Source organism: Accipiter gentilis, chromosome 1, assembly GCF_929443795.1.
Source record: "Accipiter gentilis chromosome 1, bAccGen1.1, whole genome shotgun sequence".
NCBI lineage: Eukaryota > Metazoa > Chordata > Aves > Accipitriformes > Accipitridae > Astur > Astur gentilis.
This window is the reverse complement of record NC_064880.1, coordinates 31,100,338-31,172,426: the sequence shown is the minus strand read 5'-3', so window position 1 is coordinate 31,172,426 and position 72,089 is coordinate 31,100,338. Positions and strand designations below refer to the sequence as shown.

Genomic DNA, 72,089 nt, shown 5'->3' with positions numbered 1-72,089 from the left:
CACATTAGCAAGAGAAACCATAGCAATCTATCATTTAAATGATCCCTGAACAACAGGATCTGTAAGTAATTTTGATAGAACAGATTGTGACAGCTTCATAGGAATTATTACAAGTTGCATAGGCAAAAATCTACAGAATAAAAGGAATCAAAATAGGAGGTAGGCTGTTGTGTCAATTCACATATGATCAAACATTGAAAGTAGCCTTGCTGAAATCAGTGAAAGGGTTCACTAGAATAAAAAGACACAGTGATGGTACAGGAATGACTAAAGGGTCACATATGAGCTAACCATACTAAGAAAAACAAATGAAGATTTTGTTGTTAAATGAAAATATAAATAAACCAAAAAGATTCTTTTCATCTTTCAGAAAAAGCAAAACTAAGCACTGTACTCCTCATCATGTATAAAAACAGTATGCACATATGTATATTAGCTTGACTGGCCTCCCAGTCAACCCATCAGTCCTGTGATTTAATTGTGTAAGAAAAGAAAATCTAGATTTTTAATTTTTTTTTTAGAAGAAAATAAGTCCAAGTTATTAATGCATGGCATGGTCTGGTACAGGTGGAAGTAGGTGTGCTGCCATTATTTGGGCTATAAATCTTTTACCCTCACCTCCTTCATTTGTCCTTGTATAGAATCTTACAAACAGATAGTCAGAAGAAATCTGCCAAGTAGGGCAGTGTTAGAAAACTGTACTAGCCTTCCCCTTGAGGAACAATTCTGGTTTTAAGACAATATTTCTCCATTTTACAGAACTCTCAAACAAGACACTTAATGAAATACTTCAAAGATAGTGAGAGAAGATAGCAAAATATGGCGCTCTCCTCTCAACTTCTCTGCAAAAGAACAAAGAAGTTGCTATCTGTGAAAGTGAGTAAGTGGAATTTATCTGTCCGCCCATACCTGTGAATAGTCAGAAAAGAAATAATTTAGAATAGTTCAGAAATGTTTGTCCACGGTAGTTTAGCCTTTCATGTCAACACTTCTTTTACTACTGACATTAGTGTATCTTGTCAATAGAAAGGTGTTTACATTTTGCCAATTTTGCATGGGTAAAAAGAAACAACAGAAAGTTAAAAAGGATGAGCTGAAAGGAAGAAAAGTTAGTATGTCAATGACCTAGCAAAAGGCCAGTTTTGTACTTACAATGTGCTGCCTAAATTTCAGCATCTTGATGTTAAATAAATACTTCATTTATGTTCCCTCTCCTCTGCTCAGGGACCACTCTATGTGTAAAAAACAAAAACAATTCAGACTGACAAAGACCATTTCATCAGTACCTCAATGCGCTTGACAAATGCTAGTGATTGAGCCTTCCTCTCCCTCTTACTAAGTTCAGTGGGAGCTTTGTCACAAAGTTAATGGGATTTAGAGGTGTCTCAATTCCTAGTGCTGCTGCGAGGTACAAGTATGGTTTACAACCTTAATACATTACAGGAAACCTAGGCCACAAGATGGTGTTCTGAATGCACATTAGAAGCCAGACACCCCAGATCCCAACACACGTTGATAATGACCAATTTACCTAAATTGTAACACCTCTTTTCCACATTTTTTTGAAACTTTGATGTCCCTCAGTGTTACTATTCACCAACTTCAAACAACTTTTGTAAGTAAAGCAAACTGAAAAAGAAGAAAGGCATATAACTTAGTAAAATATGATAATAATAAAACAACATGATGCACTGCATATAACAGTTGCTTCTACAGAAAGTGCTCTATGGAAATGTTACAGCATTTGTATTTTCTAACCCATTGTAATCCAGTGGGCTGCGTTTAATTTTCTGTGTTTGCCTTCCAACGCCCATGAAACTCTTCCCTCATGCAGTGAACACCTTTCCCCTCTGACTCCCAATTGCTATTTTCTCCAACTGAGAAGGTCAGTAGCTGGTGTAAAAAGCTTTAGGGAACAGCAGAAGAGTCTGAGACATCAAAGCTTCTTCTATCCTCTTTCACCAATAAAACGTTTAATTTTGGTGACTTCAGCAAAAGTGACTTCAATCACTGACAGCGGCTTCATTCATGTGCCACTAACACTGGAAGATGTCTTTGCCTTTTTTTACCTAAGAAATAGGTGTGTTTGCTAAAAAACACAGATTGAGACAATGCAAAAATGACCGCCCAATTAGTAAACAGTTTGGGCTAGCTACAAAATTTTGACTTTGGTGCCATTTGTAAAATAGCATTAGTGTTGGCAACCTACTCCTTGTACCTTCCATCATATAAAAACTAGAGCACCCAGTCAAGAATTTGCAGGCATTTGAAGTCACATATTTGTCCCAGACTTGCCCCCTTCAGGGAGTGCCCTCTCTGAGAATCTTTTCCCCACTCTCTCCCTGGGCTTTCAGGTGGAAATCTCAAGAAATCAGTTGTCCTTCAATAACTTTTCTTCCATTAAGCTACCAAAACTCAAAATTAATTTTCTTAATTCAGGCAGTCCCCAACACATTTACAAAATTTCAATACAATTGTAATAAAAACAAAAAGCAAAAAAGGTGAGTGCTGTAGAATGCAAACCTGATAATGTAGTGACTTTATCCTGCCAAAGAAGGGATTACTTGGCACCAGGTCACAAGCTCAGTGCAGAGACAAAAGTAAGACCACAGCAGCTAGGGTCAGACTCAAAAATTTAAGTCTTCACTGAAAATCCAACTGTGTTTGACTTCCAGACACAAGTTCTTCTGCTCTCTGCTTCAGGGCAGTCAAATGCAATTCAGCTTTGGTCCAGAAACCCCATATTGAAGCACTAAAACAGCTGTGGAGGTTTTGGACTGAAGTTGCCTTCTGTCCAGAGCTCAGAAGAACTTGTGTCTGTTAAAATCAGTCTACACAGGCAGAGAGCGCTTGACTCACTTTTAATTAAATGTTCTTCTTCCCTGATAACTTTGAAATTAATTTTACTGTACTAAAGCTACTTTTTTGAAAACAGACCATAGCAACAATGTGATTATGGGATAATTTTGATGGATCAAATTTCAACTCCTGCAAACAAACTATTTTCAAAAGTAAAGTCCTTCTTCCCCATAACTGCTAATTACAGCCAAAACATCTTGGCTTTCCTTGTCTCAACTGAACATACGCATTGTTTTTCTGACAATTTATGCAGCACAGGCTGCACTATGTTCCTAGTCCACTGCTTTTTTTTTTTTTATGGCTTACATTTAAATTGTATTTAATTTTGTATACGGCTTAAATATTAAAGTGATTACACTACCCAAATATGCAGCAACATTTCAAAAATTTCATTAAACTGAGAAAATACCATTGCAGAAGCAAAGTCCCACTGTTTAACAGCTTCCCCCTTTTTTAGGGCTCTAAGGAGTTGGCATCCTCTAAGTATAAAAAACATTCTTAAAACTTCTGAATGCATACACTTTGTTGGACATTTTCGATTCCTTCTTCTAGGTGTATTTTGAAAATCTCATAAGCTTATTGCAATTTCTAAAAATACATGTAATTATTCCCATAAGTTTGAAATCTTGCATTTCTGTATTTCAAAATATAAGATTGCAGTTAATCATATAGCTGTGCAATATCAGCCTGTGGTAGTGATGATATCCCTGTAAAATAAACAAGTAAAAATTGTTTTGGTCTTCAGAGCTTGATGTATAATAATTAATACTCATTTTGGTTCTAGCAGGGCATGAAATACAGAAAAACATATAAATCTTGACAGAAAAACTGACCAGAGATGCATGTGCATTACTATGACCGTCAGGGCACTTACTTAGTGGTATCAAGGAGATCTGTGATGGAGTAAGCTGAATAAATAAAACAAGTTTCTAGAGCAGGAAGGGAGGTGGAAGCAGTAGCATTTGAGGCTTTGAGAAGGATCTTTTGTATAAAACCCCCCATGGATTGGCATCAACCTGAAAGTATTTTCTTTCATTCTGAAGACTTTTATCCTTCTTTTTCTAAATGAATGAAAAATGCCATGAAAAAAAAAAAAAGGGGGGGGGGGGGGGGCGTGTATAAACCTTTTTGGGTTTGGTTTTAATTTCTGAAAACAGAGCAATTCAGCTTAAAAACAAACAAACAAACCAAACCAAACCAAACCAACCAAACAAAAAAACCCTATGGTCAAATACTCAATATCAGAGGTTCTGACTTTTTCCCAACAAAAATATTTGCCAACATTGAGCAAAAGTTAGGAATGGTTTGAATTTTTCAAAGATCCTTTTTAGATGAGTACACTATGAACAGTAAAAAACATCATCCTACCCTTAGAGCTATCTTTTCCTCAACATCGTGCAAGAAGTAGTAAATATTTACATCCTCATGCTTCACTCTACTCCCCTGTATAATGATATGCTGCCATACCTACACTGTCTTTATCTAAAGTCTGATTCATTAATGATTGTAAGGCACACTAAGAGGCTCACTTAAAAGCATAGTATCAGAAACAGCTTTTGCAAAGAGCATCATAAATGAAGTGTCATTATAATAAAATTCAACTTTTCTATAAGAAAAGGTACAATTACATTCATATGTATTTCTTAAACACTAGAAAGAATGATATAGAAAGTTTTAAATCAACAAAAATGCACTGCTATCCACGTTTAGGTACAGAAAAGATCATTCAGTAATGATTCTATTTTTAACATTTCATATTTGTGATCTGGAAGCCAAGTATAAGAATAGGCTTAAACTGATCCTTACCAGACACCAGATAACTGAGGGTTAAAATCTGCATCTCTGCTTTGCTCCTGCTCTCTTATGCCAAGGTGCAACAAAGAGGCCTAGCTCCAGGTGATTCGATGTGCCATATGTGCTGCATTTCCTGCACACGCTAGGAGTTGAGAACAGCATTTCCAGGTTTACAGCTAGTCTGATTTTCTTGCTTTTTGTCAGTTTAAGCCTGCCCCCTCCTGTTATTTATACGTCTTATTTAATTCGTGCCCCTCCCCCTTTTTTTTTAATACCAAGAACAATTAAAACCATACAACAAAAAAGGCACAGGAAGGGAAAATAGAAGTATTCCCTGAAAGACTTAGAGCCAAACTCAGCCCTTTGGAGAATCTGCTCACAGAAGCATGAAATTTTCACAGATGTCTGGGTAGTGCAAGGGTAGCATGACTGACATGTTCTGCTGCCCTTGCTATTCAGAATATTTTTGTGGGTGGCTCTGGGTGTGGGAGGGGCTTCTCTTTCACAGTGTTTCAAAACACAAATCAGCATAGCCGTTTTCAAAAGGGGAAGACATATACTAAAAATGCCGACCCATATGCTGAGCTTTAGTCTCTCTGAGTGGTCCTGCTGACTTTGAAGGAGCCATCCATATGTGAAGGTTACAGCATTTGGCATGGGCTCAGTTGCGTGGTCAGATTTTAGGAGGTCGACAGCATTGCTGAGGCACCTCAGGCTGATTAACTCGTTCTGAGCTCTGCCATGGAGGGGCAACAACGAACATGGGAGGCAGAGGCACTGTGGTCATGCTGCAGCTGTGCCCTACAGAGCTTCAACAGCGGTGGTGCTGGCACGGGAAGGAAAAGAACAGGGAAACAAGACCATTCACACTATGATTCTGAGGCTATTATTATAGCTGCCATGCAGCAGATCTTCTCCTACAAGAACATCCTACGTGCAAATGGTAGTTCCTCACACACAGACTCGTCATGGAGCAAGCATATTCACCCAGGTTTGGAGAGGCAGTAAGATGAGAACCACCGGCAGTAATTTTCCTCCAGCCACCACTTCGCCTTGGGATTTGGCACGACGATAGTCTAAGCACTGCCAGAAACAATGAGATAAGTCCAATGCTACAGACTAATCACTTCTCAGATCAATTTGGAAAATAAAAGTCTATGAAGCAACTAGCATTGGTAAACATTTTGCATTTGTTACAAGTACTGTGAACCAGATTTCCCCCTCTCCAAATATCTCTATCCAAATCTCCCCCCAAAAGATCAAAACATTTAAAAATAAATTCCACGCATAAGCAACCAAGTGATGTGTCTACAAGAACAGGGCTCGGGGTCAACAGTGCTAATCCAGAAAACACTGCTTGCCACAAAACAATATACTTAACATCACAATCCTATTCTATTTCCACATTCTGGTCAGTAAGACTGTTTTCTGACCACATCCATGTAATTAAATAACAGTGCATCTCATTAAATACAAGGCCTGATTCTCATCTCACAGGAATTGATGGCAAAGTTGCTAGCCAAAGTTTGGAACTGATCACACTGTATTTATATCTAACATATATATAACATGCTAAGTTTTTGCTGCCTTTTTTTTTTTCCTTTTTTTTTTTTTTTTTTTTTGCCACAGGAAAAAGATCTGGCAGTGTACATCTGTTTCACAGTAAAAACAAGATATTAATATTACCCAGTAATTCAGCTGCTTCCCAGCCTTTGGGCAAACTTTGGTGAAGTGAGCAGACTCCCTGTTTTCATACTTGTTAATTCTGCCAGCTTCCTCCTGAGGAATTTACATGAGAATATGTTCATTTTCATGCAAGTTAAGAGTCTGGGGTTTTTTTTCCAAATAGCTTTCCAGACTAATAAATATCTGGTTGTAAAGCTACACCCTGCACTATGAGTTAGGTGCTGAGTGTCTGTTTAGTAAAGAAAATAGAGTAAACCAGTATCATAATTGCACTAAGTGGAATCCAGATACAATTCCAGCAGGTTACATTGAATGCCAGTCACTGGGGAAAAACAAATAAATCTTTCAGATGATACATTAATAACTCACAGCAACATTGGCAAAAATAATAAACTGTAAATTGCTTTTTGTACTGAACACATTCACCACCAAAAGAGGAGGAAGAACTTTCTTGTTATAGAAACTTACACTGCAGGAAATTTACCTTCTGGAATTCCAGCTTAAAAACAGAAAATTAATGATATTTTCCATTTATCTCAGGAGATCTCTTTAAATTATCAAGGTAGAGACTCAGTAGGAAGCTATTTAACATACGAGTTTTATCAATCATATCTGCCTTTGGAGTGAAATTGTTGTCCTCGGCTGCCTTGACTTCTCCTGGCTCTCCTTTTGCCACTTACCGACCATTCTTTCAGCGTATCAGCACAGGTCAGAAGATGAACACAGGCTTACATGCACGACTCCCACAATTTCAGTTCAGAACAGGCTAAGCAGATGCTACATTTATACTGCCAGGGCACTGGAAAAGGGCCTTTGTGTAAATGAAATGCAAGTCTTCGAGTTATGGCCTAGGGAAGACTTAAATAGTGCTGACACCTTTGAGTTACCTTCCATATGTATCCTCAAACCATTGACTGAACTCCCAATGTCTTGTCCCAGCACGCACAGGATTCAGAGTTAACCCTGGAGCTGGCTGCCTGAGAAGACTGTTGTTTCAAGCTCCTAGTCAAGAGTTTGGAAGTGAGTCTGACACAGTGATAGATCCCAAGAGCCAAAGGTTCACTCTTTCAGGTGAATGGATGAAAATCTCTTCTTGAAACTAGGACTACAGATAACCTACAACATTCACCTCTCTTAAAGAAAAAAAGAGTAGTGTTCTCTCTTAAATGTGAGAGTGCATACAATAGAAAAAGAAAAAAAAAAAGAGAGAGAAAGATTGTGTGTGAGATATGCTGGGATACACAGAGTTAATTGTTCGACAAGAAATTCTATCACTGTTCAGAGGTGATCTACATAGTTCAGAGTATAATGTAATATGCTCCTCTTAAAGGAAGTTGTCAGTGTCTGATGGGTTTTTATTACAATTGCTCACTATAAAACGCACTATTTAATTACTAGCATGAAAGTGATTCTACCATAAAGGAAGAAGGGGAAATGAGACCTCTCCACCTTTTCAACAGTTAATGCACTTATGCACATAAAAATACAATGCTTTTTCATATGTATTTTTAATGATGCATTGCATTTTCTTAGATCTATGGGATCTAATTTCTCTGTTGATATCCTTAGATATGATGCAATACCTAAAGCAATATATGACCACAATATATAATTTAAATAAATCCAAAATTCTTAAGATACTGGTCAAGAAGAGATTAGCGATTTTGTGCCCAACTGGACAGTCCATTAAACGGCACATGGCTAAGTGCTCAGCTTCTAAAATATACTATCTTTCCTAAGATAGTTCATGTTGAACTTCTAAGACAACTATTTCCAAAATGTTGAATTAACACTTCTGCAATGCTGTGTATAATCTGGAACTTGACTTTTTTTTAACCAGCTAACCAGATTTCAAAACGTCCATTCTTGACGATTATACAGATACTGTAATAAAGTAATTGTCTAAATAAACAAACTAACACAGAACACAATGACAGAAAACACAAATAATTTTAACAGTAAGCCTCAGGTTTTCAACAAAGCAGAGTACAATTCAGAGTTTCTGACAAAAAGAGGGGGTTTTGTTGTGCATCTTAGAATCTACAAACTGTAAGTGTACAGGGCCATTCAATATTTATATGCACTATCAAAGAAACAGCTGAACGTAATGTGAATTTTCCTTACCCTGACTGAAAACTCTTGTACCAGGACAACCATATCCATTGGGAAAGCAGTATTATTTGGAAAGAGGCCAGATCAGACAGATGGCAGAGAAAAGGGGATCAGTGAAATGTTCAGTGTTGAAAAGTTTCAGTAGCAATGTAACATTTTAAAGGACAAAGAAATTGGTCAGTCTTTTCAGCTTCTGATATTACTAAAAACAAAGAAAGGTATGGCATAAACAAAACATACTTTTCTAACTTAAACCCAATAAACACAATCACTTGTGTTTTTGAGAAAAAGATCTGAAATATTTAGTGAAACTAGGTATCAAAATGTATACATTCTCTTCATATATAATCCAAAATATTTTCCTGTCTTTTCCAAATGAGTATACACTTGTATTAAAAAAAAAAAAAAATCATGCCTCTTAGCTTCTTTAATTTTTAAGGTTTTGAAACTAGGGTAATTTGATCCTTTTTATTTTTATGATCTGTATGACCACCTGTAACTTTCAACTTTTTAACTATGATAAAAATGTGACAGATTCAGCTCAGGTGTGTGATCAATAGGCTACGCACTTCAAGTCACTGCTCTTTATTTGATGCAGTGGTGCTCACAAAAACCTGAGATTAACAAACAGACACAGTCTGTTTTCATGTTTCATGCACTGAGCTCACAGATGCCCAGTGAAACCCTAAAGTAAAGATTCAACCAGATCTAATCAAGCTATCAAACAATGATTCAAGCAGATCTGTTTCTGTTGCCAACAATACACAAAATGTTGATGTGGCTCCAACATGCAGCCACTTTGACTCCCCACCTGTGTGACTCCAGGACATTGATAAATTTGGGAATGAAGTTCTGACTCATACAACTGCACGCATAGTGCTCAGGGAGATAGGTGGCAGTTAATAATGCAACAAGCATCTGCTGAGACATTGGGGGGATTCCTGGCGAACTACAGTGAAACCAGTTATCTTTTGCAGACTCTCTGAACTCTTCAGGGGTTATATTTTAGATAGCCACACTACCAGGGCTCCTGCAAACATTTTCATATTAAACCCAAGTCATGTATATGTACATATTCTCTGTATTGGCTCCTATCCAGCTCAAACACATGGGCAATATGGATCCCACTGTGCCAGTCATCATGCTATATAATGATTTTTATTTGTGCTGCCACAAATAAAGAAATAAAGGTAAAAGTTGTAACTCTGGTATAAAATCTAGCTTTTGTTGTTAAGATTATTTTCTTGCCCAGTGACACCATCCTGATCGAAATGATAATTTGACAGGGGTTTTTTTGTTCAACTTATGACAATTTATCCATGTCAGTGTTTATTATCTTACTGTCACATAAGCTCCTATGCAGACTGCCAGTTCATTATCTATACATGAGTTTAAAGAGTATTTTGCCTGATCAGAAATGCCAAGCAACTTACAATTTTGCATTTGCCAAAATTATTTTGTAATAGGTCACTGTGTTCTTTTTTCTTAGAAAGCAATCTGTACTGTATCTTTTCTTAAAATTTGATAGCCAATGCACCTATTGGATTAGTACAGTTTCCCTGGAGTGCAGTTCCACAGTTTCAATGGAATGTAACTTGGAACAAAAATTTTGGCTAGTTGTAATGAAAATAAGTATAAATTCTTAACTGTATTTTCTATTAAACACTTTTATAAATTCTCAGATGTTGGTTCTTTTGTCCACTTACAAGAATATAAAGCTGGGAAAAGAAGTGGGTTTATTATTAGCAAAACACCAAGATTCATAAATGCTGAGTCTCAGCACAAATCTGAACATTTTACATACTACTCTGGGAAAGTAACAAAACCACAGCAAAATACAACAACAAGGATGTAGCCATGTAAAGAAATATAGAAGACTACACTAGTGGCCAGTGTTTCAGTCATGAGGGAATTGGATTTGTGGCTGCAGCTTGTTCCTTCAAATTTTAAGATGTCCTACCTTTAAAAAACCCCCTCAATCCCTGTTGAACATTTTCCTAACTACTCCCAACCCTCAGTACGTTCACGTTCATGTGATATTGGAATGTACTTTCTAAAGTTGTTTTCATCTTTTCTGCCTGTAATTTCTCTGAGGTACACCAGCCCCTCACCCACTCAGTTGACCTCAACAGCCAGCAACAATCTTCTTGATGCCCTATTCTTTCTTGACTTGAGGTTTAACATTTTCTTTTACTTCTAATATCTGCTTGCCTTTGCAGGGGCTTTATGGAGAAATCCCTGTGATTGTGCCCTCCAGCTTGCCAGCTCTCTGTCAGGTATTTTGTTACCTTGTGCTCTCCTGTCTGTGTCTGAAGTCTCTAATCTTATACCTACACTGCAACTTCTTTGGGCCTCTGTCCTTGATTAGTCTTCCCCCTGCCACCCCCAATCATCACCTCTTCTGACTTCAAACACAAATCCCTCTAGTGCACCCACGCCAACACAAACTACCTCAGTTCCCCAACACCTTCATCTTTCTGTACATACATTTTCATCCACTCACTGACAGCTCCCTCCGGATCACTAGCTGATGATCAGTGTGGCTGAAACAGAGCTGTTAACTCTCCCCACCCTTCTCTCTCTCTCCAAGTTAACCTTGCACAAGGTCTCCTGTCATAGCCACAGTGGATAGTATTGCCATCCTGTCCATCACTCAAAAACATAAACTAGACATCATCTTCAACTTAGACTTGCCTATAGCTCCTCTCCTAATAGCTATATGCAACTATTACAGAGCCTTGCTGTTTAGTGTATGAAGTAAAGTTTTCCCACCCACGCATATAGATAAAAGCCTTCTTCAAGCTCATCTCAAATCTTGGTTATTCCAGTGCTATTTCTTCCAATCCTGCCAAATGCCACCTTGTCAGATTCTCAAATAAGAACACATATACTTTACCCTACACTGCCCTTCACGCTTGGGAGGAGCTTTTTAGAAATACCTGTGCAGAATCCCGTTATCTTCGAATCCTTCCTTCAAACTCCCTTTTACCACCATGTCAATTAAATACTGAGAAAACTGCTGTGCTGTGCTCCCCGACCCACACTGTCATTGGGTCCTTCTGCTTCCCTCTCTCCGTGTCCACCTGCTGCCATCTCTCATTTTACACCTACACTGCAAGGTCTTTGGGTCAGGGACAACCTCTTGTGTTTGTATAGTGCCACCCAGATCAAAGCCCACTTTATGACTAGGACTTCTGGAGAACGTAGACCAGTACTGCAAACCATAGCAAAGCATCACTGTGGTAAGAGCAGCTGTCTCTGTCTGCATAGCTTTCCCTACTGCAGAAGGGAGAGAAACCCCAGCAGACCTTTCTTCCCACACTTGCCTGCTTGCAGCTTCTCTTAACAAAACAGTGTCTGCTTGACTTGGAGGCAGTCTCTCCAAGGGACACATCAGTGTCTCACACTTTGAAGCCTGTCTAGCAGTCAACCAGTCCTCTTTCCCTCATCAGAGAAAGAATAAAGTAAATCTTAAGAGATACAGCAAACAAAAACAGTGTCAAAACAAGCAGAGGCCAGATCCAGAACCTATTATATTGAAAGCAAATGCTAAATTTACTTTAATGGGCTTTGACAAAGGTCCGCTGTTATAAAGAAAAACAGGCTTTTGCTGAAATTGGTCGAGTCATCACAGTAAGAGGCAGAGCTCTCTTCCAGTCCCACCGAGTTATTCAGCCATTCCCAGCCACCTGCTGGCAGTTCACACTCCCTCTCCGGGCTGCCTTCCTGTAAAACTAACATATTCCAGCTGTTCTGTGGTCCCAGGCCTTAACCCTTGCCTCCCCTTACTAAGTACTTACTGACTTCCTCTGCGTCTTCCCTTTTCCCAAGCAACTTTGTATCATGCTCTTTAAGCAACTCTGTAATGAGGCCTAAGAGAAAGGTGAACCATTTAGATTGCAGAGTAAAACAAACAAACAAACATCAAGACCCAAATTAGGATCTTCTTCCTTTGAATTCAAGCATAGGAATTCTGGAAGGGTGAATAAGATAAAAATAATAATCTGTTCTGGATCTGAATATTTTGCAACCACTTGGTATTTTAATTCTAATGAGAACATAAAAATAAATGATAAAACAGGTCTTTAGCATTGCCCTTTCAAATTCATCTTTTAGGAAACAAAATTAGTCTTTGCCACCCAAGTTTTATTTTTATACTCCATATATACTTTTCCCATATATATGAATATACACTTCCTTATTCTAGTTCTATAGGAAATTTGCTGCCTTGGTATATTTAAAACATGATATAATAGCAGATACAGACTTAGTACTGTTGCCACGTCTTACTGGTCACCATGAGAACAAAGTCAAGGAAAAAAACCTACAGTTTCTTTATGAAAAGAAAAAATGTCTTATTTTTGTTTCACTAAACTAAACAAAAAAGTATTATGAGAATTTCATATGTGTCTTCTTGTCATCCACTTCTGTTCCCAGAGACTGTGGTTTATACTGATAATCAGATACAGCACACAGAATGAGTACTTATTCCTCAGCTCCATCTGCGGTTCCCACCTATTAGAGGAAGGGTAAATGAGTTCTTGCTGCCATTAATTCTTCAAGAAGACTGCTTTACTTTGCTGCTTTTCAAAATACATTTTCACATCCTCAGGCACTGCGTGTGGCCATCCATTGTAACTGTTTCAGTTGGAAGGAACATCAAGTAGAATCTGTCAATAAGTCAAACACAGGGAAATAATTGAGGTTCTAAAATGTGAATCTGGGAGATGGTGGGTGGAGAATACTTACACTTCTGGAAGAAACCTCTCAGCAATAAGAGGTCTACAATGACTGTACAGAGACCAAGATAACATGGTGGTATACATTTAAACCCCTCCTCACATTCCAGCTGTTCACATATGAAGAGTTAATTTATATTCTGTATGTTCTGTCTATTTTGTGACAGGACATACACAATTCATATTACAAAGTCATTAGCTGATACACCTTATTGCAGGACTAATGTACTCTTGTCAAATTCCTGCACACAGAAGCACTTGGGGCTGAAAGTAAAATATCCATGAGTGATAACATTGACTTGCACCTTATTGGAGGTATTTATATATGGCAAGCCAGCTGTTAAAACGATTCAGTGTTCTCTATAAAGACTCAGGACAGTTTGAGAAACAGCCTCCATTATTAGGAACAACAAGGTTTTGGTGATCATCAAACATACTACCAGGAGGCTAAAGTGCACCTGGGCCTACATCTGAACTTTCATATAGTTGAGAGTTCTTATCAATAAAGGAAAAAGGATTGGAATAGCAATTTTTACCATAGAGAAATAGAGCAACAAATAAAGTTCATTACAATTTTGAATTTTTTACTTGTAAACAGTGATATATATCTACATTCTCAATCTTTAAAAATAGTTTTTAAATTATATATTACTTCTAAGGGCATCAGGAACTGTACAGTATGGAAAGTAATTACAGCATTATATATCCATAGGAAGTACTTTAACAGATAGACGTAGAAAAACAGGGATGAGATAGATTACCCTAAAGCATGCAGGAATCGGTTCAGAGATGTTTCAGAATTTTGCAACTGAATTCTGAAAGAAACAATGAGCAAATATGGGAAATCCTATGCAAACCACAAAAAAAATTCCTGTGGATGAGGACTCATCTCCTTTACTGAGCCCATACCCAGAGACTTTTCACTGCCCCTAAGAAAGCTAATAAATGAGAAATGGAATCTAATTTGGATGTTTATTTCTAGATCAGGTATAAATTATTCCTTGCTTCCTTTTACCATTTGTAATTTGGGGTTTTTAGATCCTGCCTCTTAAGCCTTCTTAACTCAGAGTCCATTTAAAACTTTTCACTATGAGTACCTTGTGAAAGAAGAGTGCCGGTAGAGTCTACCAACCTAGACTACAGCTGACTTTCAAGACAGCTAAGATGGCAGTCGCATGCGTTTTAGTATGTGCTTCATTTGCAGATGCTAAAATTATATGTCTGAAAAGTGGGAATTTGAGAAGAAGTATTGATTTTAACCCTGAGTTACAAATCTCTCTGATTTATGTTTCTATTTGACTCTTTAGGGAAATTTACAGGGAAACTGAAAACATGAATTTCCTACTCAAACTTCTTTTTATTGGAATTGGTATGCTAGTAAAATAGCCTTCATTTTCCACACTCTTAACATGGCTGCAGGAAGTCCAAGATATGGGGACACAGGGCAAGAAGCATAACTTTGTTCTACTGTCTCTTGACCATTTTGAGCGACTGGTGCCCTTACCATAAAAGCTAGGTTTATGGTGATTATTATATCCTTCGAATATACTGTACAACAAGAAATGCTTTAGCAAGCTCTTGCAAAACAATGTTTCAACTTCCAAAAGCAAAAGTTCACCAGTCTTTAAAAGCATAGTGATTGCTATTACAAGTTGCTAAAGTAAGGTGTTTAAAAGTATTTAAAAGACCTGATCTCTGGGCGAACTGGTATTTTTCTAGAAGATATTTTCTAATTTTTTTGTCTTACTCAGATGGCTTCAAATGGTGATTTGGGCAGCTGGAACCTGAGGGCATATTTGCTTCATTACATACATTATTTTGTCAGCTGGAGCCGATTTTTTGTTAATATACAGATGGACACGGAAAACCTTCAAAGACCTTACAAATATATTTTGTTTTAAATGTAAATACCACCCTGGTATCATTAATAGTCAAGCTAGCTTGTTTCTCTTAGCATTCTACGATTTATATGCCAATAATCGCAGGGCTTTATTTTGCTTGATATAAATTTTCATTAAGCCTGAGGAGGGCTCTTTCTGTCTTTCCTGACTGATTCAGGTTTAATTGGCCTCTAAGGATAGTAAGCTGCTTGAGGGTTCTTTCAGAATCTGTGTTCCTCTGCTTCTTTGCCAAATATTTTTTTTTTTTTCATCTAGCAATTTGTTTCTATCAGCTTCTTTTCTGCATTTTCCTTGTCAGAGACAAAGCTGCTACATTTTTTCTCTCATTATATTTTATAAGCATTCCCCCCCATCAGTGTTCTCAGAAGAAACACTGTTTTTCAGGTAGCTCCACCTTTTCTTTCAAAGTCTATTTTGATATGTCCTAAAAAAAAGGTTTAGTCAGAAGATTTTTGCTATTTGTCCCTACCTCAGTCAAACTGAATCTCCATAATAGATGTGTGGGCTGACCATGCCATTTAACCTCTTTCAATCAAGGCCAAACCAAGTGTAAGGAAGTCAGAACATAATTGAATCTAAGAGACAGTGTGGAGAAAAAAAAAAAAAAGAAAACCCAAAAACCCCTCATATATAAGGAGTTCAAAATTATACAGAAAAGTCCTTTCCTTTCAACTTTCTTTCTCTTTCTTAATAATCATATAGAATTCTTGGAGCTTTCTTCCTTCTTTCCATCAGGGAAGACTAGGATTCTTATATGATGTCCTTTAAACTTAATTAAGAGTTTTGCTATCATTGTGCATTTTCCTGATTTTTCATTCTCTTCTGTGTGGATACAGAAGCCTCCATTTCAGCAACATATTATTTCCATAAACAGTACTGGATCTATTATTTGCTTGCTGTACCTCTAATTGTGCTTTCACAGTTTCAGAAATAGTCCCATTCTGCAACAGTAATTAGCAGATTTCTAAGCTGGTAGCTCACAGTTTGCTTTTTCAGGCTGCCTTTGTAGCCAGTACTCCTCTGTTCCTCTATGCAGCTTTATTTGACAAATTTCCAACCATAAAGTTTGTGGCAGTCAAAGCCATCTCTCTTTTCACAGATATCACAACATTCAAATTAATGGCCATTTCATATGGCTGAGTACTCGGAGACCCAAGCTTAGCCTGAGATGGATTCTGATCTCTCACAGATGATTCTTGGTTTTAAGAAGTGTAAACTACAAATTTTGAACCATGACATTCTTAAATATGCTCTCATGGTCATGTCATATTCTGATGTTCAAGAGCCTTTAAAAATGGGAGAGACAACTATTGCAGAATTTGGTGAAGTGCTGGATAGTAAGACCAGAAATTGTATCAAGAGGAATCTAGCAAAAGTCAATAATTTACAACATTTTTTTATGTCTAAGAACTAAAAATTGCACAGAAAAGCTAAAAAAGTATAGTTTCTATAACAGGGATAGAGGACAAAGGAAAGACTCCAGACAGATAGAAAGAATGGGAGAGAAATAGTAGGGAGGGGATAGAGAAATAAAATGTTAAGATAGAGAGATGAATGGCAGAAGCAGTCTGCTTCTGACCCAAATGTAGCGGATGCGTCCCATTAAAGCAGCTCTCTCAAATTAACACCTTGAATGAAATTCTGCATCCACTGAACATCAAGGGGGGCAAGATTCCATCACAATCTTTGAGATAAAACCAAGTAACTGGATAAATGTTTAAGACTGCCATTAGAATGCTTTCTGTAGTCTTTCTTGAAATGAAAAGAAAGAGAAGAGCATGGAAGTAAACAGTTAAACATTTTCATGCAGGTCTTTATGCTTACCTGGCTGAAAAGAAGCAGGAAAGCATGTTCTCCTAGCTCAAATGTTTGCTTGTTACTAGTCTCAGACCTTTTCACTACCTTTGTCTTCCTCAGAACATGCAAAATTTTCATGCTCCAAGAAATAGGAATCTAAGATAACAAGCAATAATATTTCTTTGCCTTAGTAAGTTTACATATCCAAAGGCTATATATCGAAGGATACAAGATCTATTTTATAAACGGTGGAGCCTCACATTACCCAATAAGCATCAAATACTGTGCTTGTATCTCTAGCCTGGGTTTGAAGTCTTAGGATTGCAGGACCACATTTCCCTTGTCTGCATACACTAAACTGACAGGTCACAAACTGTGCTGCCAAACATAGAAACTAAACAATAAAAGATTAGAAAACCTCTGTTTTTTTCCAGTTACTGCTACTTCAAGTGTTCCTTAGATTAAGTGCAGGTAAAATTTATTCAAAGAAAAATATGATTTTAAATTGCCAGGATCACTAATATGATCTGAACAGTGCACTTGAAAAACAAATCACATTTTGCATGCACACACCAGTCTTTAAACATTCAGGTTGCAAACTGCTTATATTTGACATGTCAAATATGTGGGGGTTTCAGTGTTGTCTTTTATTAACTTACATAACTTTATTAATCTTGTTGCAATCTTTTACAGCGATTTACATGATCTGGTCCTGAAATCTGAAATCTGCAATCCCTTTACAGTATCTGGTGCTGAATTTCAAAACTAGCCTGTTTCTGAAGTACGAAAAAAGTATGAACATTGGGAGAAAATTTATAGCCCTTACTCAAAACAGTTAAGTGTTTCACTTGACTCATTTGTTGTAGCGTAACACTGAACCAAGCTTTGCTGTGGCAATCCCTCACTTTTGTTGTACAAGTAGATGTAATCTTTACCAAAACAAAAGCATAAAACTTGTTTGTAAGCAATAAATTATTTCTGAATGTGTATATTTAATTATATTTTTATAAAAGTGAGAATGAGGGGGTTTTTTTCTAATTGTATAAGCTTTATTGCATGAAATTATGTTGGTGGGACAATACAATCTTGCACGGATTTTAAAACCTATGCAATGACTGGACAAGAGACATTCACAAATAGCTCTTTTACCTTATTTAACATTCACAGATGTAAAGGTCCCTTGCGGTGACACCAGGCCACCATTAACTCTGCCCCCTTTTTAAGTGTCCAACATTCAAGGGCAGGGTCCTCAGTTTGTTTTTTCACACTCTCTCATAAGCAGGATGGAACAAAGTTTTGACCATTTCTACCCCAAAGTTTTCTGCCTCCCACAAATAGACAGGAAACATCTGTTGGTCAAGCTTGAAGAGGCCGAAGGAGCAAAGGGGCTTCTAAGAAATTTGGAGCTGTGGAAGAGGCATGGGTTAAGTGAGGCTGAAAATGAAGGCAGTGAGAGGATTAATGCTAGGCAGTGACAGTTCACCTCCCGTACTCTGCTCCTGAAGTCAGAGCTCATCCATGATTGCTCTGTACTCCCATTCACCAGTGTTTGCTATTATACACATACCAAGAGGGAAAAATGTAAAATATGCCAGATCCTCCAATCCTCCAGCATTTGAAATATTTTTCATAGCTATTCCTTCCTCTGAGGACTATTAAGACTTTCAGGGAAGCTAGAAAACACCTCCTGCTCCAAATCTCAGATGAGCAAATACATAATTGGACATATAAAAAAAGCTAATTAGCCCAACTGAAAATGGTACTATTTTAATTCTTCAGGTAAATACGGATTGGGGGGGGGGCTTGGTTTTTTTTAAGGAAATGCAAGAGAAGTCCCAACATGGCATTCAGTATTGATATAATTTTAAAAGGTGTGTTATTTACAGAAAAGACTTGAATAGCTCCTTTGGAAGCATTTCAAGCTGTTGAATAATTATGTATTTAGGACACATTACATTTAGTAAAAACATCTACAAATGTACATGCAAAAATTACGACTAAATCCCATTATCTCAGATGGCAGCTTTGGCACAGATAACCCCAGACGGAATTACGGATTTAAACCAAGAACACGAGGCACTGGCCTGCGTATGACACCCCCCTCACAGCCGCAGTGACCCTCCTCACTTCTTACCAGCACGGCAGCAGGCTGACCAAACGTCACTTAAAAACGAAGCCTAACACTGACCCAAGGTCGCTTAAAAACGAAGCCCAACACTGACCCAAGGTCGCTTAAAAACAAAGCCTAATGCCACATGCTTGCACCCTTGGCCCACCCCCCCACCAGACCCCCTCCACCCTCAGCACCTGCTCGCCCTTTCCCTCCTCGGCCCCACACGCAGCTTGTGCCGCCTGATGATGGTGAAGGGGCGGGGGGGAGCCTGGGGCCATAGTGCCCGCCCTACCACTAGGCCGTGGATCCCCCGCCACAAGCAGGACCCCGGCCAGCCCTTTGGGCTGGTCTCCAAAATAAATAATGTTACTCCAGTTGCGCTATGTGTCTGTGTGTGTGTGTGCATGCCCGTGAAGGTGGACACAGCGGAGTCATGGCCAGGGAGCCGTAGGGCTGCAGAGGTGCGTGGAGGTCTGTGGGTCCTCCACCTGGCACGAGCGTCCCCATGGGGCCTGGGCCTAGGCTGCCATCACAGGCCGCCTACAGCCTTCTTATATGGCAAGAGAGCCATGGAGACCAGCTCTAACCACAGCAGGCAAACAAAGCTTATGCGGCTGGGGAACTGAGAAATAACCTTTTTCTCAGACAATAAATAAAGCCAACATGCAAAAAAGCTGTGAAAGCGAAGAGGCAAACAAGCTTGATTTTGCCACAGGATCAAGCCCCTCCTTGTACTTAGTTCCCAGTCCAGTTCCTAAAACCTGGTATCCCTGTATTTAAAATGAAAGGATGGGATTCAGCCAAGACACTGCTCAAGCAGCAGTCCACAGTTCAATCTTTAATGCATATCTATTTTTCTTGATCATAAATCACCTTCAGTAGTGCATATTGTCAGATATAAGCTTTATTAGTCTTCAAGCAATAATGCCTATCTATGGCAAACCTCAGCCTAGCATGTGCTCTCTTGCTGGGTTTGTGGTACCCGGTGACCCGGCAGGAGAATTACAACAGGAAGAAGAGATGCACAAGCAGTAAAGAACCAAAAGGCGGTAAGGACTGCTATGAAAGCATCACGAATGCCAGAAAGCTTTATGCAGCACTCAAATTTTGCCTTCTGGCCCCCTTTCCTTGCTTTATTGCATGTCGTCCAATCCATCTACAGCCCCCCTGAACGGCTGCATTTACACTTGTCTGGAACCTGGACTCCAGAAGGTTTCAGTGGGGGGACCAGGGAGTAGGACACATGAATTCTATCAACTGTTACTGTTGTGTGTCTCCACAGCCTTCTGCAGCTCTGCTCCAAGTCACTTCTCCAACCCATCTGTTCCTACCTCTTTCCTGCCACCCTCACTTCATTCACATGTTCACAAGTCTTCCTACAAGCCCATAAGCTGTGCCACAAGAGCGGTCTTCTATTAACTGCTTGTTCAGTGTCTGGTACTAACAAGCTGCTTGTTACCAGCTCACTTAGCTCTTCTTACCCACTCCCCACTGCTGCCCGTGAAAAACACAGCAAAGTGCTGCCATACAGCCCTGTATCTGCTCCAACCACACTTGAGCATTAAATGTTTCTTTATGTAAGGCTTTAGCAGAGGTCCCAACAGGTATCCAAGGCTTACATAGTAAGGGATACAGCTGTGCCAGATTAGCTTGTGCTCAACACCTCTGAAACAGGCAAATAGCGTGACCAGAAATAGCTGGAGCTCAGAGAAGAGGACGGGCTGGTGGAAGGTCCCAGAGCAGGTCACAGTCAAGCTAACAATATAAGACATGACTTGTTCCCTTTCAGGAGCCATCATTTTCACCACTCAACTTTCCAGCAGTACCATTTGTAGTACTAGAACCAGACTCTAGTACCAGTGAAAAGAATGGTTCACAGAATACAATAAAAGGTCTCCAAAACCCACAGTGAGCAGAAGCAATGGGATTTTTTTTATATTCAGCTACCTTCCCTATGTACTGACAATGACTCATACAGTAGCCCAGACAAAAGATAGAAATCAGAAATCAATTTAACCAGTAAATGTAGATCAGTCCCATCAGAAACATCATCTTGATGTCTCCACCACGGGGTGAACACATGCACAGAATCCTAGTGATTTTCCCTGCAAACCTCTACTATGGTGTCATTTCTTAGCACAGCAGCAATGGTTGCTTGCAACATAGTGGAGTAGACTACTATTCTCCTAAGTGTTTGTCTGTCAAATCATAACACAACCTGATGGAGGAAAAAAATCCAGTTAAGAAGCATCTGTGATGAAGTAGCCATTTGTAGTTTTTGCGCATGAATTATGTATAAAATTCTGTGAATACCTTGCAGAGGAGAATAAATTCTATAGAAAAAGAAGGGAGAACTTAATGTGCTTGGGTGGGTGGCCCAGCATATGTGAAAGTCAGGGACTCCTTTGGATAACGTAAGATTTCAGTGATGTTTTGTCCATGCCTGGAACTCAGCTCAACCATCTCTCTGATGATTCTTTTCTTGTCAGGAGCCAAGAGGTCCTTGAAAGACCTTTCTGGAGAAAGGTGCATTGGATTATATGATACCACTTATCAACTAATCATTGGTGCTTGAAAATTACTTGCTGCGGTGATCTAGCAGCCTATAATCCTTGCAAAAGTATTGTTCTTCACATAGTTTTGTGAAAAATGCAAATACATTTTAAGATACATAGAGAAGTAAATCTTGTTCTATCTGTAGGCATGCCAGTAGCATGCACAAGATTTGAGCTTTCAGAGGGAACAGGAAAGCTGTGCACAAACAATAAACAGTTCCGAGTCTTTCTTTGGAACCTTTTCCTGGTGGTGCCCATCTCATGTCGAGTTCAAAATCTGTGCAGCTGGGCTTTTTGACTAAAGAGAAAGCATAGCAGGGGAAAGAAGGTTAATTCCTTGCAGGTAATTTTCAGAGCATTCTTCTGCCAACTCAGCAACGATAGGACTTGAGAATGTGTACCAAATTGTCCAGACAGGGGCTGGGTCAGTGTCAAGATACAAAAGCGAGCTCTTGAGTTACATAGAGACACTCGTTTGTGTCAGAAATGGCCTTGCTTTGCTTTTCTTACTTTCAAGATTAAAGAAGGAAACATACGTAGAACCCCTTGTATAAAGTGTTTCCCTTTGATACAATCTTTAAGAAACCAGAGCACAGAAAAACCTGATGCAAACCACCAGTATCCCACTGGTGTGGAAACGGATACAATTCCTGTCTAGTAGAAACACTAAGGGGTAGCACAAGGTCTTCCTCTGCCAGGCGATCAGAGAAGAAGAGCTGTGTATCATTACTTTGCAGACTTCATGTTTACCTTAAAGAAAGCTTAAAGTTTTCACATTTTGAAATTGTGTACGCAATTTTAGGTCCCAATGACCACCAAACTATGGGATTTACTATACATAGTTTGTAGCTAGCTGTGACTGTCAGAGATAGCGGAGACTTACCACTGAGGTGAAGGATAGGTTTTCACTGTCAGGAACATTTCTGGCTTTTGGGTGAAAATGAAGAATCTTCAAATACCATGTTAGCTCCCTACACACACATATACAGAAAAATGTAAATGTAAATCTTATATACAACACAGTACATCATGTATTGTGTACCTAAAAATTAAATTATGTACACATTTTATAAATAGTTATTTTCTAAGCACAAAGGCAAAAAAGGCATGCATCACAATTCTAAGCAAAGGGACAACTTGAATCTTTGGACTACTGCAAACCCCCAAAAATCACAGTGAGGAGCTTTTTACTCTTACTTTTTTTTTTTTCCTTTTTTCCTGTGGCCTCTTGGACATCTCAGGAATTGGGAAGGACCAACGTATCTGGACAAGAGGTGGAAGGCTCCCACAGACCACTGTTTCACTGCCAGGAAGAGGTATGGTCACAGGTTCTTGTGATAAATTACTGATCCCATTTGGAGCAATACTTGAGACTACATAAAGCTCCTACACATCTGACTAAGACTCTAGCAGACATCCTACAGATACAGATTATAGGAAAGATGTACCAGAATACACTGAAGTAGTAATGAATGGCAATTCTGGAGCATCAAATGGAGGTGGTCTTTTTACAGAAAATACCATCTGCCAGATAAGATCCGAGTCAGACACATCAGCTTCTTCTGCCCTGTTCTACAGTGCATGCTCCCCACTTCTGGTGGTAATGGTGGTGGTAAAAAGCTGGAGGAAAGACAACCACCTGCTCATTAGTTCTTTATTTAAAGGAACTAAGAACCATTTGACAGGTTACTGTTAGCTCCATTCCCTCATTTCCCAACACCCAGCACAACTTGTTAGAGAACACATCAGAGCTTTCCTGAAGCCATTCAGAAGGCTTATCTTAGCGATTCCAGCATCTCAAAATGCCTCAAACCAAAGCCTGGTATTTCTTGTCCAGACAAGCTGAAAGAAAAGTTCTGTGGAGTCCCTTCCCAGAGGAAAATTTGAATCTTCAAACCAGAAATCTTGCTCCTCACAAATGTTTCAGTGATTGTATCATTCTCCTTAGTCATATTGCCCCTTGGCCTGGTAAGTAGCAATGATTAAAACCTGTCGTTCTCTACAAGAATTGGTAGTAGTTTGTAACTTGCAAGGATCGAACCATTAGTTCATTCAGGAATGAGCCCAAGAATACTTAAGATTATCGCAAGTATACGTACAGGCCTTGTATGTACTGAAAATAAGTATCCTGACTGTTGAAATTGATAACATGGGCTGCTCTCAAGCTCATGCTCTCTTGCAGAACCAGTTTTAAGGTCATCTTATTCAGTGACTACATCAGACTGCAAGAGATACAAACCATCCAAGGATCTAAAGGCTACCGTACCAGAAACTATACAAGCAAGGAAGCCTGATGTGAAAATAAATATGTAAAATGCTACACGTTGTACCAATAAGAAGCAAGAAGCACACCAAGCAACCATCATCTGGAACCCATGAAGAACTGATGTACAGATAAACTCACTGACTTCTACAGAATGCACAATTTTGTCTTTGTATTATGTGAGTTGCTAGAGTGACCACAAAAGCTAGCCATGAGGTAGCAACAATCCTAGGTATACCAAAGATCTTATACTTGGGCGCGTGAACCTTCACCCTGGAGGTGAGCAGTGATCTTTCAAAAATCACATGTAAACACACGTGGCAGCGTTCTCAAGTAACACAAATACTATGGCTGTGAGCCCTTAGGCAGATGACCCTTGGACTGCAGGCTTTCTATCAGACTTTTTCCTACACATTTCCAGAGTTGTCTTCCAAAATTTCTACCTTCTGAAGCTTAACAACAAAACACCCTCTTAAAAAATGCGCCACCTAAACATTAAAGTAACCACTTGATGCACTGAGCATTAAAGTTCTGAGAAATAAAGCAATCTCATCTTCAGCAATGAGGCATCAAAACCCTTGGCACCACACAGATGCACATCAGTGAAAGTGTTGTTCCATAAAACTTGTGAAAAGCAGTTTCATTAAGAAAGTAGCCCTTTTCCCTCCCTCTTAAAACAATGCACTAATATAGCTACAAATGGTTAGAGAGTTGAGAAACAGAACCTAACTATTAGAAACAGAAGTAATTTATACTAACATGTTCTGGGAACTAACACAGCTTTTGGAAACCAAGCCCATTCACCTGTTAAAGAAAGTGGATTCAGAGTATGTTAAAATATTGACAACATTCATGGAACATTGCAAGTCTAAGCAGAACTGTCTTCTCTCTCAAGCTGCTGCTCTTCTGACTTCCCAATTTCACCCTCTTATTAAATAGAAGATTAAGCTGATGGTGAATTAACTCCCTTTTCTCTGTACCTGTCAATTCCTGTTGCTCGGAATCTCAAAAGATTTGCATTAATTTTTTTTCCCTTAAACTGCAAATGCAGAAAATCTTCCCTTCATGACTTTTTCCAGTTCTCTCTCTTCTAGGCTGAACTCTATCTGGTTTATCCTAAATTATCCTGGTCTGACCTTGGATACTCCAAGACTTTAGACTTCACAAATAAAAGCTTTTCAGTTTCATTATAGCATCACGTACAACCATCACTCTTTAATCTCAGAGTTCTCGCTGGTCTTTCTTAGTCCACCTGAAAAACATCCCTTTTAGCCACAGTTCCCTATAAAGACCTTCTGTATTGTGGCATATAGGTGTCAGAGGACTTAAATGCTTCTTTATTTTCATATTCTATAGGATAGAGCCTATGTTTCCTTTGCGCCTGTTCAGCATAAGGTCAGAAAAGTTACCACTACACCAACATAGTATACAGCACATGCATGTCCGTGCACATACAGAGGGGGGCTGAGAGAGAGGAGGTGGTGTATTACTATCTCCTTGCCCGTAAGGAAAGGAAACACCATTTCTACTTCCCACCATCCAGTGCAAAATAATAAAACATCTCAGGCTATCAAGATATATTATGAAATTACAACTTTTTAGTTAACAAGAATTACAGGAAACTCAAGTCAAAAGAAAAAAAAATAGTGTTTTATTAACTACCACACTGTTATAATACACTTTAAACGTACAATAAGGTAGCCTTTAAATTTGAGGTGGTTTTAAGAATAACAAATGAACAGATTTCCAAATGTTTGTAAATAGGTGAACTGCAGTAATTATTGTTGTACATTTTTTGAAAATGGTATAGCACTTACAGACTGGCTATATAACTTCATTTTGTACATTTTTCTATAATTGAAAATATAAACAGTAATTAAAAAATAAAAAGAAAATTCAGCATAATAAAAAACATATATGTTTATCAGTTAAATGTACTGGATACATACAATTTTTAAGGGAAGAAGCAAAAAAGGAAAGATGGCTGATATTTAAATGCAGATTGACTAACCAAAAACTAAACAACAAACAAATAAAAACCTCATAAAACCCCTAGTTCACTATGACTATATCCATATGTTTGGGAGTACTGTCAATATGGAAGTGATTTTTCTGTTGTATTTGCATATGTTATATTTTACTGGTAATTTACATGATGGCTTTTAAGGCCCTGGCAGACAGATGTTTTTTTGGAAAAAGATTTGATAAAAATCACTGCTGAGACGCAATACACCTTATTTTTGGTCCTCCAATGTTCAAAAGAAGGGATATACCTCACTATAACATTTGCCTTACCACCCAAATGCCTCAACCTATACATACTTTTTTTAAACATTTTAAGCTTTTTAAACATTGGTTATATTGCCCACCTTGGTTATTGAAAGAATATTAACAAGACATCATTTTGGCAAATTAAATCTTAAACATGGCTTTTCAATAGGATTTAAAAGGTGACTATCCCTAGAGTTCCATGTTAAAATGTAGTTTTCAAAATCTTACAAGAGTAATGCTTAAAATATTGTACATAGTTAACCTAATTAAAATAATTAGCTTCAAAATGACAAGTTGATGAGCTAAGTAAAGCCTATACTATGTAACATTTGCTTGGAAACTTGATTTGTCAGTTATGCATAATAAAAATTCCAGTCATCAAGAAAATTACAAAATTTCTTTTATCATAACATGATTTCTTTTCACCCATCAACTTCTTTTATCTTACAATAGATAAATACCAACATGTTCTCATTTTTTTACACTAAACCACACAGGATTGATGCATTTGGTTAGACTACCATTTCCATTGTTAAATTCTTTTTTTTTTTTAATATAACTTGGTAAAATTTCATCTCTTCTAGATTCCAAAAGTACCTACAAAACCCATGCAATTTTACCATTTTAATATACTATGGAATATCATACAAAGTAAGGCATTTCAGTGTCATGTATAACCAAGTTACTGTCAATCCAAAAATTTTTGCACATCAATAAAAAGATATCTAAGAACTTAGGAACAATATTCTTCTCACTACTGTATAAAAATAACCACAATTAATAGGTATCTTGTGTAATATTTACTCCATTGTCTCGTTTCCCGAAACTGTGACAAGCTGTAAAGGTATTTCAGTGTTGGTAAGAATATCCTGATTGCTGGTGCCAGATGTATTAACAGTTCCTATTCCTGAAACAGAACCTTGTTGAATATTTGCAAGGATAAGTGTTGTTCCTCCTGCAGTAATCAAAGTATCATCAGGTGTTGCTTCTACTGATGCCAGCACTGTACTGCTAGAATGAATACCTTTTTTATTCTGATGTGTTTTAATGTGTTTGGCAAGGTGGTCACTTCTCATAAAGCGTTTTGAACATTCCGGACAGACAAATTTCTTCTCACCTGTCACAGAAGAGAAGAAAAAAAAATGTTTTCAAGAACATTAAAAATATCACATATACACCAAAAACTGGGATAACTTACTGCCTTTTAGAGTCAGAATTCTAACAACATCTATACTGAAGAAAAAAAGTGTTCCAACTTGATAAACTTGTGTGTTAAATTTCTAGACATACAAATCCTTTAAAAGAATTGATTTATTTTTCTGTGTCTCCCTGAGTTTGGGGAGATCTTTCAGGCAAGCTAAAGAATATTGCTATCTCATATCCTCAGGCTGCTAAGTTTCACTGCAATTATTACCAATAAATAACATTTAAGAGGAGAACAGAACCTGCCAAATGATGGACAGGGAAAACCATATAAGCTCCTGCAGAATCACACTTGAGACTGACAAACAAGATCATAGGGTAATTCAGGTCTGAAGGGACCTCTGGAGGTCTCTAGTCTGATCTCTCTCTAAGCAGGGTCAGCTACGAGGTCAGACCTGGTTGCTCAGGAATTTATCCAGTTTGGTCTTGAAAACCTTTAAAGATGGAGACTACAGAAACTCTCTGGGCATCCTGTTTCAGTGCTTGGCTGTCCTCACAATGAAAAAGTTCGTATTTATATCTGGTCTGAACCGCTCTTGTTTCAACTTATGTCTGTTGTCTCTCATCCTCCCACCAATGCACCACCATGGAAAGTCTGTCTTTGTCTTCTTAATGGTGGCCTTGCAGGTACTAGAAGGTTGCTATTATGCTCCCCCCTGCCCTTACTGTTCTCTTTGTGCAGCTGAATAAGGCCAGTTCCTACAGCCTCTCCTCAAAAGGCAAATGATCCAACTTCCTGATCATCTTGGTCACCCTTTAGTGAACTCAATCCTGTTGATCAATGTCTGTCTGAAATTGGGGGCTGAAAACAAGATGCAATATTCTAGATGCAGTCTAACCAGTGCTGAGAAGGGGAGGATTATCACTTCCCTAGAACTAGTGTCTCTGCTTCTGTTCATACAGCCCCGGCCATCTCTGCTGCTGGCTCTTGCTCATGTTCTGATTGTCTATCAAAACGCCCAGGTACTTTTCAGTAGAGCTGCTTCCCAACTAGTCAGCGCTCAGCCTGTGTTTCTGCAAGGGTTATTTTCAATCCAGGTGCAGTACTTTGTGTTTATCCTCGCTGAATTTCATACGGTTCCTGTCAGCCTATTCCTTCAGCCTCAGTCCCTCTGAATAGCAGCCTTGCCCTCAAATGCATTGACCAGTCACCCCAGTCTGGTGTCATCCGCAAACCTAAGAAGAGTGCACTCTGTTGCCTCCTCCAGGCCAGGGATAAAGATGTTAAAACAGATCAAAGGATAAATCCCTGCAGTTCTCTACTTTTTATTGTTATGCAGGTACACTAGGAACCATTAACCAGACCCTCTGAGCTGGATCATTCAACTGGCTTCTGTTTTTTAAACCCATCTGGCTGCCCATCCAGACAGACCATAACATCCCAGCTTGGGTTCAAGTATCCAACATGTCTAACAAAAGCATACCATTGGGTACAAAACATGAAATATTTTTCACAGACATTGCAAAGACAGTTTTCTAAGCAATGTAAATGCGGATAAGCACATAAATTATTTATCTATTGTTACGAGGTTTTTCAAATAGCCTAATTTTAAAAGGTAAGCATCCTGCAGAATGTAATTATGGGTTCAGTTTGTAAGAAAATGGGTAATACAGACAATAGATTTGAAACAAACTGCTCCTTGAAGAGGTGGAAGATCTAGACTAATTTCTTTTCTTTGTGCTAGACAAAAGGAGAAATGTGAACCTGGAGCCCCTTACAGGTGGTCTAACCATGAAACCAGAAGATGTAGAATGATGCACCATCACATGCTCTTCCTTGATTTTGTGAATGATGTTCAATCTCTTGGACATCTAGCCCTCTATTTTTATTTTTATTTTTTAAAATGAGAGAAAATTATTGAAGTTTTAAGTTGGAACAACAGTTTTAATCTGGTTCAAAAAAAAATGAAATGCACTGCTGAACCTGAATCAAAGGATTCTGATTAAGCTACATTAAATATTAGCTTAAATGTCAGTTCTGAATCAAAAAAGGTAGCTGTTTTTTCTCTTCAAACCTACCAAAGAAACTAAAGTGTATACATAGCTCTACATGTTAGCTGATTTTAGAAAGGTCATGCTACATTAAAATCCGTCCAATACAAAGATCTGTTCTCCTCTTAAAAGTTACTTATCCAAGCCCTCTCCATGACACGTCTTTAGTTAAATGCACCAGAATCAAAGACTGAAAACCTGTGTGCGTTCTTCGGTGTCGCTGAAGCTCATCGCTGCGAGTGAACCTTTTGCCACAGAACATCCAAGTACAAACAAATGGACGCTCTCCAGAATGCCAGCGGAGATGAGCTCTCAAATGTGAAGTTTTTCCATATACTTTGCCACACCCTGGTATGTGACAAATGTGTTGCTTCTTTTTTCCCAAGTTGGAGCCTCTGTTGAAAAAAAACACAACCAAAACCAAAACAAAACACGTTATTCATTCTAATACATTCCTCCTAAATACCGGTCATACATATAAGAGGGGCTATATATGCCAACAGATCTGCAAACAAAACTGAGCAGCTTCCCATTTTTGTTTAAAATACAACCAGAGTCCAGTACACTCCATAAGAAGCTGGAACTAAACTCTATAATACTATCCTCATTCTGCAACTAACTATAAATTCAACAGCATGTGAAATTTAAATGATAGAAGTGTAATCTTTAGCAAGCATACATGTATACAAAGTTGGAAATACAGTCATTACAGCAGTTTGTACTACTTTGATGCTGAAGTGCCCGTATTTTAAATTTCTCCTAGTTTCAGTTTTTACCATACCAAAGACAGTTTTGGCAAAGAAAAACACAAATGACTGCAATTGCCAAAATGGAAATGAGATTTTGGCAACTGGGAAGAAAGAGAACAGATGGGATTTTTGGCATCTTGGGGAAACCTGAGAAGCGGCTGAGGTTGGAAGACAAGCTTACTAACCTGAATATTTCCACTAAAAGGAGTGGCAGTGAAACAGCTGATCTTGGTGACATTTAAATTAATTCCTTGGCATTTCAGGAAAAAAAAAAAAAAATCCATCAAAATGAACAAATAATTCACAGATAGTATAATCCATACTACTGAGCTTGATGCCTATTTTACAATGCTGCCTCACTGAAATGGTAGGTGATTGATTCAGGGGAAGCACCTTACAGAAAAGCCTAACTTCTAAAATTTTTTTTTTTTTTTTTTTAAATAAAACCACCAGAGAGACGTAAAAGCGTCTGAGGACCCAGACAAAGAGATCAGTCTGGCCAGTGCAGGGCATGACCATTGATTTTAGCCAATTTAAGTGTTTGCTGCTGCCGAAATGGGCACTCCAGGGAATAGATCTGGCTGACAATGCAGCTATATGAATGGTAAATGCTGGTATGAGGGAGGAGATTGGAAAATGCAGCCAAGGATCAGGCCACCTTATTCATCAGCAATGTTAACTTAGAACAGCTTAAGTGGGTTCTGAAATCACAGTCTTGGGCACTCCATCCTCCATGACTGATTATACAATTTTCAGTTGCCTCCTCAAGGCAATTTTTTTCTTTAAATTGGGTGCTCAACTTCTGCTTAACCATCCAGTGGCTGAAGGATTTGCCAAGTAACTATTGGACCTAGATTCTCATCCCTGCATTCAGAACAATTCTGGTTTACTTCTAACGAGGGTTCAGGGTAAAATGCATATACACTTTAACAAGCTAGCACTTGGAGCAAGCACTTCTGAACAGGCACAGAAATTAACTCACTCTAAAAACTCACAGCATCTAAAGGGAATTCCAACCTAAGCACATATGCAACTAAAACATTCCAGACAGTCCAGAAAAGTAAGGAGATAAAATCTAGTTAAGTCCTAGAAAATGTTTCTAAGAAGTCTCAATACAGAGCAATCTTCATAGTGCTTCATTAGTCATTTTATCTCAGAAGAAAAAAATCTATCACTTTTACATACTAATTATTTGTCATGACAATGTAGGTTTTGACTTCAGAGCAAATTCAATGGCAGTAGAAGTAGAGAGTCTGGAAGGCTTTTGACACTGCTGTGGTAGCAGCAGACTCATGAGCCTATGGTTATGGTGACAGAAGAGATTCTGCTTATCTATCTAATTTTTTTTGGTTTTATTGCCACCCACCAATCCTTAGCCTCACAGAAATTTCACCTGTCTCTTTCATCCAGCTTGTTTGTAAGTTTCATGCAAAAAATTCTCTGACGTCTGACCTGACATCTTAAGCTCTTCCGTCATTATTACACTTGGCAGAATACTTTTGACTTAATTTTCCTTTTTCAAATATCCCAAAAGCAGATCACTTCGGACCACGACAAACACTGCCTTTTTTACATCTCCTACCTTAGCTGAAACATCTATTTTTGGTAAGCTTTGCTACATCTAAACTGTCAAGTTCACACTCTTCCATGGCCTTCTGTCAAGCCAAGATTAAAAAGCAAAATTAACTGTAATGTCAAGCATTTAACTTTGTACTATGCTACCTATGGAAGAGCTTCACAAGTTTTGAACATTCAGCCAATCTCAAAGGCATTTAGCAAAATGTCTTTAGATTGCCCCCTTTCTTTTCTGGTTTCTCAGCCTCTGCAGATGGCTAGGCCACCACACAAAACTCACTGTACCTGTAACAGTTCCAATAGCATTCATCTATCAGCCCAAAACACCCAGCTCCCCGAATTCCAAGGAAGAAATTTTTGTGTTCCTCCTTTTGCCTTACTGCAACCAGTTCCACAGTTTTCAGGCTCTATGTTCACCTTCACCTAATGATTCAGTTCTAGACAGCTCTACTTCAGGTCCTCTTGTTTGGTGGCTCAAGGCATCCAGCAATTGCAGTGCAAGGCAAAGGAACACCCATGGCTCTTTCTCCATTATATAGTCTTAGTAACTGAAAGAATTCTTCACTGGATCCCACCATCCTGTGTCTTTATTTGCCTGTCCAAATCCATGTAACCCTAAAAAGTGCTCAGCCTGCATTTATTATAACAAAATGTATTTCTGCATTGAAGAATATACTCTGTATATAGAATATTTTTTTTGTATTTGGTATTTCATCCTCACACCTCCTTGAAATATACTATCGTCTTCCCCTTTACAATAATCAGTACAAATATTTTGTAACTATGCATGATACAATACATAAATGTGATACAAATGACATGAAATCACATCAGAATTCCCTTAGAATAATTTTCAGATTCCTAAGTCAATCATTTGAAATTGCTTAATTGCACCTTTGGTCTAGACTGAAGGAAACCAAGGTTCAACTCATGGTCAGCTTACTGTGCATAGGCAATGTAGCATACATAATTCTAAGCACCTCACCTAACTGGTGACAGAGTTCCTTAGTGGACTCCGAAGTTCAAAGTGAGGAGAAAGTTAGGGATTCACAGAACAAAATCCGCAAGACTACTGTGAACGACTATGTGTATTTATTCTACACAGCTTCATATAGGCATCTATCTGCATGTTTGCTTCATGTGTGTTCTAAACTAACTGGATATAAGCCAAATTCTATCTGGACACTTTGCAGCTGTGACAGTCTGGCAGTATGCCCTAACACGTCATGCTAAGAAGCCTTTTGTGCTGCACTGGCCAATAACCATCATCACTGAGTAAAAGGATACGACTCGGGCCTACTCCTCAACTGGAGCCTTCAAATCAATTACTATTTAAGTTTTTTCATAGTACATTTTAGCTTTATAAAGACTGGAAACCACATTTCTCAGTAACCATGGAGAATGCAACGGTTTCAGCAGGAGACACCTTTATCCAATGAGTAACTGGACTTTCAGTCCAGCAGTACTTCCAGGAGGAACATCAAGTATTTCAAGGGTAAAACATACACTTATTAGTTATTTTCAGAACGTGTCTTTTAGAGTTACGTACCTGAAATGGTACTTAGAAGCACTGTTCCTCTATAGATCCAGACAGTAGTAGTTACATCTCAGTGTAATTCCAGATGTAATTGAGAGGAGAGTGAAAGCTCCACTTAACTTCAGACACCCTAACTAGAAGCCTAATACAGCCTGTTTGGGATCAGAGTTTCTTTTGAGGTACATCTCTCTCTCTCCCCTCCCCTCCATTTGCTTATCCCCCATTTACTATATAAGATTGAGGTTACAAGGTTTTAATTTACATATCTAACACATCATCCTGTTCCTTTCCTACCTTCCCCCTGCCAAGTAAGGTAAAGATAATAGTGGCTTCCTACTTCACAGGACTGGTATGAATAGAATTCCTTTCAAGACTGCAAAGACTAATTCTGTATCGAGAGTAAAAAAAAGCCAACAAAAGCCAACAACAAAAAGCAGCAAGAACCCCTCAACTCCCCTTTGCATCCAGAGAACAGAGAAGACAAGAAATGCCAAAGGCTACACAAAAGATGAAATTATGATGAAGTCTGCATATGTGAAGCCATGTACCACCTTCTCCTACCCCGCTCAGTGCACAGGAAGGATAGTATTCATTGAGTGAAATGCTATTCAGCTTTTTCATACTGATTTAATGTGCTTTTCTTGTATTACTAGTTACATATTAGTTAAGTACTATCTTAAATACAGAATTATTCATTTCCCCAGGCTTTTCTTTTCCTCATCATGGGTACTCACAACACTCAGTGTCTAAGCAGTTCACAAACATTAATGAATTTATCATCTTGCAACACTCCTTTATAGTGAACTTGAACCAGTACAAACATTTCATACATCCAAATATAAGGCAGAAGGAGATTAAGGCCAAAATTGTGAAACACCAACCAGCTTGAGGCGTCAAGTTCAAAATAGCAGAAGCATATTTTCTTAGAGTACTGTAAATGTTCACAATTCAGCTCAATCGACTTCTTTACAGGAATGAACTCAGTACTTCTGCAGTGGAAAAGGTGGGGTGGATAGACAAATACCTCCAAAACTTCAGAGCCCTGTTGCTGCAGTCCCGTATCTCATTCCCTAAATGCCTTCCAATTTCTGCAATAAGTGAAGCAGGTGCCAATCATTACACAGCCCTGATTCACTTGCTGTACATCCATCCTATATGCTGAATGGCATTGGGGTCATGTGAAAAAAACAGTATGCAGTCATGTAATTAGAAACAAAATTATAATGCATAAGCACAAGGGATTAAATTAAAGTTGCCCAGGATATCTTAACTTAGGCATTTGCCAACTTCCAAGTTTTCAGTTTTGCAACCTTAACATCATTTTAAGAATTGTGGATGCTATCTGAAGAAATTTATAAAACCAAATGTCCTATTATCTGAAATTCCATGAGTCGTCAGTGGAGTTGAAAGACAAATCAGAACTCAGAATTACAGCACTAGAGATAAATAAGTAACTGTAGCAGCTATGGGACATGATAAACATGTATCAGAGGAAAAAGGAAAATATTCCTCCAAGTAGGCTTACTCCTTTTTGCTAGACTCTGAAGGAATTCTCCATTACAGTGGGAAAGTTGCTCTAGCAACTGTAGGCACTTTCACTCTTTTTCTGTTTCCCCACCATTGTCTCCTTCATTATCCTGTTTCTATTCCAGTTCTAATTCTTCTCACATCCTGCCTTCCTGTCCTAGTTTTCCTACTTACTTTGTACATTTGATGTGTCCAGTCCTTCATTTACAGTGGATTTCAGATTCTTACCTATGTAAACTCTGTCCTAGCACTTATCTCAACTCCTTCCCAAATTCCCATATCTGAGTTTCAGTCAGACTAAGCTCTTCTTCAGGCTTCATCAAAACCATCTCTCAAAAAGATTCTCTCTTGGGCTTCAACTTTAAAATTTGGTGTTATAGCAACTCAACTTTGAAGGAAGAGGATTTTAAAGTAAAGATGTCTCTAAATTAAAGCCACTGTAGACTGGAATAGAGCACGAGGGAAGATGGAACATGTGAAATCTCTGTGTTTCCTAAGTGTACAGCCAGTGCAAATCACATTTTCAAAGTTTTCTCCCAGACTGAAGCAAATCTCAACCCAGGGTGTACTTTGGGCAGATCTTCATGGCAGACCCAAGGTTCACCAAGTACTTAAAAATGTCTGTGCCAGGTTTTGGTGAACTACACATAGGAATTTAACAAGAGGAAGCTGATGGACAAAGATGCTGTATAACCTTAGCTGCAGATATTATCACTAGCTTCATTTGTGATGTAAATGTATGAAAGTGTATTTGTCTTAAACACTTAATATTTACCCAGCATGGCTGCCTAAGATATTATCTCTCTGTGCTTGCAAAGAAGGTATATAGAATATACAGCAAAAACCCCGCAATAGACTTGACAACAGACATATTCAGTCAGTACTATTAGAACTCTTAGAGCCATAGGACACTGACAGGTTCTTTAAAGATAACTCAGTAATTTACACTGTAGTTCTCACATAAATAGAGATTTCCACTTTCGGGAAGAAACTATTATCAAAATGGACAAATTTTAGTGTACTGGAAAGAAGCCCCTGCACAATTATATCAAGCACAAATACACCTAAATATTTTCACTTGTAAAAGGCAGCCTATTATCCCTACTTCCTCTCTTATATCCATAATAGAGATGTTTAAAACGAAGCATTTTGGAATAGAATAAAATCTTTATAGTAACAAAAAGCTGAAGAATACTTTCATGAGATGTAGAATAATAAAACATGGCTTCCTATGCAGCCCCAAAGTTTTACTTAGTACCTCTTTGTTAGCCAAATCTCCACTAACTTTGACTGAAAACAATCAGCCAATTCAAAATTTGGTATTTAGAGTTATTATACAAACCTTGTTTTTCTTAGGAAACCAGTGAATAAGAAAACCAGGATAACTGTATTTCTGTAACACTCTAAAGCAATCAAACTGTGGAAAAATGCTCAATCAGTAAGGAAATGCAGGAACGCAGAATTTAATCAAGTCCTTGACATATGATAGGAAGCCAATCACGGATATGCATATTCCAAAATATTTCATTTTCATATTATTTAGGGCAATGGTCTACCCCCCTCACTTGTACTAGGTGGCATCTAACTCCAGATTTTTCCTGTTAATCTCAATGCAGTTACTCAGAGAGGATGGAATAATCTGCTTGTCCATCTGCAAACCCAGAAATAAAGGTGGCAGTCCTTTGTTGCATAAGCTCTTTTGCATAAGCCTCTAGTTTTCTCTCACTGCAGACTACTGCTGTTAACTAAGGCTCCTTTTTTCCTCATACATTATTTGTTTTCATCATTACATCCATTACATGACACTAAACATTACATACCTTCCACCACCTTCTTTGCAGTTGGGACATGTGCAAGCTACTCGTCTCAGTCTTTTTCCCTCTTGATGTGGTTGGTCCCCTTCTTCATCTACCACCTGCACTCTCAAATGTGTTAGATCATTGGTATTCAATGTAGAATCACCACTGAGCTGCCACTCTTCTGGATCAGGCTCCTCTTCTTTAATCCTAATATCTGAGGAAAAGAACAAACACAGATCCATAAGTAGCCCATTAAATAGAGAGAAGGAAACCATAATGATCAAATCTTTTTACTGTTGGGAGCACTATGTCAGTCAAAAGTCAACATCCTTCAGTGCATACTGACATTGCTTCTGTGCCCTTGTAACCTGTAATGTATTTTAAAAGTTTATCTTACTATACATTTCAAAGTTAAAGACAAGCTATAACGAAGTATTAAAGTTTAAGTTTGAACTGTTCTTGGTAGGGATTGCTGTCACCAGGAGGATATTGCTTGCTTGAAACTTGGGGAAAAACAGAGGAACCAGAGGTTGGACAGAGGTTGAAAAAAAACATAAACGCATGTTTCAAATGATCCTGAATAGCCATTTATGTTTCCACAGGATTTCTCAATTAATGTGACATGTAGTAGAAACAGCTTTTCTGGATGATTTTCAGAAGTTTTCAGTATGCACAGTGATATATGAAGTAATATGAGAAATCAACTAAATAAAAGGTTTTGACCTAAGAACGACCAAGATATCCAAGGAAAACAAAAAAAAATATTCATGGCTTTGTTCCATTTTCCCCTTCTCACCTCAAATTTATGCTTTTTCCACTATACATAGAGAAAAAAACATTTAGGGAACAATGTAGAACAAACTGCAGTTATCATGTAGATTGTATCCTTATCAAACCCCACTCAAACACTGAAACCTTAACTGAGGACTGCGGCCACTCTAAATTCTTTCTGGGAGTCAGTGCATCAGCCATCATCTGTAGAATGAAGACAAAGCTGCACAGATTGCTTGATAAAATGTAACAAAAACTGTGCTGTGTCAGATCATAAACAGCATCCTACCTCAGTAGAGATCAGGAGATACATTAATGATAAAACATATAAAGAGTAAGTTACCTGGTCTACCTTTCAAATCATGTCCAGCATTCATCTGTTTAGAGACAAAGGATGTAGCTACACACAAAAATTTGCTTGGTGCTAATAAAGTTTCCGTCCGGTCTTTCCCAACACCACAGTTTGCCTTCCTTTTACTTGCACATGTATAACCATTTGCAGGACTGTGCTGTAAACCACATCACTGATGTAACTAAAGTTAAAATAATTCTCTAGGAAACCACCACATTGGCAAGAGAATTCCAGGTCAGAAACAAGGAAGTCTAGAATATTTATCTGGTTTGGCTGCAAAAGTCAATGCTAGAAATTAAGTTTGCATGAATATGACAGTCTCTGAGCTATGGGAATCCAGGAGCTAGCACACCCACTTTTGCTGGCTCTTTATGCATGTGGTAACATTCAGCAGAACTACTGTGGTAAGCTTGTCCCAAGTCACCTGCACACTGAGCTTCACTGTTACCATAAGAAGTTCAGAATTTCAGACAGCCAACATTACAAGTATCTTTCACACAAAAACCTAGAAAACCTCTGCGGTGACTTCTAGTCTTCTGTATTAGCCATCAAACTAACTTTCCTGCCCAATTAAGTCATTTTCTGAGATTCACCTATGAAATAATTTTATTATCTATAATAATTTGTATATACTTTTTATATATAAAATTCATTTTACATTAGCAAAGATTAAAACACTACACAGCACAAGAAGAGTTTATAGAATTGATCTTTCAAATTGGATACTATTAAGTATACTAATACATTCACTTACAGCAATTTTAGAATAAGGCAAAAGCCTAATTTACTCTTATGCAACGGGCACATAATAGGAAACTGAATACAGCAAAGTGGCAAGGCTGCCAGCACAGGCCAGTTCAAGCCTCCAAGCAGTTCTTTAGGACCGGATATGTTATGCATTGTACTCAAAATTCTTTTACCAATCAAATGTTCCACAAAACATACATTGTATAAATTCTGGTTTTATTTAAAATAAGAATTAAAGTAATGTTAATAAAATAAAACACTGTATTAAGAAGAGAATTTCATTATGAACTTACTAACGTTAGACACTGGCATATAGTGAGTTTGTAAAGTCAGCAGCTGAATCCAGTTAGCACTGTACACATACTTCAAAAGAGATATCAACATGTCCTAGCAAAGATCAATGGATCAAATTAGGGTATGGATCTGTGCACCCAAGACCCAACTCCACTACTGAAGTCAAACATTCCATATAACATATGATTTCTTCTGTTACACTGACACACCAAATTCACACTCTAATAACAGAGATACACCTAACAATAGAAACATGTCCCAAATGTCTCTTACTACATACCAGTATCCAGGACTTTATACCTTCAACTCATGCAATGTTTGTTCCACTTTGCAAACCTTCATTATGAGTTCCTTCCACTTTTTTCATCAGCATCTCTCTATTTGCAGTCCCTCCCAATCACCACCACTATCGCAGCAGCACAAAGGCTCATAATAGTTTAATAATGGTGGAGACATAAATGAGAAAATTATTTGGACAAAAAAAGAGGGACAGACAAAACACTCCTAAGAGTTGAGGATACTGGAAGAAATAACAATTTGCATAGACAAACAATAGTTTATGGTATTATTTTTAAAAATGCAAAACTGAAATGAAGTCAAAGTAGTACTGTGTATGTAATTTTGTGCTCTTCCTGGTTATCTTGGCAAGGCAAAAAGTGTAGCTATTGCTTTAGGTATTCCTCAGAAGGACCATCTTCTACTCCAGGCACACAGAAAAGTACAATGTGAACTGCCAATTTACAGGCAGGACTTTTTAATACCTAATTATGTAGATTATACTTTAAATAAAACAAAATTAAATAAATACCAAAATACGAAATAAATACCAAAATGCCTCTCCAGGATGCAGTATATCAGGGAGTGGACTGTATCAAATCCCGTAGCGAATCTGATTGCCTTAACAAGGTCCTTAGAACCAATGAGTCTGTTGCCCTCCAAGTAAGTTTTACATTATTGCATGAGGGAAAATTCCATCATTATTTTTTGGGGGAGGAGGGGATGTCACTGTAATTTAAACAGTAAGAAAATGAAGGAGTAGAAGGGGCAAACCATGGAGAAGAGCAAAAGATAAGAGTCTTCTCCAGTGCAATAGAACTGGAGATTATGCAAATTCATATAGATAGCAATGACTCCACATTTCTCCCTTGGTGTTCCTCTGGATGTGCTCTGTTCTAATTCAGCCTCAACTGACAGAATACCAGGTTTTACACATACTCTGCAAAAAATTGGGCCTAAAAAAATTTGCATAATCCCTGAAGTCACGACAAGCCAATGCAAACATTGGTAAATTTGAGGCAACTTTTGTTTTCTACCAATTAAATACAGGCTAAATGAAGGTTACGTTTTCTTTACTACTATTTTATTGTCATGCTTTCAAATTTCTGTATGCCCTTATTTCTTAAGTTCAACACCTAGTACTAGGTAAGTATGAAAGGGAAATTCAGACAGATACGGTTTCAAACTGCCTACTGATTCTGAAAACCATATATTCTCTTCCAGTTCTTCTTGGTATCTAGTGAGCTAGATTTGTTTTAGGTTTTGCTTTCCTCTAGAGGATGGAAATTGGGATCTTGGTGTACAATTTTGTTCCAAAGGTAGTATTTCATAGTCACAGAAAGCCCAGAGCTGACTACAATATGCAGCAAGTTTAAGTGTATTTGGCAAATAAAAACAATAACTAAGAGATTTATTGAAAGCGCTTCAGAGAATAATAACTAAACTGACAGGATGAAACTATGCAGATGTAAATACAGCTTAAACTATTCTTGAGTACATTTCAACTATAATCTAGTGTGAATTACTGCTGCCCACTGATATAGCCAGGTCATTTACCTACTTCACCATGTATCAGATGAATGCAACAGTTAAGCTTCATGTTCTATCTTGGTCTGTTTCAACTAGGACTTGAAGAAAATTTTTCTTCATCTATGACAGACGCTATTAGTTTACCAACAGCCACAGAAACAAACTAGGAAGGGAGGACGATGCAGTGCAAAAACGCTTCATTAAGAACTATGCCAGCCCTTTAATTTTTTGATTTATCTGCCTCTGCACAATGTCACATAAAGGCACTCTTAACATTACCTGTAACTGTCTCCAAACTGCAGGCTTCTAGTTCAGCTGCTTTTCCTAGATGCTGAAAGCCACCCTGCCATTTCACTCAGCTAAACTTTACAAGTTCCTGATCTGAAAAGCAGAAATACGGCCTTTCAACTGAAAACAGATTTGCAGCAGCACTGCACATACCTTCACACCAATTTCCTCACAGCATCACAAATTGACTGTCTGTACTTTCAACGTCTTGTAATCAGTCATGCCTATTCATTTATTTTTCCAAATAGATGCTTCCCTTCCCACCCCTCCCAAGAAAACAGATGTAAATTCCCATCTTTTTCTTGTTAATTTTGTTTTCAGTTTTCTCTACAGTGCAACCCACATTCCCTCAGTATCTTGACTCATCTTGCCTTAATCTCTGGATGTGAGGAAGCTTTAATAAAGATGTTCAACTTTCTTAGACACTCTCTTTATTCATTCCCATCTAAACTAAGCTTCCTAAACAAAACTATCTAAATTAAACTCTTCCTACTAATTGGCCAGCTGTGCAAGTCTTTCAGACAGGAGCTCAACAAGGTTAATGATTTCTACTCTGATTTGCTCCCCAAAACTTAAGTGTGAATTTAGGCATTTTTATTATGTAGTAAATTACAAGGCAACAGAAGATACACTACAGAATGTCATCTTGAAATACCTGTGAACCTCAGCTCAGAAGAAAAGACTGTCGTCTAGTTTCAATAGCTCTAAATCAGATTTTAAGTTTCTGAGGAAAACAATTGTTGTGTCCAAGTCTAATAGCAGGACCTCACAGTATTTAAGCGGTACCAGCAAAATTATTAAAAGTGGAGCTGTAGATTCTTTTCTTGCAAGAAATGCCACATACTGTACTTCCAAGTGATCCTATGCATTACTGTAAGCTGATTTTTTAAAAATTTGAATGACGAAAGTACTTAAGTCAGCGCTACCACAACACATATTATACATCAAAGAACAGTTACTTACCCCACAGTAACTGCAGTTCTTTGAGATGTGTTGTCTACAGATTCTCAAGATTTTGGATTCTTATGGACAGTAATGCCTGCTGCAGCATGCCCTTATTTTTTTCTTTTTTCCCATAGTTGAAAATATAAGAGGGGATAACTAGAAAGGGGGAAGAAGAGTTGATCATGCTCAATATAGAAGAATCCATGAACTGCAGGAGGACATAGAGAATTCTGTGACCAGTGGGGTTAAGTATTCCTACATAAAAGAGTATTAGACTGCTGCTAGGGTCAACAACAGAATTGTCAGCAGTAATTCAGGAAGGCAGAACTGTTCAACAAGTATTTCTGTTCTGTATTTAGGTAAAAGCCAAATAATGGTCCTATCACTAGATGAGAATGAAAAACTTCCCACTGACAGTAAGTCAGGAAGATGTAAAAACAGCTATTGAAATAAATACTTAATAAATCAACAGATTAGGATAATTTTCATTCAATAATTTTAAGAGAAGGCTGAAGAGCTCTCTGCAGTTTTAATGCTGCAAGCCTTTGACCATGTGAATGCTCCAGTGGGTTAGAAAAAAGCTAGCACTGTGATAATACTGAAAAAGGGTAAAAAAAGACTCAAAGAAGTAGGGGAAGAATTAATGCCACTCAAAATGGGATTACGGGAACAATTAGATTCAAAAGTAATTTTTTTTTTTAAATCAATGATGACACCATTATTGATGTAATATACTTGAGAGTTCTGCACAGCAAGTGACTTATTAGGATACAGTAAAACATTTTGAGAAAAATGAAGTACAAAACATACATGGAATATATGGATTAAAAACTGGCATGAAGTTTAAATGCAGATTAAGAACTATCATTTCTGTATGATAAACATGTCACTGACAATGTATATTTTTTCCCCCTTTTGTCCTTAAAAATTACTACCTTTTAAAAAAACATGCCTTCTACAAGCAGCGAAAGACAACCCATCTACAACCCAGCCTTATCTTCAAGAGGGCAGTCACAACTAGGATCCTGGTGAGCATTCCTGGCATTAGGAAAAGATTGCCATTGTCCTTGGTAGAAACTTCAGATACTGACAAGTTAGCTTGAGAGATCAAAATCAAAGTATGTGATCCTGCCAAGAGGTTCAAAAGGCAAGAAAACTGCACAGAACCTGAAACAATGGACCTAAAGTGCTGAGACTGCAAAAAGACAGAGGATGAGTTTCCAGTCTTCTTTTTAAGTTGAAGCAGTACTGGAAATAAAATCCCTTGCCTCTTTCACTTCATGGATACTTGCCATACATCCCCACAGGTATAAGAGAGTTATCCTTTTGCTTCAGGAGTATCTTGTAAAAAGGGGATCTGAAAAATGAAAAAGGAACGCGTACCTGAAACTTGAGAATATATTCTTTTGTGAACATCCTGAGGATAGCTGAGCTTAAGATAACTCAGGCTAACCTCCTTAACCTTAAGAATCTAAGTTGCATCACCAGATACCCAGCATACATGACAGAATATTCACATAAGAGTTACATACAACAAAGTTTCACCTCACCGTCATGGGCTGTAAGAAAATGAATTACAACACTCTGAGCTGTTTTGGAACACAGAGCAGAAAAGCACATTAAGTACAGACACAGAGGAAGGATGTGACAATTCAATCTTTTCAAGAATTTGAAGAAAAACGCAGTTCTATTCCACAGCAGTAGATACTACATTAAAGTAGTAATCAGACTAACTGAAGTTATGCAAACTTTCTTAGACTTGAAGTGAGGTAGTTGAGTATATGCTGTTACAAGCAAGATTGTGAAACACATACAAGCATGATTGTCTAATTCTTTCACATTTTATTAATTTCTTTTGAAAATGATGAGAAAATAAGGAATGTAATTTAAGCATGTTGAAGGCAAACTATTTACACAAGATTGGTACATGAATAGCTAATTCCTGCACTAACTTAAATTTGTCAGTTTCCAATTTAATTTCTCATATAAAAAAAAAAACAGTGAGGGAATTGTTTTTAACTATTTTTATTTTAAAACATGCAAACTAAATGCTTCAAATGTAAACGGGATAGCCCAAAACAGATGTTGTCAAATGAAAATATTTACTTAACATCATTGCTTCAGTTTACTTTATGCATTTCATAAGACTTTTTTTAATAATCAGACTCAATTTCATAACACCACCATGCCCTTCTCTCAAAATCCTGGTATAAAGAATGCCTTAGAAGGAAAAAGTGCATAACTGAAAGTAAAATTAATAAGGTTAAAAACTGGAACTTAAAAAAGAAAGTGAAATAACTAAGTTGTGTAACACTAAAAACCAGCCAGAACTTTTTATAAAGTTCTAGATGCCAGAAGAAAGCTATGCTTTAAGTAGCATTCTGCAGTACTTCACCAGAAGCATTAAAACATTGAAATGACCATCTCTGCAAGTAAAACTGTAAATACTCCATTTTTAATTTTGTCTGTTTGGGGGTTTAGACTGTTTTACCTAACAGATGTTAGACCAAAGCCTCACAAGATACCAGCAGATGAAAGATAAGTTGTCACCTGGGCAACTATTTACCTTGAAAATTGTCAGCCAATTTTTTGGCCAAATTTAGAATAGCTAAATTACTTCAGCATGATAAAGACTTCAGGTTCTGGCAGGAATGGAATGAAGTCCCCACCACAAATAGCCAACCACTCCCACTCTATCAACTGGTTTAAGTTCATCAACAGGCATGACTGTAAGCTTCAACGGCAGCAGGCAGATGAGTCCGTTAAGTAGTTGTGTATACTCCTGCAGAGGAGGTGGGAAGAAAGATGCAGAAATGAAGAGCTTAGTTCTGCAGTGGCACTTTTAGTCAACTCTTGAAAGGAATCTCTCTGACTTTATTCCAACTGTAGACCAACCTGGAAAACTGTTTGTAGTTTTTTTTATTTTTAAATAAATGAATCTTCCAGCTGGGTGTGTCTGGGTTGATAAGCAGCAAAGTCCCTTCTCAAGCCAATGCCACTTTCTTTCAGATCACTTGCTAGTTTCTTCAGGTACTTCTTTGGACTATTCCAGTAGCACGAAAACAAAAAATGCATCCAGCATCTTATAAAAAGTTAAGCAACTTGGACAAGACCTGGTAAAATTGCCTTTTTTCAGGAAATAACAAATCCAAAACTGGTTCAGTACATTAATCAATTATCTGAGATGCTATTACAATTAGATTTTGATTAACACTGTTAAGTCTCTTTTGTCTGGACAATGGCTTTTGGGGAAAAAAAAAAATTCCAGTAACTTAAAAATTGTTTGAAATTGACGAAACTTATAGGATCACAAACATTAAAACCAAGTTGGTACATTTCAGTACCCTGTATTTTTCCAAAAGGAATGCTACTCTATATGAAATGTTTGAAGAAGAAATCTAAACATGCTGATAAAAATAAATACCTTTCTTGAACAGGTAAGTTGCTAAAGAGTAACGTGAACTGTGCGTGCGTGTAATGGCTCTTTTTGTTACACACAATGCAGTATTTTATTACAAACTGCCAACAAAAGGAGTAGAGCTTTCTCAGGTTTAACTTCCTCTTAAGACCAGCAGACTGAAGACAGAACACAGGTGAGAAAGACACCTCTTTGCCAGTGTTTAACATGTAGATACTATTTGATATAGCTTTTTGTTTTGAAAAGCAATGCTGAAGAAAGTTTCAGCTATGACTAACCAATACCCTTCTCTTCTCTACCACAAGGCAACACTAAGCACAATGAGGAAGAATGTGAGCTCTAATAAACACTGTAAAATAAAAAAAAGCTCAGCCAAGACTTTCAGAACAAATTCAGTGCAATGGAAATCTCTGCATATGTATGCCTGGGTGGACATTTTGGTAGAAGCATAATTTCTGGACATTTTTCAAAGAAACCTGTGGATTTACTGAACAAAGCTATTAGCTTTGGTTGAGGGTTGTGATGACTTTCCATTATTTAAACAAAATGTAGGACCTAGGGGAGGACACTTTTTCCGCCGGCACACTCATGAGGACAGTAAAGATGTCCCCTGCTGCTTACCTGGGAAGCGAGGCTTGGTTGAACACCTCTCACACAATGGGCTGTAGCTACCAAAATCTAAAATCTAACCCACAGTTTTCACAGCTACACTGCTAAAACAGTGATCTACATTATTTGGACTTCAGATAATTACCAACCATCTCTCTGATGGAAGACTAGGAACATGTTCTTTTTATTTTTGCCTCAGGTAGAAAAGTTTTGCTAAATGAAAACACAAATACAGCCCAGTTGTCTTTGTTATGGAAGGAAGTGCGTCACCTGGGCTGCGGGGAGAAAATACAGGGAAACCTTTCTTATCTTGCTTCAAAGCTTGTTGGCAATTTGCAGAAAAGAGGAATCAAGTAGCCTCTCACCCTTTAGCTTTAACTTCTCTCATTCTGCTGTCACTTCCACATACCTTCCTCATTCAGTTTAAAACTAAACTGTTTTTCCTCATTTGCAGATCAGAAGAACAATACAGTTTTGACTGCAAACATTTTTTTTACAATTTTACGATCTGCTTCTAATTGCATATTTATTCTTCAACCTCAAGAAGGGTGCCATACCATCTTGTAAGGGGTTATAAATAAGAAGGGGAGGAACATCACTGAAAAAGATTATCCCAGACAACTTCGATATAGACAAAATACCAGATGCATATGGAAAAGACACTGAAGGTCAATCAGATAATTCTGATTCTGTTAGTTAGAAGCAGTTTCACGTTGATCGTTACTTTGGAAAAGTGAGTTTCTTGTAACATAAAGGAGGGGCCAATTAAATTCTCCCCAAATTTAGGGGATGGCAGTTTTAATACCTTCCAGTCCATTTACTCTTCCTAGGCAAGTAGGAAAATGTCACTATAAATCTCCACCCTATCTTTTATATAACCAGGTGTTTATAGCTATTCACTTCAGGCAGTAGTTTCTGCTATTCATCTACTGCTTCTACCTATTTAATCACATTTCATATATCCCATTTACTCTGTTCCCTTCCCATGTGAAATTCCTCACAGGAAAATACAGTTAAGAATGCTCCCTTGCATTTTATTATGAACCACCATTAAAACACTCTCAAGGACCATCAATAGACAAACTAATATACACAGCAGGCTCAACTTCTTGTTCATGTGTCTTTTCTTTTGGTTCCTCTCTCCTTTTCCTTTCTATGTTTCTTCTCAAGCTTCTGCTGTTACTCCACAAGCAATAACATTATCTACATGATCCTATGCCAAATATAAATCTCAGAAATAAAGAAGTTGTCATCCTCCTTGTATTTTGTATTATCCACAGGGCCCTTCTTCCAAGAGCTGGATTCTGACATCTGAGTTTAGCTGTATTATCATGCACAATACCTGCTTTTTTGTTACTAATGTCTATACCCCATGTCCTGATAGGTAACAAGGTGTGATACAGACAAACCAAGACTTTCTGCGGTCACTGGAAATAGAAAATTTAAGAATAAAGATTACCCAGCAGAGCAAATGCTGTGAACAGCACATTCATCTGTTTTGTGCCGTTGCCTACAGGCCAACAAGAAGCAGGCTTATCTAGGTCTGGGTAACTTTGCCTTGATTAAGTCCATAATACAGAAGTCACTTCCAAAACAAAATGAAGTAAAAAAAATCCCAGCTTATTATTTTAAATTAAAATTTCAGATTCCAAAGGGAAAGCAAGCTTCCTGACATAGACTATACCAATATCAGTAACTATGTAAGTATTATAATCAGCAGACTTTTGAAATAAACCCAGTTCAGCAGCTCCTCTAGGCACTCTTCACTTAATATTGCATTCTTCTCACATGCTCAATAGGCACACAGTACAAAACATTTATGTTTTACTTAAACATTTATGCTTCAGTATCTTAATGAACCAGACCCTTGGATCACATGATTATAGTAAAACAGCGATTCCCAAGCTACTTTGTGTAGCAGTTCCCTCCCAAATTACCCCTATGGCTCACTCTGCTCCTCATAACTAGCCTGGGCACAACCCAGCAATGATGAGATTAAATGGCTTCCAGTTCAGCAAAATGTCTTGAACCTCAATCACCTCTCATTCTTTCTTTTAGGTAGCTACACCCTGAACTTTGGAATGCACTTTATCAAAGTTACCAAAAATAAACAGGTATGTTTATTTTTTCCTCACATTAAGAAACACCTATTTTAAGAAAATAGCTTTTCTTCCTTGCTTACAGAGATAAAACACACTGTGATGTTTATCATTAACAATTGTACATTCTGAAACATAATGCAAATAAGTAGTACTAGAAATTCACTTATGTTCTTAAGCACAGCCTCCATTTTGATATTTACATGCTTGTTTCACTTCTGCTTACATGAGTTTTGTACATCATAGTTACACTGATATTAAATCAGTAGGAAACGAATTTAACAAAACGGCAGATGAACAACAGCACCTTAGGGGGTCAGGGGAAAAAAACTGCATCAACAGAAATATTTGGATTTTCCGTGAAAACGTCATCTATTCAGGAGTGGGAAGAATGGGTTATGCTAACAATACTGCTGCCATAGAAGAGTGGTAGTTGATAGCCAGGTTTCCTCCTTCTCAATTTAGTATTCACATCTTCTGTGCAGTAAGACTTATAAGCACCGATAAACATTGTATTAGAAGTGCTGTTAACTAATATGACCAGCTGGGAGTTACAGAAGCTGATACTAAAAGAAGTGAGGTGGGACTATGTTCTACTATTACAGCAGTTTCTAATGGAACAGTAGTTTCAAATAAAATTATCACTACACTTAACCCACTGTATTTTGTAGGCTTCCGCAGCAAGACAATAATGTTACGATTATCACCATTTAAACCAACCACATGCAATAATAAAAAAACAATTTTCTGCAAAAACAGTAAAATAAATACCTGCAGGACTGCCAGCATTTTCTCCTTGATGCAGCTGAATACCAGCAGAATCTATAGAGTTTACTGTAACTGTCTGTAGATTTGGCAATTGAGCAGTGCTTAGACTAACTGGAGTTGACGTCAATGCCCCACCTGCTGCAACTTGACCAAGTGTGAGAGTCTGCACAGGGGTCAGAGTTATTTGTTGACCAGGTGCATTCTGAATTTGCAAGTTCTGCAAGTTCTGAACTCCTTGCACTTGAAATGTCTGCCAGGTTATCTGCCCAGAAGGGGTCACTGTTTGTGCCTGAATTAAAAAAGTTCCAGGATTCAGCTGCAGTTGAAGATTTTGAAGAGCCTGTTGAGATATACTTTGACTTGCTTGCACACCGTGGATTGTCTGTTGCGCAATACCTTGTACAATCTGGGCTTGACTGGTTGGCTGCTGAGACTCTTGAAGCTGTATGTGTTGTACAATTGGCTGTGCTGTGGAGACCTGAATATTCTGAGCCTGTGTGTCATCAGAGACTGATGTCTGGATGTAATTTCCCTGAAGATCAGAACTATGAACTTGACCACTAGTTGTAGTCAAGTTGTTTGCATTTTGTTCCAATATACTTGAACTGTCTATGGTAACGGGCAATTGTGATGAAGATGATGTTGGCACAAATAAGTCATTATCAGTGGCGGTTTCTGTAATTTCAGGAGAAACTTGTTCACCAGTCCTTTCAGAAGTATCTGAACTATCCATGGCCTGTCCAGTATTTATCAAGTGCCCATCTGCATTAATGCCTGCTGTCATGGTTTGAGAACCACTGCCAAGTCCCAGAGAATCTAGATCAACACTATTGATGGGTACAAAAGTAATGTTTCCTGGCAGTCCAAGAGGGACGTTAGCAACTACTTGTGCTTGGCCAGGGAAAGACGAACCACCAATTGCAACTCCCTGAACCTGGACTTGACCAGACTGTGATAAGATATTCTGAATATTAGCTGAAGGTGTTCCAGAGGCAATGATGGTTTGATTAGAGCCAGGAATGATCTGAATTTGACCAGTTTCTTGATTTATACTGCTATTATCAGAAGAGGCTGCAAAGCCAAGTTGAACCTGCTGACCATCCGCTGTCTGGATCTGGGGTATTACTTGGTATTGTACGTTAGACACTGTGCCATTCGACGAATCTGATCCTGGTGCAACAGAAAAGATTTGTTGATTTTGCAAACTCTGAATAGGAAGGACATACTGCCCACTTGAAGTTACTGTGGCAGCACCTGGAATCTGGACTATATTACCAGCTTCATCCTTTATAGTGGCAGGAGCTGCAGACAAGACCTCCCATCTATTTGGAGTTCCTGTTAATTGCACAGAAGCCAAATCCCCTGTCTGAATAAAAAGAAAAAAGAAAAGACAAAATTAAAACAAGAGACCTAGAGACTATATGCTAGAACAGTCATGCAGTTCCAACACTAGAGATTGATACACTACTAGAAAACATGCAGTGCAGCCCATATGAACAACAGCAACCGGATTAGAACTATGAAATACAGATTTTGTAAGTGAGCTAATGCCTAAGTCAGGGTAACCAACCTGTGGGTCGTGAGCTGCATGTTGCTCGCGAGCAGGTCAAATGCAGCTCCTGTGCCATGGCTACGTCAGGTGACCAGCAGCAGGGTTATTCTGGTGTGGGGGCTGCTGGGTAATCCAAATCCCTGGCTGTGGGAAGAAGGGAGCTGGCAGGGGCTGCTGGAGCTGTCATCACCAGATTACCCTGGGACTCAGCTACGCTCCTTACCTAGCCCGGCACCTATTGCACAGAAGTGGAGGAATTGCTGTGAAGCCAATGTCACCTGTATCTCCTGGAGCTCCATCGCCTTTTGACTCTGTGTTATATATGGTATAGATGTGCACGTTGTTACTCTCAGCAGTACCAAGAGTATTAAGAGGTGACTTAGTCACACAGTTGGAAAGATTGGATAGCCTCAGTTTAAGTTACACATAATACAAAGTCCTAGTATTTATAAGCTTGTATGAGTTACTGTTTCACTAGGGAAGAAGGCATCTAAACTAAGGACTTTTACACTGAAATCACAGTTGGATTAGTCATATATATCCACTGGGGGGGGGGGGGGGGGGGGAGAGAGAAAAAAAATCTATCTTCATTAAGTTGGAACAATAGAAAAGGTCAAAGTTGGAACAATAGAAAAGGTCAATGTTTCAGAACAGACCCCCGGATGGTTAAAGACTGAAGAACCTAAGGACTGATGTAGTAAGCTTTTGTTTCTTATTCAGTAAAGAAAAGGTAAATTGCACTTACCTTTCTTTACCAAAGCGAGCTTTTTCAGAATAGAGTATTAAGAATTAGATTTAACATCCTGCAATGCTTAGCACAGATTTGTGTAGTCAACCACCTTGGTATTGTAAACAACCATCAATCTAAAAAAGGTCTAGTTAAGTTTCTCCTTATCTGTTTTATGGCACTACAGTAAACCAATAGAATAACTTAATATTTAGCAGCAAGTAACTTGTCTAAAAACTCATTCAGCTCTGTGAAACAAATTTTGTCTCTCTGGCAGAGTCCACATAGAGAAAAAAAAAAAACCTCTAGTTTGTCCTTCTGCACTGATCCTGTGATCACTCCTAGTAGGGAAGTTACCGGAGCATATTGCAGCTTCCTTCTCATGCTGCATTCTTGACGTCCTTTAGAATAAAACCTGGATATGCAAAATACAGCACACAGCTTATTCTTCTCCAATATGGCATTGAGACTTAGCCAGCCTGAATGAATCCTGCGGCATGCATCCGAGTGAATTTAGTCCACAGTGTAGACTGGGACTTTGCTACTTTCACTTTCTTATCCTATTCCAAGCTGGGACACTAAAATGTTTACATGAACAAAAAAAATACTCTATTTATGAAGACCGAGTACTTATTTTAAAAGTTTTACTGTGCTTGGCAAGCTTCATTTCCAATAAGGAAACAAACATCTTGGTTCTAAATTCCTCTCAAGAGCTGTACAAATAACAATTGTGAATAAAAAAAGAATGCCTGCCTTCTTTTGCCCTTAAAGTTATATATAATCTTTCAGGTAGTTCATTAGTAAATAGATACAGCATCACCAGAACAAAATTAATTTTATGGCCTTAATGCTTCACGTATCAGAAAGAGAAAGAGGAGTAATGGTAATTCCATTTTATTATTTTCCTTTTATACTCATTAGCTTTTCATTTAAAGAATATATTTAAATCCTTTAGTCTTTCAAGCTTATAATTTATGAGATTAGAAAAAAATATGCAATATTCAATATCACACCATCTTATCTAGAAAAAAGCAAAAAATTCCATTTTCCTCTGCTACCAGATTAGCTTTATACTCTTGCATTTAACATTGTTTACACATAGGTACCGGCTGCTGAAATGCTGCTAAGAAAGTTCACAACTACTCAATTCACTACTCTATAAATACTGCAGGTTTCATAAAGTATCAAAAGATCCATAAAAGTCATGGGTAAACATCAGTCAGAAAATACCAAAAGCAAAAATATGATTGTTGTACGTTTAATGTGTGTCATTATAAAATAGATGTATAATGTAATGTGCTGATAGTATCTGTTAGAACAAGAGTGAAAGATAAAGTAATGGGAACCATTACAAGTCTGATATAATTTCTCACCGATTTAAGACTATGCACAGGCAAATGTTGAATGTTTAGACTATAACTGGAGTGACCTAATACGCAATACTATGTCTATGCCTACTCATACGTAATACATGTGAGTATCCTCCACAGAAATAGTTCAAAGGGAACCTGTCTCCTTCATGATGTGGAGATGACCTACGTTATTCTTCTCCTCCCCAAACACGTTGATTTCCATATCGCCATTCAATGGCCTTCGCCCTTTTCAAGTTGGGCACACATCTCTCCTCACCTTTTCATGATCAAGTGAAATCCTCCCTCAAATCCTGCTCTGTAAGGGTTTTAGCGCAACAGAGCCACTCTTTTAGTAGATGCACTCATCAGTCCAGGCTAGCCATGCACATGGATATGAAACTACTACTACACATAGTACATGGAATGGCTGTTATTCAGATGTTGCTCTTACAGCTGGCTGTATCAGACACTACCAGATGAATCATGAGGAGGGAGGGGCAAAAAGAGGGTGAGGCTTTCAAGAAGCTATCTGGCAGCTATCAAAATTACTAGTATTAAAGCATGAAAACACCCTGCATGGCAAAGAGCATTTGAGGATGATCTCTAACCTCAACTGGTTATCAACCTGTCATGACAAGCTTGACTCTTATACCGTTTCTCAAAGTCTGCTGAGCTAGTAGGACATTTCTTGGACTCCTTTTCCTACTAAAAAGAGTAGTAACCTTTCACTGCATCCTCAATCAATTAAGCATTGTTGTAGCAACTCAAAGCTCTACCACTGATGTATGAGCAGCAACATCTACAGCCCACTCGCTTACTGATCTTTACAGTGCAGTCCTAATAGACCAGAGTTTTGTTTGCTGTCTCTCGGCCACCCATGAAAAATACTTAGACGGTAGCAGTAAAAGCAACAGTTCTTCTCCTTATCAACTGATACTCAGACAGCAGTTATTTGGAAGCTGCTCCTTTAAGAGAAGGCTGGATGGTTGCAATCCAAAGGCTCTGTGTCAAGATGAAGGGACAAAGATCTGAGGAAAGTTCAGCATTAGCACTACTCAGTCAAGGAGAAGAGAACAGGAAGCAAGGGGGAGTTCACTGGAAGCAGTATCAGGAAACAAGAGAAAGAGACAGGAACAGAGCCAAGAGAGTGGCTGGCACAAGGCATGGGAAGAATTAAAATTAAATGATACGTCCACCTGAAGAAAGGTCAAGTACCACCAAAGAGTGGAAGCAACAACCACTGTTCAGCCTGTCTTTTGATTCTTTGACAAGTCTTGTAGAACTTCCAGTGGGTAACAAAAGAGATCTCTCTGAGCCTAAATTCTCATCCCTGAAGAATGAGGGGTTGTGATAAATAAAAATCTAGTTAACTGTCTTGTTCAATCTGTTTATAGAGAAAATTAAAGCAACTTCAAGTCAAAAGTGGAAGGAGATAAGAAAAATACATACAGAAGACAAAATACCTTTAAAAAGTGATCTAAACCACGTGGAGGGATGGGACTTGGGTTGAAAAAAATAAAACATCCTTCACCAAAGTAAAATTGGAAATAAGAGAAACATCCCTGTAAGAACTGGTGTATGTTGTAGGCACCTGCATTTCAACATGTCAAATGTGATCAACTGGACACGTGCTATTAGCCATCAGTATTTTATTGCTAAAGAACTATCAAACGTTTATCTGTGCCAGTCTATTGTGGACTGCTTTTTGCTGCACTTTTCAGGAAGTCACTTTTGCCCCATTTAGTCCTGGAGCAAAAGCATCAGCAAAACGAGCAGAGGTGGACAGATAATGAGTCACGAGCTCCTAAACATTTAAAAATCACACACCTAACGAAGAAGATTGGCCACTGCCTCATCCAAATTGTTGTTTTATGAAAGAGTTAGGGCTCTAGTGCACGAGTTTAACATCATGTGTTTACCAAGCTACAGTAAACGATCTCTGCATTCTTAGGTTATTACAAATATAAGATAAAATGCACTTGCTTCAATTCAACTCTTTCATTAAGGTATGAGCTAATACATTCTATCTTGTATTTGCCATAGGTTAAAAACATGTTCAACATCAGTGTGGTTCAGCTCACACAAAGCTGCTTGTTAAGGCAAATTAATTTCTGTTGCATGTTTCAGCCCTCTGTCAATGAAGCCACGCAATTCAGAGAAATACATTTGCCCAAATCAAAAGTTTAGAGAATCAAAGAATATTTCAGGTAAAAAGTATATCTGGGGCTGCTTAAAATGTTATTTTAAAAGACAATTCCAATCAGGTGAAACATATCTAACATTTAATTGTGTCTCATTTAAGAAACATCTACATCTTTTTGCTTGAGATGGACAACTGGACCCAAAACATTAATAGCTTGTTTTTAATCAGCAGAACTTCAGAACCTATTTAAATTAAGACAATACAATGTCCCTGACATTAGTAGAAACAAGAAAGCTGCAGTGTTAAGGAATGACACATGGCAACAAGGAGGCATTTTTAACTCGATTGTATGCAACTTCATTTGTTTATTAATTACTAATCTATGTATGTGTATTAATCTCTATAAAACTGCATGCCAAACTAGAATTTTGCATAGAAGTTTGTGTGAAATGGCTCATTTTCCTCATGCCTTCAACTCAGGTGCTGAAGGCTCTACCAAATCATCAAGAAGGGCAAGAAAGAGGACCTGGGGCCAGTCAGCTTCAACTTGATCTTTGGGAAGGCAATGGAGAAAATAACCTTGAAGAAAAAAAATAAAAGAACCTTCACATAACTGGGGGGGGGGGGGGGAATGGGACAAAAAGAACATGATCAGAAGTAGTCAGCCTAGACTTAGGAAGGGGAAATGATGCTTAATTAAGTAACCTGACAACCTTCTATGATGAGACAACTGGTGTGGTAGACGGGGTTAGGCAGGGGATATTTATCACTACTTTAGTCAGGCTTTTGACTCCATCCCGCATAACATAAGAAAAAACTACTTTTTTTACCATGACGGTGATCAAACACTGGAACAGGCTGCCCAGAGAGGTTGTGGAATCTCCATCCCTGGAGATACTCAAAACGCACTGGACACAGTCCTGAGAAACCTGCTCTCATTGACCGTGCTTTGAGCAAGGGGGTTGGACCACACAATCTCCAGAGATCCTTACCAGCCTCAACTGTTCTATGAAATCTTACGCTTCTTACTAATGTTTAAATATCAGAGAGAGAACTTTCTGGTTTTTGCTGACTTTAAATATGGAAATGTTTTAAAACACGTTTCTTACTTTCTCTAAAACTGTAGAGAGAAATAAAATTTTTTAAGAACATCCTTAAAGCACCTGTAAAGGAACTTCTAGACTTGGTTCTGATCCAGCACTAAGAAGACATAATTGCAATGCGAAAAGTATAAATCAGAGAGAAGACAGACAATCCCAGGCAGACTCTTCTATGGTGGCTGAACACATTCTGGTCCATCTGTTCATGTCCAGAAACTTAGCATCAGGAAGCTATATTATCACCCATAAAGGAGAAAATGAATGTCAGAATAACTTTGAGCTTCCTCAAAACCATCACAGAGGACATAGAACTGAGAAGCACAGCTAACACTGACACATGGCATTCATCCATATTTTTGCCTAGTGGAAAACATGAAATTTGAAATGCCTTCGTATTTCTCTATTCTATCAGCACTATTCCTATTTCCACCTAAACTGAGGTTAAGCTAGTTGCATCTCAAATGATAAAGTAATGTTCTGCGGCATAAACAAACCGGAATTCCGGATTTTCATTAAGTTCTGTGAAGCATTGATACTCAATTCTAAAGCTCAAGATATGCCAAAGCAGTCTTGTAATACTCCAACCTTTATTTGTAAAAGATACAAATGCTTTGTCTACAGCAGAGAAACAATACTTATCTTCCCCACACTGCTAATTATTAACCTCTCCAATATATTCCACATATTTTTGGTAAGCAACAACACTAATAAATCATTTCCCCTGCTTTTCTTTTTTCTTTTTTTTTTTTAAAGACTATAAAGAATCAGTGCAGCCTGCAGTGCACTAGATGCAACTACATACCACAATTGGGGCAGTGATCTTTGACAGGTCCCATTTTTTGGCAGCTGTCAGAGCCAACAGTTTTCTCAGCCAGCCTGCCACTTTTCTCAATTCACCTACCTTCCAGTCCTCCCACCCCGCACTCCCATCCGTCTTACATTGTATCCTCATCTATCCCAGCCATGCCCAGCACAACCATAAGAATGGCCCTTGGGAGCATGATCGTTCCAGAGAGCATCTTGAGCTTTGCATTGCAATGAAGTTAAGAGAACATAAACAACTGGTTATCATCTCAACTTTGTAGCTTCTTAAACAATCATCTGATCATGCAACAACCATACAACTGACCATCAAGACTTTGCTGGACCTAAATTTTAGAATGTTTCCTCTCTTGTTTTCTCCCCTGTGCATGCACAGGTCTGCCACCTTCTGCTTTCCTTCTCCCTTTCATCTAATGCTAAAGTCTTTGCAGATGTTTAAGCTGGAATGAAACTAGAGTATTTATAACTAAATGAAAAAGAATCCTAAATATGAAAGTTTAAAGTTAAATTATTAGTCAATGATAAACAGTGAAAAAGCAAGACCCAGACTAAAACTTCTCAGACTTTAAATTCCCAAGAGAGGGAAAGACATCCAGAGAGGTCAAAACATATGAGCTGTCATTCTAGGTCAGGCAGTAGCGCATACCATCCCAGCAAGGCTTTCACACATACCAGCAGGCAGCAATATTCAAGGGGAAGTTTCCATGGCAAGCGTTTGAGCCAACCACGGATGCAGCAGTATGGCAACCAGGGAAAAGATTCTCGGGTAAGCAAGCCACAAACTCAAGATCATCTACATTAAAACCAAATACTAGCAGGCAAAACACAAAGCACTGGTGTCTGATGATTGTAAGCAGAATAAATCACGGTGTCAAAGCCTAAGCTGAAAGACTGCAGTCTCCATCAATGCACAAAGACAAGATCAGCAGTAATGCCTGCTAGTATTTTGTCATCCAAAAGTAAATATAGCTCTAACCAGAATCCTGGGCTGAGCTGAAAACCTTGTGGACTAGAGACAGCCTTCCCAGTTCATTGACAGGATGGGAAAAGAGGGTTGAGTTTAGTTCTGTCAACTGTCATCTTCATTTGTTTTCCGTACCAAGCAGTTGCCACTTTCATTAGTCTTTTTATTTCCATACTAACCCTTTCAGTGGCATAAAAGTGGCATCCACTCAAACAGCGGCTTGGATTCAGATACCACCATAGAATCATAGAATAATTTCAGTTGGAAAGGACCTCTGAAGGTCATCTGGTCCAACCCCTGGGCTCCAAGCAGGGCCAACTAGATCACAGCAAACAATCACATTTGCTCCAGCTCTTCCCAAATCCCAGACATGCAATATTCCCTGCATTCCTATGGGAGTTTTGTTGTTGCTGTTGCTTTTAAATCATACTGCTGGTCTCTTGGGGAGCAGCTGCAGCATACCATTTCAGCCAGGAAAGCAGTGTGCAATAACTGGCTAGCCTAGCGTACTGGCTCCAGCCCTGCCAGTTCCTACCAAGCCAACGTCAGTAAAGCATTAACAAAATAACCCCAAAAACACAGCCCCGCTATCCTTATACATGCAAGCTCTTCAAATACTTCTAAAAAGAAATGTCTAGTTTAACTTCTACTATCCATCTATATGGCTTGAGAGTTCTACCAGACATTCAGCAGTCAGAACTGCAGTCCGGGTATACAAGATAATGGGAGAGGGCAGCCTCCCCATCCCTACATTAGGCACCATCACCCATACAGAGATATCAAACTGATTCATCTATACTCCTGGGAAAGGGATGAGCACCACAAACCCCAGGAATACAATTTGTCTGTGTCAATGCATATGGATTTCATTTTCCATATGAGTTATGAGGTACCTACAATTTAAGCCTTTTTAGCTCCTGCCTCCTTCTTCTACCCCCCCAATAAGATACACTCAGGGGACCAGAAAAAAAATCTTTATTGCATTAAATCCCTTTCGGCATTCTGTTTTTCACAAGGAATATATTTCAGGGACTTTAGTCCCTCCCCTCCCTTTATTAAGGTCATCTTAATTAACTCCAGCTACTGTATGTATCTCTTCCAATTTATATTTAGTTTCCACCCAAAATATTCTGAATCATTCAAGAGCTATGTTGTAAGAGTGTAAAAATTACCAGAATGCTATAACCTAACTCACAGCAGGTATGTAGGAGGGGCCTATCTGCATGTATGAAAAGTAGTGACTGAGTTTATATTCATATTTAGATTTAACTAAGATTTTGGCTTCTCCTGAATTGCTTCCGCCTTGCCCTGAAAAGCCCCTTATACGTAAACATAACAGATGAATTTAACAGAAATAAAGAAGTACTACTTCAAAACCACTTTGCCTATTCTGAACTATCAGGAACCTTTTGTCCTGTACTAGCACTCTACTACCCCCTCAGACCTTACATTGCTCATGCTAAGCGATCAACCCATCCTCAAGATGCACAAGTCCAGCTTTGAAATGAGAACAACCTTAAAGTAGATATAGGAAAGCAAGCTATCATTTAAGCATCATTCATTTTTCAGTATGTATGTTTATGCAAGAGACAGATCCAACATTCTGCTTTTCAGCACTGTACGCATCTGGTATTATGAAACAAATCTTAGAGGTATCTGGCACCTAACAACATCCAGAAAGATTTTTAAAAACATGCTATTTAAGAAAATAAACAGGTTCAGCAGAAAGGAACACTTGAAAGGGGGTCAGAAGCTTAATAAATTTTCGAGCTCTGTCATTAGTCTACAACCTGCTGCGTGACCTCAGACAACTATTTTGCTTCAGCTTCCCTTTATGTAAAGTAAGCTGAAATGTACAGATGAAAAGTATTTTAAAGTTCAGCACTCAAGTATTTAGTAAACTTATCATTAACATCTTGACATTTGTGAAAAGCTTGCCAAAGCCACTTTGTCCACCAGTACAATGCTTTGCAGTTTTTCCTCCTATCTGCAGACTCCTAAAAACATACAAGGCCGTTGTACAGCAAGTTTAAAAAACAAGACTTGCTTAAAAAAAAAAAGGGGGGGGGGAGGGGGGAGGGGGAAGAGGGTTTTTTTCTTGTTTTATAACTTTTTTTGTAAAATAAAATAAAAATTTAGAGTTAATACATGTAATTTCCCAAGGACCAAGGCCAAGTCGTGTCCTTTTAAAAGGTATTTTGGAATTCCCTTTTAATAAACCGATATTTTTCAGTATCGGTGATTTAGAAATGCACCATCTCTTTTAACTCTATGAGCATAGGTCAACAAGAGAGTTTAGCTAGACCAATTAAGGAACATCCGAGTTTCCATTAGGCTTTTGTTACGAAGATTGTTAAACTAGCTTCAACAAGAATACGTTTCTAGTCCGCAAGACCCATCTCATCACACAAGGGCCCAAGGTCATCACGGCTCCTTTCAGAGCCGACAGCGCGTGAGAGATAAGGATAGAAATTCGGTTTGCAATACAAGGGACTGCACGATAACCGCACCTAGAAAAAACAGCGTCGATACAGGAAGCAGCTTTCCACCACCGCGTTCGCTTCTAAACAGCCATTTTACTTCTAACTACATCCTTCCCTCCAGCCAGCCTTCATTTTGTGCTCCTGCCTGGGTGCGCGGTTCCAGGCTGACGGCTGAGGAGAGGATACCGGGGGTGCGCTCAGGTGGCGAGATGCCTCCCAGCCTCGCCGGGTGCCGAGCGAGCCGCTCCGGTGCCAGGGCCGGGGGAGGGAGGTTTCCCGCCTCCCCCCGGTTTTGAAAGTAAATGAAGGCGCCGCTCCCAGCGGCGGGGGAGGGGGGAGCTAGGCTCCCTCCTCCTCCCGGGAGCCCGGCTCCTCCTGGAGAGGCAGGGGAGCCCGGGGACCCCTCTCCTGGCAGGTCGGCCCTGCTATCGTCCCTCCCCCCGGGCGGGCAGTGCCGTGTGTCCCGTCCCTCCCCCCGGGCGGGCGGGCTGGCTGGCTGTGCTGTCTCTCCCCCCGGCAGGCCGTGCGAGAGCGGCGGGGCGGGCACTCACCGCTCCGGCAGAGTGAGAGGCGGCGGCGGCGGCGGCGGCCTCATCCTCCTCCGGCGACGGCGGGCCGATCTTGCTGCAGGTGGCCGCCAGCAGAGCGAGCGGTGACGGCTGAGCGTCCTACCCACAATGGGCGGGTTCAGGGAGAGAAAGTGGGTGGCGGTTAGTGCGGGACAGCGACCGGGCTCCTCGCAGACGCGCACACAGGAAGCGGCGGCGGCGGCACCGGCTCCCGCACCCGCTCACAACGTGTCACCCGGGGGAGGGGGGGAAGGGGCCCGGCCGGGCCTGCGCTTACCTGGGGGGCGGCCGCCCCGGCGGAGGCCGAGGCGGCGCCGTTGCCGTGCTGGAGATACTCGCTGTGGCTGCTGCTGTCCACGTCTAAGGCAGCCATTTCCTCTTGTTTCACGGGCTTCTCGGGAGCTGCGGGCACAGCGGGGAGGGGGAGGGGAGAGTCACTGACGGGAGCGATCACCCCCCTCCCTCCCTCCCTCTCCCTCCCTCCCTCCCTCCCTCTCCCCCCCCCTAACCCCAGCGCTCCCCCCGCCCTCCCGCACGGAGCCCTCCTCCTCCTCCTCCTCCTCCTCCCCGTGCTGCTGCCCCTGCCCCTCTTCTCCCTCCTCCCCCTGCTCCTCCTGCTGCTGCTCTCAGTGCCGCTCTCGCCTCGCTCGCACACGGACGCTCCGGGGCCGGAGCGGGGAAGCGCAGGGCCGGAGCAGGAGCAGGGAGCCCCGCGGGGCGGCTCGGTCGGTGCGTACGTACCGGTCATGGTGTGAGTGCGAGCGGCCGGCTGGCTGGCTGGCTGGGCGGGAGGCAGGCAGGCAGGCAGGCTGGCTGGCTCGCACACAGGCCCTGCTGGCTGGGGCTAGGCGGCTGCCGCCGGGGACATGCTTATTGTGCTCACGGGCTGAAGCGGCGGCGGCGGCCCGAGCCTACTCCGGGGTTTTTTTTCCTATTTTGATTGACGGTGCGGGAAAGCCGAAAGGTGGGGCTTGCAGCGGGAGAGGGGGCCCGGCCGACACCGCCGCCCGCCCGCCCGCCTGCCAGCCCGGAACTCCCGCCTACGCCCGCGCGCGCGCGCTCATTGGCTGCGCCTCGCCGCTGGCGCCGCTCGCACTGGCCGCCCGGCCCGCCAGTCACCCGCCAGGGCCGGGGGGGGCGCCCCATGCCGAGGCGGCTTCCTGTTTGCCAGGGCTTGTGCGAGGAACAATGAGCGGGACCGGCCGAGAGCCCGCGGCCTGCCCCGGCCCGGGCCCGCGCGGGGGGGAGGCGGCCCCGCCGCCGCGCTCCCCCGCCGCCGCGACGGGGCGACGCGGCCCGCGGGGCCTGGCCGCCCGCCTGCCCGCGCCGCAGGGGTCGGCGCAGAGGCACAGCTGCGCGGCGGCCGCGCTCTCCCCCTCCCCGTTCCGTCCCCGCCACCCCCCCCCCCACCCCCCCCCTCCCGCCGCCGTGGTGGCGGCGCGGCGCGCGCGTGTGCCCCGGAGACGCCGGGCTGCAGCCGCGCTCGTTTGAACTCGCCCTGGCGGGGGTGTCACTCACGGCTGCCGCCAGCCGCGGCTCCGGGCCGGGGGCCGAGCTGCGCCCTGCCAGCAGCCAGCGCCAGCGCCAGCGCCGCCGCGCTTTGTCCCCGCCGGCGCTAAGATGTCGGCGCGTCGTCCCCAGGGGAGCCGGCCGGCCCGCCCGGGCAGGCCCTGCCTGGCGGCGGCCCCGCGCCGCCGCCGGCTGCCGGAGCCCGCGGGGCAGGCCGCCCCTTGCCGCGGGACGGGGGCTCCGCGTCAGCGCCGGCCTCTGGCCGGCGGCGGCGCGGCCCCGGCGGCCACACCTCAATGGCCGACCCCGCGGGCCGTTGCATAAGCTTTCCGGCCGCCGCGGGCTCGCTCCTGGCTCGCCCGGGCGGGCTAAATCTAAAAAGCGCCTTTGCCCCCTCTGTAAAGTAAAACCCGTCGAGGGGATAAGGCCGCGCGTGAGATTTTAACGCGACGCGTCCTCCCGACGGGAGTGTCGACGGCGACAACGTGCTCTGCTGTCGGCTAGGCAGCCAAGCCTTAGCGCAGATGGGGCACTGATGCCAGCAGGTCTTATTTTAGCCATGTTAAAGGGAATTAAGTAAGCTTCCCCTCAGCGCCAGTTTGCTGCGCTCATCTTACGCAACACAAAGGAAACCGGGAGCTCTCGGCTTGCTGAACTAAGGCAGGAAATATGATTAAAGCATTATATAAGTAGATGATGATACAGAAATAATTATTAGTGGGGCCTGTTTCTCTGTTACACCACGTAGCTTGGGATGGCTTCCCCTTCACGGGGAGCTACTTCAGCTTGGCCTTCCCTCACGTCCACATGTACGTGCAGGGCGATAGGACGGCGCGTAGGCTGAGGCAGTGATTTTGACCCTTAAGCTTGTAAACTTCCCTGATGAATGTACTTCTCTTGGTTACTTTTCATGTGGTGTTCCAGGGAGTCTGTGAATGAGGCTGTGAAAAGCAGTGGACTGAAGAACTCAGACCTGCTTTCCTGTTACGATGTTTAATGTATTTATCACTGAGAATTACTAGTGAGCATAATCTCTCGTATGTCCGTGGTTGTGCTGAGTATTTGAAGTCACAGGCTAACCTGATTGATAAACCCATGGAGAAGTTCGTAACTAGGAAGCCCGCAAATACAGTCAGGGTTTTCAACAGCCTCTCTGAGCGGAGAATAAACAGTGCTTTTAATCAGTCCAGCACTATGACCTTGCAGTAACTGCCCAGGCTTAGCCTAGAAACTATTACAGAACAGGAAAAAACACACTGAGAAAATGTGAATTTAATATCAGGAAGTTATGATGGAGGAAGACTGCGTGCACTATCTTCCCTGTCCGTGGAAGATTGCTCTTACTGTGTGTAGTCTTATTTTAAGCCCATTTACTTTTGTCGGTATGTTGAGAATGCCTTCAGGTGACTTTTAATAGTAAGTTGTAAATTAATCCCAAAGCTGTTTGTCACAATTCATTTTTTCCAGGGTAGTTAAAAAAAAAAACAAACAAACCCCACTGCTGGTTTTAAAATGTCTGTGTGTGTTTACATAGTCTCTTGTGATTCTACTTCAGAATCAGTTTGTCAGCAAGTTAAATAACATAGCCATAAAGGAGAGGAAGCTTTTTTTGCAATTCATATTTTTTATTTTAATAACAGAACACTCTGAGAAGCGAAAGTTGTAGCTAGGGACAGAAGTCACATTTATTGTGACCTAATATAATAACGTCATAAATTTTAGCCAGTAAAAGGTAGAATACACAACCCTTAAAAATGAGTCGGTATGTATACGTTAGCAATTTTTAGGAGAAAATGAAAATGCAAGATTACATGATCCACAAGACTACTGTAGTATCTAAAAAAAAAAAAAAGTCTTCTACAGCTGGTATAAAATCTGCAATTTGTTTTGCAATAATAGAAGTTGTTAGTGAAATGTATGATAGCCTGACATCCTGCAACCAGAAGTATTACAGATAACTTTGGACTTCCGATAACCTAGGAAGTGGTTCACTTAAAGACTGATGTGTAAGAGAAATAATTCCTGTTCATATGCTGGGAAGCTGGGAGTGATGCTTAAAAACTGGCCCTTACTAATCAGCAGGGTATTGCCAAACATTATAAATGGTCTTTTGCTTTAGGAAGGTTATGTTGTCTAGAACTCGAACTAAATATGAAAGTCAGTCTTTCTTCTACAATTGGAGGTATGTTGAGAGAACTGTGACATCAGCGAGATGATGTCAATAGAGTAGTTTACCTGTATGGATCTGATTGCAAGCTTGGGACATAACTGCAATGCTTTAGGACAGAAGGATTGAAATATCAATAATGGGATTGGTTTTATATATTAAAGAGTTTTTCAGTGCAGTAAAACTCGAATGTAAATAAGCTTGACAACACTAGTTGAGGACCAACTTTTTCTAGTCAAGTACCTAAAATTAGGGGGACACTGATGGTCCTATTAAATTTAGATAAAAAAGAAGCAAAACAGAATATAAATAGATTATTAAAAAATAAGATAAATTACAGGAAATTTGAAAAAAAAAAAGGTATGCTATTATGAAAAAGAGGTGTAAAGAGGAGACTCAGTCAGAAATGTTAAATAGAAACTGATTGGTAATAAAAATAAAGTGTGTTTATTTACCACTTCCCAGTGGAGATTAAGAACACATGAGAAGCAAAAAAGATTCAAGGAAGAAAGGAAATGAGAAAAGACATTATTTGTAGCTTTTTGGTTATCAATATGCTAGCATCAAGACGTTCACTAGAAAAATCCCAGATGTGCTGGGGAGATCATTGTATCCATACTGGATGGAAGTTCTGTTAGGTGGTGGTCTTCCTGCTGAGTTACCACTGTGCTGATATCCCCACAGAGATTGAGCTCCATGCCCAATTAGAGGAGCCATTGTTTCCTCTTTCTTGAGATTACCCACCAGATGTACTGTATCAGTATGTGATCTGAATAAACTAACTGTGACCAGTTTATTATTAAAGAGCCTTGCCTCTTTAAGCCCTTGCCTCCTGCTTCTAGGCTGCTTGTGGTGAACTGCAGGTCCTGGAATGAATTCTGAATCCAATGGTGTGTTGTAATTTGAGCTATGTAGATATAAAGAAAGCAACACTGGGCTATACATACTGAGAACACCTCTACCAGATACCAAAATACAGCTGTATCAGAACTGAGATACAGCCTTTGCGGTAAGTAGCAGTAGAGTTCAGGAGAGGAAGTGATGCCTACCAGCTTCTGATGAAACTTCAGGGAAGGTTTTGAAAGATCAAATAAGATGCAAATTGGAAAGAATGCTAAAACTTAACATCTACACTGTAGTTTGGTTGTAAGCTCAATGCTGCATTTGGCCACTGCAACTTATATCCCTCTGGTTTGTGTCTTGGAGCTCAGTCTCTGTGAGGATATCAGTTCAATACAAATTCAGAAGGAAGTGCACCACCTAACACAAACTTCCATCCAGTACAGTGCCTGCTATACTGGAAATGTCTTTTCTGTCTGTATACTCCTTTGAAAACTTCTGAGTTGTGACGTATATTTCTGTCTTTCATAGTCCTTTCTGTTAGTGACCTTGCATTTATTTAAATGAACATATTATTTAAGGGTGGTTGGTATGTAGTCCAGTTCAGTTTTCACATCTGTATTATTCCGTTCCTCTGTAAAGTGCTGTTTTTGCCATGCTGAAGCCTAGAATGCAACTGTACAAGACTGGCAGGAACACGTTCTGCTATGGTGTGTTCTGTACCACTGGGAAAACTCAGACTCAGGGTGCTTTAGTTTGAAAGGCTGGGTTTAAGATGACATTGGAAGAATCAGTAGGGATTCAATTCAGCAAGCTACCTTAAAACACAGCCTTCACTGAAAGGGCAACAAGCAGAATTATCTGTAAATCTCATGCCTGAAAAAGTAACTAGGACACAAAACCCAACAATTCGGGGAGGTATCCTTTTGAATTTGAGGTACCTTCTTTTACTTGGTCATCTGCTTAAAATTTCAGTAGAATCTGGAGGGCCATATGTTTTGGTTTCCAAGTGCCAAACATTTACTTGGTACTACAAAACCCAAGATAATTACAAGGTTCTGAATCAGACCTATTAAACTTACTAGAATTCAACTTCATTCTGAATTTCGGCTTTCCTTTCCAATGTGTTTTAAGTCTTAGCAAACGGGAAAAAGAATCTAGCTACTAGTCCTAGACATCACACTCTTAATTTCTGTGTCACATATGGGCTCATTTCCTTAAGAATATTGGGAGATTTTTACATAGCGCCGCAGGCAGGACTGACAGGAGGTTAACTTGTGAGGTTTCTTGAGTCAGTATGTAGCAGTTGGAGATAGTTGCATGACTTGAGTTCATCCCTTTAGAAATCAACAGAGAAATGAGTCCTTGCCTGGTGTAAAAACAGCAAGGAAGCAGCAGTGGTCAGAGAAAGGTGTTGGGTGGCATCATGTCATCATCCCCCAGAAAGCACCTCCCTAGACTGAGATGAGTGGCTACGAAAGCACAAATTTTGCAAGGTGGGAGCAGGCTTGAGCAGTAGGTGTGGTTTGACCAGAAGAAGCTGAGCCAACCTAATAGCTTGTTGACCTCACCATAATTTAATCAACTTACACAACAAAACAAGGCCTGCAAAACTACTGCTCCCCACATTGCAAGCTAAATTGAGTCAAACTAGACACAGTGGGGGACAGGGCTTCATGGGTCGGAGCAGATGAGGAGAGGTAAGACTCCCTTCAGCAGCGGCAAGTAGATTAATTCAGAGTGTCAAGCTTGCTAGACTGCACAGGAACTTGCTTTTGGCTATGTTTGTGTAAAGTGCCTGTCAGTAGCCTGGGATTTCTAGCCTCTAGAGGAGCACAAACAGTACTTGAGAGCATCTGAAATATCAAGCATTTGTATAGTCCACTGCACAAGTGTGATGGTATCTAAGTGTAACCGTATAAGAGACAAATAATATTTATTAGAAATGAAATTAGATTTTAGAAGAGCAATTTTTCTGTTTTAAGTGGGAGAGCAATGCTAAAAATACTAGTTTTCTGCCTGAAACAACTCCATTGAAGAGAGGTCAAAGAGAAATCTGTGGTACCTGGATCCAGTTGTTAGCCTGGGAGACATTTAATTCCACTGATCTGCTCACGACCAGTGGAAGCTGTTGACGGGATTAAGAAAGGCCTAGGAAACTAATGGACAGCACAGCATTCACAGCAGGAATACACCAGCTCCAGGCACTTTCTGCACTTGACTAGAGGTCTGAGACACACAACCTAGCCACAGTAAGAGGAAGAACCTGTGAATAAGTAGCTTACCAACCCAGTCTGCGCACAAATCTAAAGGCTGTGACTTCACCAACACAGATGACAGATCTTCAAAGAATGGGGCCAGCAGAAAGTCTGTCCAAGCTCTACACACACCGATGTGCGAGGACAGTCCTCTGGAACGTTGTTTCTAGCCTAGTCATTGTATTTATGAATTTTTTTAAGCAATTAGGACAAAATAAGTCATGTTCCCTTTTAGTCAGAAATTCTTCTTCATTTGTTACAGCTGCAGCTCTCCCTGGGTGATATATTTTTGTATATTTTGCAAATTGTCAGATTCCATGGGGACATCTAATATTTGACTGGTAAACAGGCTCTGTCCTTAATAACATGTTAGAGAAAATTAATTCTGCTGTTTTTTCTTTCTCATGTTAAACTATGTGACTAAGACAGGAGAAGAACTTCAGCGTACTTGCATGAGGGGTTTTTTTCCCATTAATTGTATTGTCTTGTTTTTAGTTGTGTATACAAATAAATAAAGAGTATATTAGTTATATCTTCTCTGTAAAATTTGGGTGGGTTTTATGCAATTGGCAGCTTATTCCGTCTAAGTAAGAACTTTTTTCATTAATAAAATTTGTTTCTTACAAAGAGGAAACGAATTCATCTGATCTCTCCCATTTGGAGAGAGGTGGCAGGAAAAAGCAGATAGTTACACAGCTGAAAACTTGCCCTTTAGCAGGTAAATCCCTGTAGACAGCTCCCTCCCTTCACCTCGCTTAAATGAGAAATACCTCTTATTTCAAGCTTCTTAAAAGTCACTGCGTTTGGGCCCCATCATTATCCTGTTTGTTAATGCTTAATTCTTACCCATCAAGGTCGTCACAACAGATACAATTTAATTATAGAAATAATTGGAAAAAAAATCATAGATCCTTTAGGTAAGGTTAGAAAAGTTGTTCAGAGGAAAAGTCCATAACCATGACTTGCAGAATCAGTAATATGGCATCTAAGGGTCCTTCTTCGTAGCCCATCACAAAATTGGAATGGAAATAAATAAATAGATACATACATAAATTCACCTAAAAAAAAAAAGAAGTGTCTTCTTATGTACTTCTTGCCTAGCGTAATTCTGTCTTTCTCCCAATTTGGCATTTTATTTTTAATAGTGCTGATAGAAAAGTAGGCCATTGTGGAAATGAAAGAGACTGGCAAATTATATACATGCACATATGTTTACTGAAAAATTGAAAACTTAATAGCAGGAGTTACATATTCTGAAAGGAAATATTTTTAGAGGGGTAAAGTGACTTATTTTTAGGAATCTCAGTCTGAATTCCCATTCCCAGAGCAAGGGCAAGCAGGAGGCTGTGGCTCCCTCCAGGAGAAGAAAGTCTGGGGCTACAGTCCAAACCACATCCCTTGCTGTCTCTGGCAAGTCGCAGTTCCAGCAGCCTAAAGGCCACAGGGTTAAGGTGGTCTGAACAGCGAGGGATCAAGTGAACGTCCAGTTAAGGAGATTCGTAAACCTGCATGACAGCTCTGCATTCTTAACATATCTTTACGTGAGGGAAATTCTTTTGTTTCTTAAAAAAAATATATATCCTTGACAGGATCTTTGAAAAAGGACTCGTGGACAGTGACTTCCAGAAGAGGGCTGGGGGCCATCTGTGGCAGGAGAACCTTCCCCGGCAGGTGTTTGATGCAGGAACGACCTGACCTCACAGTGGTTCTCAGCGTTTTGTTTTAGCTGGCATTAGGGGACTGCACTCAGCACATACCACCTCTAGACGGGCTGGCTTGGATGCCCCTGAGGTGCCTGCTCCACTCTCACTCCTCTGTGAGAAACCCCAGTTGAACAGAGTTCTGGCATGTCCACCGTGGCATATAAAGCCTTTGTGGTTTTTCCTACAAGCATGATTTCATTAAAGTAGACAAAAGCATTAAGAGCAACAGAACAAATTAGGGTTGTGCCTTTCTACTTACTAACTTTGAAAGAGAAGGTGGAAAGCTGTAGAGTTCATTTCAAGTTTATCTGTGTCTATGTTGCAGAGAAGTCAAAGTTTAAAATGTGGACAAGACTATGGTAACAATGTGTTCACCTTACCTTCCTGCAATACCACAGACAAGTGAAATTGCCTTACAAATACCAAGGAAGAGAAAGCTGAGTGAGATTTGAAATTCCAGTTCTGCTCATGGAAAAAAACCTGTTTTCAGGGAGGAAAAAAAAAAGATACTAATTAAAATTTATCTAAGAATGTCTCCATAAAAGAATCATCAATCTATTTCAGCTTAATTTTGAAAGAGGCACATTTGAGGCTTGAAAAATGACAATTATTAACACACTGGTGGTGCTGGCATAGAACACCAATAGACATTTTTTTTAACTGCTAATTAACCTCTGGCTTCTATAGACATCTTTAAAAAATGCATATCTTCATTACCTTTTTTGCAGCTCACTAGCAATCACATAGTCCACGCTACTTCTCAGACCATGCTGCAGATCACTCTTGGTCCTTTTGACCTATTTTCGTTTCAGAATTACCGCACAGCCTTCCCAATCTAATGACACTTGCAAACGTCTGCACTTGCTGCAGGTGTCCTTCCTATTTCTAAAAATTAATTAACGAAAGTTAATTATTTTTTTAATGTATTGTTTCTCTCTCTTGTGTCAATTAATATCTGAATTATTGAAGTGGATCATTGCTATTAGTTTGTTTTCACAAAGTTGGAAAACTCAGAAACTCCACTGTCATCTTAATTACTTACAAATGAAGGGTAAAATGCCTTCCTTTCCATGGCAAAACTCCAAGAGATGTAATGGAGACAGGATCTCATGGCAAGCCTACATTCCCTATGCATTCCCCCAGTCTCAGCAGGACCACTCAGGCACTGGAAGTGAAGCATGTGTGCCCTGCACAAGCACAAGTATCCAGTTCCAGGGCAAGGATCCCACTACATCTTTTACTTTACAACAGTAACACCAGATTTGAAGCAACATGTTATGTTTAAGCAGGGTGGTAATTGAATATTCTGTCTGCTGCATAGAAAAAAAAAATTAGTTCATCTTCCTTTTCCTCTCCCAAAGAAAAAGCGTTACAATACTTTTTTTCCTATCCTGGATTCCTACAGAAATTAAAAGGGTTTCGAGATCATTATCTCTTCATATGTATAATAAATCTCTGTGTGTGCGCATGTGTGCACACATATGTGCATGTACATACTTGCACGTTGTGCAAGAGAGGGAACAAGAACAAGCAGTAGCCAATTTTAACCACATCTGACAGAGTAATAAAAGGCTAAAAATGTTACATTCCTATACATTTCATAAAAACAGGCTCCTAAGTAAACGAAGAGAGACCTACTGCAGTTTGAGTTAAACCCTTATTAAACACCAAGAAAGCTGCAAAGATGAAAGATGTTGTGAATACCCACCCACAGGAAAAGTTGCAGTTGGAGCTTCCAGCTATGTAGACCTAGGAGAATCCAAACAAGAGATCACCCAAGGGAAACCAAACCCCATCAGATCTGTAGCTCATGGGACTACTAGTTTGTGCTGCATTTCTAATCCATCACTGTCCAGCTCTGAAGATGGCATACACAATTTTTGCCCTTTGACTTTGGGGAAGAAAAGATACTTTTTTTTTCATACAGATTTCTCAATCCTCATGAGCTGAAGCCCAAGATGAAAGGAAGGACCAGAATTTGTTCTTAAAGACCCCATGGGATATTCTCACCAGAGTCTCCACATGCAGCACACTAGACAAAGAGAAAACAGCATCTTCAGGTTCTCAGACCCTGGAAACTGGAGAAAAAATTCATGCCCTGGCAGCCTGGACTTTGGTCTTGTTCAAGATAGCAAGAAACAGTGCTGTTAAAAAACCTTTCATCCCACTTTCTAACCTGTCACATCACTGACGTCCAAGGGTCTAACCATTCTCAAAAGTTTGGTGAGAAACACACATCTTGGGTCTATCGACTTTTCTGATTTTTCTGTAATACAGGTGTGGCATCCATGCAGAAGACGCAGCTGGAGGAAGGAGTAAGTCAGGCTTCTTGGCACTGTTGTCCCTTGCCGGTGCAGTGCAGGGTCCCCAGCTCTGCTGGAATGCTGGAGACACGCGTGCCAGTGCCATGCATCTTTGGCATCTCGCTTGGATGCCGAAGGAAAGCTGAAAGAAAGAAAGAGAGGGTCCAAACCAGGTGCTGCATAATGTACCAATAAACACACCATCTTCAAGACACTTACCCACTACAGTGCTTGTCTCAGTCACATTTCCTCCCTGTTCGTAGCTGGGGTGCATTTGACAAGGTTTGTTTACTTCACCCCAGGGTTGCATGTTCATCACCTATCAGTCACACATCCAGGGACAAACTCTGGTACTCCAGCATTCACAATCCGCTCTGGACGACTGCCTGCCTTTTTATGTCCTAGTCACAGTAACTCATCTTTCATCTATACCTCTCTTCTGCACTGTACACTTCAGACCCTCCTTTGCTAGGCACGTTCACGTCTCTAAAAATATAACTCGGGAACTTTTTATTCTTCATGTTGTGTAGTAAGGAAACTTGGCTCTCAAGCTCAGCAATCTTGCTCATAGGTGCTGAGGCAATCAATGCACCTAGGCTGCCTTGGATGCCTGTAGCCATATCTAGCAATGCTCTGATTCACAGTCCTTCATACCCCACACAAAGGAAGGAGAGATAATGAAAGAATTCAACAGCCAAATCCTGCTATTCCCCTCTTCTTCCCAAAAAGGTTAACTCCAAGAAAAACAGAAGCGCCCATTCTTGTCACAGGGTGACAAAAGGATGTGTGTGGCATTATTATTATTCTTGCTGCTACACGTGTGAGGTTAGCCTGAGATATTTTTAATGAACTTTTTTTTTTTTTTTTAATCTTTTGTTGCTAAGAGAATAATAATGACCTGGCACGGTAATAAGAATCTCCAAGGCTTGGAGCAATAAAATCAAGTTACAGTCTTCTAAAGTAGCTACATTTTGCAATTTTATGGGAAAATAAATACCCATTCTCTTCAGTACGTTATACCTGTCAGT

The 72,089-nt window shown here is 39.8% G+C and overlaps 1 protein-coding gene across 2 annotated transcripts; it reads right to left on the bottom strand.

Annotated features, from left to right (window-relative positions):
* Nucleotides 1-25,397: 25,397 nt before the first annotated feature.
* Nucleotides 25,398-61,495, bottom strand: SP3 (Sp3 transcription factor). 2 transcript variants are annotated; one of them, XM_049812202.1, is made up of 8 exons: nt 61,023-61,495; nt 60,559-60,683; nt 60,264-60,380; nt 49,845-49,935; nt 48,573-49,739; nt 36,494-36,686; nt 29,484-29,680; nt 25,398-27,207 (listed from the first exon to the last, which is right to left on the bottom strand). In XM_049812202.1, the coding sequence occupies exons 1-8, from the start codon at nt 61,027-61,029 to the stop codon at nt 26,891-26,893; spliced, it is 2,214 nt and encodes a 737-aa protein (XP_049668159.1). In that variant the 5' UTR covers nt 61,030-61,495; the 3' UTR covers nt 25,398-26,890. The 2 variants fall into 2 exon arrangements, with proteins under 2 accessions (XP_049668159.1, XP_049668149.1); XM_049812192.1 differs by having other exon boundaries at nt 48,573-49,935.
* Between the last annotated feature and the right edge of the window lie 10,594 nt (nt 61,496-72,089).

Coding starts and splice junctions, on each gene's coding strand:
- SP3 (XM_049812192.1), bottom strand. Junction 29,681..36,493: donor TGCAAAGAAGGTGGTGGAAG/GTATGTAATGTT, acceptor TTTTTTCAACAG/AGGCTCCAACTTGGGAAAAA. Junction 27,208..29,483: donor ACACCGAAGAACGCACACAG/GTTTTCAGTCTT, acceptor CTTCTGTGACAG/GTGAGAAGAAATTTGTCTGT.